The 69,749-nt window shown below is 43.5% G+C and overlaps 7 protein-coding genes across 18 annotated transcripts in view; 3 read left to right on the top strand and 4 right to left on the bottom strand.

Moving 5' to 3' along the window:
- pum1 (pumilio RNA-binding family member 1) overlaps positions 1 to 2,348 on the bottom strand; it is a 25,205-nt gene extending 22,857 nt beyond the window's left edge. The window contains exon 1 of one of the 7 annotated variants that reach the window (XM_064347167.1): positions 1,913 to 2,348. The gene's annotated coding sequence lies outside the window, so the exon portion shown is untranslated. The remainder of the gene's footprint in view (positions 1 to 1,912) is intronic. The other 6 variants (XM_064347162.1, XM_064347160.1, XM_064347161.1 and 3 more) reach the window with 6 other exon arrangements.
- Positions 2,349 to 3,424: 1,076 nt separating this feature from the next.
- On the bottom strand, positions 3,425 to 12,477 carry nkain1 (sodium/potassium transporting ATPase interacting 1). 3 transcript variants are annotated; one of them, XM_064347172.1, is made up of 8 exons: positions 12,305 to 12,477; positions 11,667 to 12,104; positions 8,070 to 8,207; positions 7,646 to 7,726; positions 7,040 to 7,237; positions 6,868 to 6,928; positions 6,524 to 6,605; positions 3,425 to 5,052 (listed from the first exon to the last, which is right to left on the bottom strand). In XM_064347172.1, the coding sequence occupies exons 2-8, from the start codon at positions 11,718 to 11,720 to the stop codon at positions 5,043 to 5,045; spliced, it is 624 nt and encodes a 207-aa protein (XP_064203242.1). In that variant the 5' UTR covers positions 11,721 to 12,104; positions 12,305 to 12,477; the 3' UTR covers positions 3,425 to 5,042. The 3 variants fall into 3 exon arrangements, with proteins under 3 accessions (XP_064203242.1, XP_064203240.1, XP_064203241.1); XM_064347170.1 differs by having other exon boundaries at positions 3,425 to 5,047; XM_064347171.1 differs by having other exon boundaries at positions 3,425 to 5,047; positions 11,667 to 12,100.
- Positions 12,478 to 12,838: 361 nt separating this feature from the next.
- snrnp40 (small nuclear ribonucleoprotein 40 (U5)) lies at positions 12,839 to 19,670 on the bottom strand. Of its 2 annotated transcripts, none has more exons than XM_064347155.1 (10): positions 19,403 to 19,670; positions 18,667 to 18,796; positions 18,147 to 18,240; positions 17,113 to 17,278; positions 16,897 to 17,019; positions 16,530 to 16,650; positions 16,345 to 16,427; positions 14,342 to 14,403; positions 13,818 to 13,921; positions 12,839 to 13,386 (listed from the first exon to the last, which is right to left on the bottom strand). In XM_064347155.1, the coding sequence occupies exons 1-10, from the start codon at positions 19,514 to 19,516 to the stop codon at positions 13,337 to 13,339; spliced, it is 1,047 nt and encodes a 348-aa protein (XP_064203225.1). In that variant the 5' UTR covers positions 19,517 to 19,670; the 3' UTR covers positions 12,839 to 13,336. The 2 variants fall into 2 exon arrangements, with proteins under 2 accessions (XP_064203225.1, XP_064203226.1); XM_064347156.1 differs by lacking the exon at positions 19,403 to 19,670 and adding an exon at positions 19,238 to 19,354.
- zcchc17 (zinc finger, CCHC domain containing 17) lies at positions 19,669 to 27,461 on the top strand. Its single transcript, XM_064347157.1, has 8 exons — positions 19,669 to 19,803; positions 20,072 to 20,150; positions 23,331 to 23,388; positions 24,088 to 24,188; positions 24,596 to 24,687; positions 25,013 to 25,113; positions 25,889 to 26,013; positions 26,730 to 27,461. Exons 2-8 carry the CDS (start codon positions 20,073 to 20,075, stop codon positions 26,925 to 26,927), a joined length of 753 nt encoding a protein of 250 aa, XP_064203227.1. The 5' UTR covers positions 19,669 to 19,803; position 20,072; the 3' UTR covers positions 26,928 to 27,461.
- Positions 27,462 to 30,876: 3,415 nt separating this feature from the next.
- fabp3 (fatty acid binding protein 3, muscle and heart) lies at positions 30,877 to 34,934 on the bottom strand. Its single transcript, XM_064347159.1, has 4 exons — positions 34,739 to 34,934; positions 31,644 to 31,816; positions 31,331 to 31,432; positions 30,877 to 31,096 (listed from the first exon to the last, which is right to left on the bottom strand). The coding sequence occupies exons 1-4, from the start codon at positions 34,806 to 34,808 to the stop codon at positions 31,043 to 31,045; spliced, it is 399 nt and encodes a 132-aa protein (XP_064203229.1). The 5' UTR covers positions 34,809 to 34,934; the 3' UTR covers positions 30,877 to 31,042.
- Positions 34,935 to 42,557: 7,623 nt separating this feature from the next.
- dclk3 (doublecortin-like kinase 3) lies at positions 42,558 to 51,967 on the top strand. The gene is made up of 6 exons (XM_064345572.1): positions 42,558 to 42,566; positions 45,376 to 45,501; positions 47,028 to 48,887; positions 49,464 to 49,596; positions 50,636 to 50,803; positions 51,231 to 51,967. Exons 1-6 carry the CDS (start codon positions 42,558 to 42,560, stop codon positions 51,407 to 51,409), a joined length of 2,475 nt encoding a protein of 824 aa, XP_064201642.1. The 3' UTR covers positions 51,410 to 51,967.
- Positions 51,968 to 53,726: 1,759 nt separating this feature from the next.
- On the top strand, positions 53,727 to 67,854 carry zftraf1 (zinc finger TRAF-type containing 1). Of its 3 annotated transcripts, XM_064347154.1 has the most exons (5): positions 54,722 to 54,859; positions 57,138 to 57,205; positions 59,297 to 59,535; positions 61,559 to 61,770; positions 63,740 to 67,854. In XM_064347154.1, exons 2-5 carry the CDS (start codon positions 57,140 to 57,142, stop codon positions 64,129 to 64,131), a joined length of 909 nt encoding a protein of 302 aa, XP_064203224.1. In that variant the 5' UTR covers positions 54,722 to 54,859; positions 57,138 to 57,139; the 3' UTR covers positions 64,132 to 67,854. The 3 variants fall into 3 exon arrangements, with proteins under 3 accessions (XP_064203222.1, XP_064203223.1, XP_064203224.1); XM_064347152.1 differs by lacking the exon at positions 57,138 to 57,205 and having other exon boundaries at positions 53,727 to 54,859; XM_064347153.1 differs by having other exon boundaries at positions 54,716 to 57,205.
- The last annotated feature ends 1,895 nt before the right edge of the window (positions 67,855 to 69,749 follow it).

The following is a 69,749-nucleotide window of genomic DNA, read 5'->3' as shown; positions in this document are numbered from 1 at the left end:
AGCCTAGTGATAAAAGTTGCCCTCAAAGCTGGTCAAATTTTCTGGATAAAGAATGAAGTTGCCCATCCCCTCTCATTTTCCCTGCAACTGTTGCCCAACAAGTTGCCCAATGTAGCATAATCTTTACAGGCATTAGCGTACTCAATCACAAATCACAGACGATTTAAGTCATGGAATGAAGTTCAAAAAAAGGTTTCAATAAGCCAACTAGGTAAATGGCATGCAGGGTAGGGTGTTCCTTTTACTGTTTGGAATGTGGTTTGTTACAAAGATGTGTACCCATCACATGGATAAAAATGACTACTTCCTCAGTGAGAAAGTATGTACTTAGCAACCTCATACTGAACTTCCTCGAGCCAAGACCACATGGCTACAGAAGCTACACAGTGCATCCGATAGTTAGGTTTCAGTTACAGTCACCTGACTATTTGGTGTTGTGGATATATGCCTTTAAACTTGGCTAATGTGTAATTCACAAAATTAGACTGAAGAAGTACAAACAAGACACAGTATCCAGACATTTTTTTTTTTTCTTGGGGGGGATGGGTAGCAGTGGACTGGTCCAGAAAGAGAATTTGTGGGGGATGGGTTTGTACATAACAGTGGGTGGAAAAAGTTTCATATAAAGAGATTCCACGATTTAATGCAGTTAGAGGGGATAAAAACATGCACCACACACAAGCATGAGGCCAGGCCATCTAAAGATCAAAATGTTAGCATACAGTAACTTGAACTACAAATTTGGTTACAGACCAGGCCTCTCAGTGGGAGAACGTGAAGCTCACTTGTTTATCATGATTGGGTTTCTATTCATAAAACAGTTTAAGCATGATCCATCCTATATTGGTAGCCTTAGTACAACGATTGACGGTATCATTTGGACTGCCATTTACTGGCAGTCCAAATGATAACGTTTCCCAAAACCCTCGTGTACTCGGTCCCCTTTGACAGTCGTATGGTCTCAGTGATCGGCTGCTGACACTTCCCCGATAGCTATCTCACAATGCCCACCCATTGTTTGTTAGCCAGCTACTGTAATTAGCTACTCAAGCACACACAAGCGGCAACACCCGGAAATCAACACTGAATTCGGCCCCCGTTCATTACCAACACAAATACGGTGGTTATACAAGCACTGGCTACATGGCTAACGTTACCCCGGAAACGTGTATTAATATCCACCACGAAGTTAATTGTTTAAGCTACCACTTAAAGTTTCACAGCATCGTTGTCTACTACCTAACCAGTAACCAACTCTAATCCAAATAGCAAACCAATTAAGATAGTTAACTCTAGATGGATGTCGAATCGAGATAGCTAGTCTAGCTAGCTAGTAGCTACCACACACCACCCCCCAAACTATTGCGGTAAACAAACCAAACCCGGCCTATTTTACAAGTCAACAACAACAAAATAATGCACTGCACTGAATTGGTTAAGAACGCTTATACGCCAGTGTGACGCCCGTGCAATATAAGGAGTACCGACCGTAGATCGGACAATTTCAGAGCACCGCAGAAGCCAGTCTCCGGCGACAATACATGGCCTTGTCTTCTGGACACAGAAGCCGATAAACCAGCGTACCAGAAACAGTCCCAAAATGAAATGTAATTTTCGTGAAATAGAGTAAACACCAACCAAGAATCTGTAAATGCTCTGCTTTGCAAGGTCGGCCTTTTTCAAAGGGGTAAAGGTTCTTGAGTCTACAGGTCGCCAGCGATAACAAAAGAGGCCCAAATACCCAGGACAGGAAGACCGATACAAGAGGAGGAAGAGACGGGAAGGGGGGACAACACAGGTTGAATTTTTTTTTATAAAAACGTGAATGATCCACGGATACGCAAAATACACATACTATACAGTGAAATGTGTTTTTAAGCTCTCACGGGCCTGAGGTGACCCATTTACTTACAGGCGGAGTGGGTGGATGGTAACGGATTTCAGCCCCAGAACTCTCCGACTCCCTAGCTTTCACTCCGACAACATGGCGGCTCAATCGGGCTGACTGTTGCGTTGCATTATGGGAAGAAAGCGAGCCGAATGTGTGGTTCATTGCGCCAAGAGGGGAGTGTCACACGAGCTCTTTGTTAAAAGGTTGCATGCTGTGCAGAAATACATCGCTCCATACTTAAAAATATTGACATAACCATTGGCGTGTATAAAAAATGAAAATGCTCATGGTGAAAAATTTTAGTTTTCCATCGTGCTCGATGTATAACGGATTGTCATTTTTCTTGATATGTCACGGTAAACAGACAATTTACTCATCGACATATTCGCCTGTGGTCAAATTGACAACTGATTCACCCCTCCACTGAAATGTCTGCTATTTACTTTAAATGGTTTATGGTGCTTGCCTCTCCTGCACAGTCGGAAAAAAGTACCGTCAAACTAACCATCTACTTGAAATTATTGGTTATTTTACTCGTGCTAAATATCCCAAATAAATTGCCCATCACTGCTTTCACGTCTTATCAACACCTATGATTGAATAAATCCATGACGTCATATCAGGATGCATTCGCGTTAGAAACAGACATTTTGACCCAGCAATATAGAGCAAGCCATTTTATCCACACTCCGTTCAGTTCAAATATAATTTGACAGTTTAGCAAAGTTATTCACGAATAAGGTTAGATATACATGTGCAGTTCAACTGCATATTCCAAACAAGATGAGCAACATGCATCTTCAACTTAAACGACCGCTACAGGCACATTTTATTAAATAATCCGTCCATCGATACGGGCAATTACATTTAAGATATCTTTTATTGATAAGATGTAATTTCCCCCCTGATATTATTTATTATTTAGTATAGAGTACTAATAAAATGTTTATTCTGAAGGGAAACCGAAAGGATAGGCTACATAAGAAATTTGGTTAAATGTTCAAACAACTTGTAGTGCGACTAGTAGGTGCACACCAGGAAATGAATGTTCAAATCAGGAACCAAAGACAGTATTCTACCAATTTGCACTAAAACCTAGCCCCGGTTTGAGATTCAGTAACGGTGAAAACCAAAACACTCAGGCACGTGGTCGCCTTATGGATGAAACCTCTATCTTCTCTATCTTCACTTTTCCAGACAATCGTTAATGGCGTGAGAATTATTCCTTTGTTCAGTCGCTTGCACTGTGCGCCCTCGCATGGTTCAACTCGAAAGTGCCAGAGCTCTGACACAAGAGCGGTGGGCTCAGAGCAGTTTTCGTCTGATGGTAGGAGCCAAGCTCACCAGTATTGCTAAATTTGGTTATTGTTTACATTGTGCAGCATTGAAGAACCTCACCCACATCTCTCCAATGAAAAAGCTCATCAAGAATGTATACAAGATACCAACAATTTGAAGCTCTGTGCAGTAGCCAACATACACTATAATGGCTTTTGGTATGTTTATGAAACATACAGAGGAGGAGGCAGCAACTAACTGGAAACAATTCTTTTATTCCACAATAACTCAAATCTCCCATTCCTATCTTCCTGTAGGGTGTGTTCAATGGCACACGTCACTCAAGCACGCATGTGCGCGCACGCAGGCACGCACGCACGTACACACGCACACATACATACACACACACACAGTTTTACAGCAGTCACAGAAAGGCGATAGAAAAGTGTGGCATGCAATGCAAACTGCAAACTCTTGTGCTAAGTCTTTAAGCTATCCCATCTATTCCCTCCACACAATGCTAGGGAACTGCTCTCAATATGAGTTCTGCTCTTCGTGTGCTCTCAGCTGCCTACACCCAGGGATAGAAAGCATACTGGACAGATAGATAGAGAATGCAGGTGAGAAAGAGATGCCCTGAAAAAAAAAACAGGAACCTAACAGGGAAGGAATGAGTGCTGGTTAGATGGAAAAAGGAAGAATGCTGAGATGAGACACAGCACAGAGACAAGCATCAGAGGTCCGAGGTATCCAAGGTGACAGGCTTCAATAAAAAACCTCTCAAATATTTACATGCACACAAACCTACATCACTTTTCCCAGAAACACTAATCACTGATCTATGTTAACATCAAATGCTAGGATAATACAAAATAAAAGTTTGGAATTCGCACAGAAAACCAAAACAAACAAACAAAAGAAATAACAAGCCACAGGTGCCCCTGCTCCAAACATGGAGAAGTGTGGAATGAGTGTTCAGGCTGGAGGTCAGGAGGGCCTGGCTGTATAGAATGTCACCTGACCCCGCAGAGTGCCATTCAGCCTCATTAACCTGCAGGGGACACGGCGGCTCTGAGGTAACAGCTACATGCTCACAGGAAACTCCATGCAGGCAGAGGTCAGGTGTCAGATGTCATAGGTCAGTTTATTCCACAGTCCAGTGTGGATACCTTGTGTGACCTTTGAAAGCGTCCAGTTTCCAGACCTTGTCCTAAAACCCAGTCCCCTCCATCAGCACCGGCATCTGTGGTATTCCAGCCCTACTTCTGCAGAGCCGCCTGATCCGAGATGCAGGGTTAGCCCTTCTGTGAACTGGGCCTGGAGCTCCGTCGTCTCCTGAGCATCACTGGAGAGTCACGTGGGAAGATGAGCTGCCACAATGCAAAGGCTTCAGTCCTTCACGTGAAAATAAATATGTAACTTAAAACCTTTAATTTCTTTAAAAAAATTAAAAAAGAGACGAAGAGAAGGAGCGAGCTGCGATCGGCCTGGCCCCGCCACGCGCCGCACCTGGACCCCATTCCCTGAACTAGACCCATCGGAACCACAAGTAAACCTCTACCACAGAGTAAAAAAAACCCAAAGAACAGACATAATCAATCACAGTTAGAAAAGCAGAGTGATCCAAACCCACAGTGTCTCTCAGATGGGCCCTGAGATTCGTCCAATCACACCGTTGGGCGCAGTTCCCCCAGGCCTACAGCAGGGGGCTCCTTGAGACAGCTTTCTCAAGTTACAATCAGAGGCTACACAGAAACAAAAGAATTCTACGTAAGACAATTTCGCAAAGACGCTGCAGCCTTTCCCCCTCAGAGGCATGCCTCCTGATCGTCCCTGTTCCTTCTCTTGTCTGCCATCCTTGGACTGATGTCACCTACCCTGTGCTGGGAGGAGAGAGGGGTGGGGGGGAGAGAGTTCAGTCAGAGCACATCAGCTTATGGGCACCCAGCATGTAAGCATAAAGAGTCTATATGTCTGGCCAGTTTACACTTATATCACAAAAATGTCCTCAAAATTTTAATTAACATATATAATGTCTGATAACACTTTTTTCAATGAAAAAGGAGCAGAGATTCCACATTTAACAAAACAGAAATAAATACTGGAAATGATTACCCCTTTTCAAGAGGTTCAGCAGTGTAAAACAAACATGCATAGCGAAACAAGAGATGTAACAAGAACAATAATAATTAAACAAGAATATTGCTACCATACAGAATACCAAACATCAATGTGCCTGCATAATATGTAATGCACAAGCCACTTGGAAGCAGTTCTCTCTGTTCAGCACAAACAGAGAGAACTGTTCATGCTAGCATTAACAAAGGAAATACAGGGCTTCTTAGGCATACCCCCAGCAGTGCTGAAAGAAGGGAAGAAGGGACTGTCATTTAAACAGCTGTCAACAGCCGTAAATCTAGGGCTGAGCTGGCAATTTATATCTTCTGAGTACAGCATAATTGTTCCTCATTAAAATTCTGGTTACATGCTGCAACTGTCATGTACAATAGTATTCTCACCGACCACAGGTTTGTCAATCACAGTTACGATTTCGTGTGATTTATGAATTGTAAACAGTTTTACTCATGGTGGCATTTCACTTTGATTATCCAAGGTTCAAAATCCATTTAGCTGATCCAAATCTGTATATTAATTTACCTGCCACAGACCCGTGTCTGTTTGCTGTCTGACCCCATTTATTGGCTTGTGGGAAGAATCTGTCATGCCAAGCAGACTGTAGTCATAACAAATAAATATGAGGAATGAACTACAGAATTGTTTTTAACAAAGCTATTGCAAAAGTTTTTAAGAAAGTGAATTTAATTTAAAAATCTCCCTAATTTGTATGGGCCAATTTTGCTTCTCAGATCACCACAGTACCATCCACACCCCTCTAGGAGCAGCGAAGTGTGTGCAGTTCACACCATATAGACGAGTGTGGGGAAACCCCTGGCAACACGTTATCCTTCCCCAGACCATGCAATTGGCAATTACCGGATGCCCTATAACGTTGCTAGCAATAGCCGGCACAGGCATGGTTGGGATTCAGTTCCAGACCATGGGGCGTGACCCAGCAACAGGATCAAGTGCTTGAGCTACCTAAGAGCCCCTAGAGTGGCGCTTTTGAAGCTTGTTGATTGTCACTCAAGGATTCATACTCTTACTTTCCAGTTACCCATAGACTCAAGGATTTATCAAGCATGGATTCATCAATCGTGGGCTAATTTAGGACTTTAAACCCCTGAAGATGGAGGAGGACTACTGAAAGTCCATTGAGGAAAAGCCTCTGAACACCGCGTGTATGCAGGTTATGTGTGTGCTCGTCCGGTAGGGGTGTGAGGAGGGGGTACTGACGTGTACAGGGGCTGTAGCTGGAGGTGTGATGTCTTCTGCGGGGGCTGGTAGCCATATGAGTCAAACCCGCCAATGAAATCAACTGTGAGAGAGAGAGGGTAGAAAAAGATGATCCAGTCACTGCCAGTATGATATACCAATTCCTTCTCTGGAGGCATTGCATTCCATCCCCAGTTACAGAGCCCTGCCAGTTACATCAAGCTCTGCTCAGAGGCATCTCTCTCCCTGATGACATCATTCTGCTTTCCCAGTCACTAAGCCATGCGTTCCCCGATGACATCACCGTATCTTACATCTCTGCCAACAACACCAGAGCACATTCCCTTTAGTGACATCACACTTACAGCTGTCCTCGTCATCCAGGAATACCTTGCTGACGTAACAGGCATACACGAACCCAAAGAGCTGCAAGAGAGGAGGGGGGAAACCGTGACTCCAAAGGAGACAGGAGACAGCAAGCATGGCATAGGTAGGGGGAGGGAGAGTGGCAGGGAAAGGGGTGGGAGTGATACTCACCGCCAGAAAGACCTGCAAGGCAGAGCTGACCACCTCTATGTACTGGTAGTCCAGCAGGCAGCCGGACACTGTGATGACATGGTGGTCATCTGGAGCCAAGATGGAATTTGTCACCGGGGTGACCAGGCAGCCCGGCCCGTTCTCCATCCACCAGGACCGGTGTAGAGAAGTGTTAAAGGTCATCAGGAAGTCTCTGTCCTGTAAACAGTGAACGGACAGGATTCAGATTTCACTTTACTCTCATTTCAAGAGGACATGCATGATCTCACAACTCAATACAACATGGGTACGTGCATACAAACACCGTCACAAGAAAAACTGCATACCAACGGCAGGAAAAATTTATTTATGCAAAAGCAGCATTATGTGGACACCCTAGACCCACATTCCATAATTAATGCCTACTGGAATAAGACTGTCTTAAACCACCATTCGACAAGGGAGACAAAGTTACATTTAGCCTTACTGGGGTCTAGCAAAGCACCAGCCTAATGAGTGCTTAATGCTGCTGGCCACCACACGGACAGGATCATCACAGGGAGCCCAGGCTTTAATACTGGCCAGTGTCACTGAGCAAAAGGCCAGCTCCTGTGAGACCACACCCACCTGGGACAGGTGCCCCACCTCCAGGTAAAAGCAAATGATGAAGGAGTTCCAGCCCACCCAGAGAACCAGCCACAGTGCATACTGTGAAGAGATTCACACACGCAAACACAGTCACAAAGTAAGCATACCTACAAAATCACTCCCTTATATTTCAAAATTTTGGAAATTATATAGGGCCACTACTGATCATGGCTACTGTTTAGGTATTTTTCTGTTTGTGTGCATGTGTTTGGTGCATGTGCGCGCATGCATACATACTGTGCATGCACATGTGTGCGTGTGCGTGCCTGCATGTGCACATACTGTGTGTGTGTATGTGTGTGTGTGCGTGTGTGTACGCGTGTGTATGTGAGTGGGTGCGCGGGTGTGTGTGTGAGGATGTGTGAGCCTGTAGGTGTAGGTGTGCGTGTGTGTGTACACACACCAGGATGAGGTAGCGGGAGCGGAACTGCACAGTGCCGAAGATTCCCAGTATCACAGCCATGATGTGCAGGAAGTTGGCCAGGATGGGTGCCCATTGATATCCCAGAAAGTCAAAGACCTGCCTCTCCAGTGCTGCCGCCTGCAGGAGACACAGGGAAATGCAAATCCCTGACGATAGCTTGAAATATCACAACAGTCAGGCTGTTTGGCATAAATACAGCTTACACAAAATGTCTCATTATCCCACTTCAAGCATCAAACGCCAACCTTAACTGACCCTCTTCTAGAAATGGATTTGTTCTGCCCATTCACACAATTTTGATCAATAAAGAACAGAAAAAAGTGCAAGCACTGCCCCTTGCAGTCTACGCTCCATCTAAAGCCTGCAGCTGGACACACTTGAGAACCGAAGGCTTCTCAAATAAAAACAGTGGAATCAGCTCTTTCTGTACAGTCAGCCTGGAGTTCATACACACGGCGACCGCGAGGGACTTGGACACGGTAGGTAAAAGCGTGGAGTGATAATGAGGACAGTAGTTGGACAGCAGCCATCCCTGTTTGCTCTTTCACCTGCTTTCTAAGAGCCATTTGAATACTTTATAAGAGGAGAACCACAGAGGAGCTCCTCTGACTCTTTGATAAGGGCATGCTGGAGTGAAGGGGTCGCTTTGGTTGCAAAAACCCTCCTGGCACAGGAGCAGGACGTCCTGGGTGAGAGTTCTGATGGAGGGGTGGAAATGGAATTGAACACCTGTGCCACCGCCCCCCACCCCCCATCCTCCCCGAGAATATGGTATAATTTCCCTGCAGGCCCGCCTCACACACACACATACACACACGCACGCACGCTCGCGCGCACGAGCGCAGACACACACGGACTCCAACTCTCCCACAGCACCCTGCTGCAGTTGTTTCCATGGAAACTGCCTGGAGCCCCAGCCCCAGGGCTGTAAGCTGAGATACAGGGCCTGACAACAGGGTTCCACTGCACCCCCCAAAAAATACACACACATACACACTGTAATAATGTACACACTGTACTACCACACAGAAACACACCTATGCAGTACACACATTGTAGTATCACATACATACCCACAATATGTAGTAGTATAGTGAATACATACTATGTAACCTCACTTAATAATATGTCCTGCAAACTAGTTGCATGCAACCCACGCAACGTATAATATTAACAAAGAATCAGCAAAACAAATACTGAACTGATATCACTCTTGTAATTTTAAAAGAGCTTAAAAAGGGGGGTGGGGGGGGGGGGGTGGTGTTGGGAACATGCTGTGACCCTAACAGGGCGAGTCCCAGCAGCCACTTTCCACCACAATGCTCAGCTAATTTCAAGAGGAGTGGTTGTAGATGTACGTAGAACATGTACTATAATTATCCACGTGTTTAAACAGGGGGGTAATTAACTGGGCAGACCAAGAGTTTGATGGGGAATTTTGCCCCTGCTTTCTATTTCAAATACCAAGAAGGTCAAGACCGCAGGTTAATGGCCCCCTACCGCAGTGTTTCCCAGAATTTTCCTTCCATGGCACACTTTCCAAATACACAGAATCTCCTGGCACACCACTCTCAAAGTGAGCGACTGACTGACGTCAATGTGACGTGTGAACAGTACGCCTAAATTTTCTTTCATGGTTTCAATTTAAAGCAATATGCATTTTAATGACATTCATTTAGGCTTTTATGAATGGGACTAGTTCATTAAAAAAATGACTTTTACATTTACATTTAAAGAACTTTTAACATTTTTTACACGGTTGGGACACACCATTTGGGAAACGCTGCCCTACAGCACAGTATCCCCATCCCTGCACAGGAATATTGCTTTCCGATTTGTTTCAAAGAACTTACTGGACTTCACTGTCAACACCACTCCCAATTTATCCCATGTCTCCAATTAAGTACTGAGCTGACAAGTCTGAGTGAAACATAGCTTAAGCCATCAGGGTCCAGGGTAGCATGGTACATTGCACCTACACACGTTACTCCATGCACATTTGCACTGGACCCTTTCAGCAAACACAGAGACAGGCCTGTGTAAACAATATACACGTCTGTACACACACACACAAACACAAAATAAGCACATTGCACTATGTTATACACAAATGCTCTTAGTCACTAATTTTTAAAAAAACACACACACTACTCACACTCTTACATCTTATCACTCACCCCTAAAATATACATAATATTGTGCAATGTACATGTTCACCCTCTTTCACATAAACACAAAGGACCCACCACTCTTAGAATGGCTGTTGACAAGCGCCACTTACTCACAATACCCATAATTCACTCAGAATAGCCCCCCAGCTCACCTCCTCAGAACGGAAAATGGCCTTGCTGACATTATGACAGCATATCTAACAATTCACAGCTGGTAGCACATGGATTCTGCAGACATCACTTTTTAATGTAGATAAACTTTCAGAGGGGCACGTGGGCTCAAAGGAAAATTAGCTTTACTAGATGAGGAGAGGGTGTGAAACAGACAACGCCTCAGACAGAAAGGGGAGAGGGGTGAGAGGGGGCACAGTGAGGCACAGGGGGCCACAGAGAGGGGGTGCCAGGGGGCGAACAGGGAGGTGCAGAGGCCTGGGGAAGGGTGCGGGATGAGAAGGACCCAGGGGCCAGACCCGTGTGCAGAGGAGCAGATGGGAGTCGGTGCATAAATAGTATCTTCCCCCACATGGGGTACGGACCCAAAAGCCCAACCCACAGAAAGCACCGCACACAATGCAGGCTTCAGGCACAAACCTCAGAGCACTGAGGAGGACCGAGGGACACTTTGAGTGGTGAGGAGGAGGACTAAGCTATGAAACACAGTATGCAACCACTATTTAAACTGCATTTTCTTATTTGGGCCTTAAAGCTACACTGAAAATGGGTAGACACTGAGTAGTAAACACCACACAAATCTCTGTTGCAAACGTGCATCCTGTAATCTAAAACAAAGAATCAAACTAAAACTAACCCTTCTTTCCCTCATCTCACAGGTCTTGAGGCAAGCACACTGACAGTGGCACTTATATGGCTAACTGTTCCTTATGGTGTTTGTTTTCCATTTGAAATGTACTTCTGTAAGTTGCTTTGGTTAAAAGTATCTGCTAAAAACGACATTGTAAGTTGTAATGGTAATTGCACATAGTAGGATGTTGTATTTTTGAAACTGATGACTGTAGATGTCTGAGTAAGAGTGACACAAGCTCCAAACCACCCCCTCACACAGGAACATACCCAAACATGTCCAGGCTGAGTCAGAGACATCAAACACTTTTTGCCTGCATATTTTGGGGGGGATTTACACATTAATATTCATATACACTGGGGGAAATAAAATTACATTTCCATCAGATATGTAAAGTGACAAAAATGGATAGAAATTTGTTTATCAATTTTTCCCCATATTCACAAATACATGCCCATATGTATGTATATACATTCACTGTACTACATATTAAACCACTAAACTAACAATATCGTCCACTGTAGTAGGCCGATTCGTGAAGGTATTCGGTAAAAATCAGGGATACATACCACCTCGCGACAAAATACCTTGAAACATACTCACCAGTTGTAAGGAGCAGATGACAACTAGCGTACACCTTCCATTGCACTTTCCCATTCTGTTCGTGAAGTCGATACGGCTTTTGGCCGCAGAGGTTTCGATGGAAAAGGCAAAATCTTCCAAGATAGATCCGGATAAGATTCGACTGCGCCGCGGTTCTAATGACCACACACCGCCTCCAGGCTCAACACATCGCTGTACCCACCAGCCCCCCTAGCACGCCTTCTGCGCCCCGGTGCGTTGTATGATCAATTTTACACCATGGTTAAATACAATTGTTTTGCCATTTCATAGTCTTGCGTGAGTCTATAAACAGCACAAGTCAAAATTTTATCTGGCGAAATGTCTTCTTGTAGCGGGTTTGAGTCCGTGGCTCTACCTTACTGCGAGTCACCAGTGCTGTATCCGACTTCTTACGCCGCCGCCACACCTTCAATCTGGCTATTACAAGGGGAATTAGGGGGACAGACACAACAGACAGAGGAAATATTTAGCTAAAGCAAATTTGGGGAGATCGGCATCATATGACATTTTATCAGACAGAAGTGAAGGGGGTAGGGCTTCAGGAGGAAGAAAAAAAATTAACCCAATAGAGGCTATTTAAATCTGCAACTGACACAAAGCACTACATTGTGACTCACGGTTTGCGGCGTTCTCTTCCGATCAGATGTGAAGAAAAGATGACTGTTCACTGAAACATGATCGCTAAATAAATGTATTTGCAGGAGTGTGCGGTGAGCTAAAGCGAGCCAGTTTCGGGGTCTTTGTCAATCTCACTGCTTGGCGAGCGGGAGAAAAAAGGGGGGTGAGGGGAGGAGGGATGGGGGGGGTTTCAACCAAGCCCTCATTTGTAGTATGAATTCTGCAGCCTGTGCGCGCGACCGCGTGGGATGACTGCTTCTCGCAGCCGGGCGCGAGGCCCTCCAGTGGGAGACACAAAGGGAGTGAAACGGAGCTTGCGGATCTCAACCACCATCTCCAATAACAGGACCCTGCTAGCTCGCGACTCGTATCTCAGAATTACATGGTATGATCAAATTTTGCCCTTTACATGCAGCTTGTACATATACCCACTACACTTAAAATAAATGCCACTTTCATCAACATTTTGAATAGGACTTGATACTTTGCAAAGAATAGTGTAATGGTAGCAAATAAAAACGCAGACACCATAGTGAACAGAGTGAATTTATTTTGAGCCACTTAAAAGCAAATTACAATGTTTTTTACAACCATGAATCTTGTAAAAAAAAAATAATAAAAAATACAATAAAAAATAAGCCCTGAATGACAGGCAACTGTTTCTTTTTTCAAAGCCTGCAGTCCACACCCCTCTAAGTCACAGAGGGGAGAGTGGGATGGGAGGGGGTTCAGCAAAGTCCGTGAGAAAACTTTGTGTGTGTGTGTGTGTGTGTGTGTGTGTGTGTGTGTGAGTCTGAGCATGTGTGCTCATGCGCTTGTTTCAGCATTAACCATGAACCCCTCAACCCTGCAGTTGGTAAGTGGACACTCCCCTTTTAAGAGTGCCCTTAACAGGTAGAGAATGCCACAGCGCAGCTCCTGCAGGGGTGGCACACATTGCGTCTCTTCACAGCAGGGTTCTGAAGCAGTCCGGGAGGTCGTATGTTGTGTAGGACCTGGCGCCAGACCTGCTGGTTCCGGCTGGGGAACCCTTACTGGATCTCGCCCATGTAGAGGCGCTTATCACTGGAGCCCGACAGAACTGTGAAGACAGGACATACAGTTATATGGCTACACAGAATTACATGTCCATATACCATTATACAAACAGAGTGTTACACGGGGCACTTAGAGAGCACATGCTCTTTACATTGTACACCCCACTGTGAAGCAGGATCCACTTCAAATAAAGGCTTTGCTCAAAAGTATGAGAAGAGCCTACTCCAGCAAACATTCAAAATCAGCCAGTCTATGACCCCTGCTCCACACATCAGCTTATGGGCATGAAATATAGATTTAGGAGAGGGAGAGTGAGAGAGAGGGAGGATGAGACAGGAAGGAGGACACAGCTGCAGAAAGAATGAAATGAGCAAAAAGGTAAAAAGAAGATGAGTGGCAGAGTGAAAGAGTGTGTAGATGAAAGAAAGAGGGGGGGCAGGAGGATGAGAGAGAATAAGAATGAACTGATCTCACCAATGGGCTCATCAGGGTGGAAGGCCACTTCGTTGACAGAGCCCGCATGCCCTGGCAGTTTATACAGGATTCTCCGAGAGGTGGTGTCCCACACGTATACAAACCTGCAGCACAACCACACGCACGTAAACAAGACTGTATACAAACCTGCAGCACAACCACACGCACTTAAACAAGACTATACACACATACCTGTAGCACAACCACACCCATATAAACACAACTACACACAAACTGCAGCACAACCACATGCATGTGAACACAATGTAATTCGCAGTGGAAACAGGATCCTTTTACTTTTAATCGTTCACACATTTAATCGCGCCCATTTCTAATAACATACACATCTTATAATACAACCGCGCATGTGTGGAATTGTATACACCTGCACAATCACACGTGAATCTCAGCATGATTGAGCCCCCCAACCTGCAAAAACCCCACGTGGACGTAATTGCATAAGCACATCTATGGCACAGGTGAGGATGCAGCGGGACGCTGTGTGTACGTGAGTGTGCTCACACACTTCAGCAGAGCCTGCTGCTATTTTACTTCCATCGGTGGACCAGGAGCACCGCAGGAGGTTCTGCAGGGAAACAGAGAGTCAGAGCTGCACCACTTACAGGGCAGGGATTCGAGAGCTCAATCTCCTCTATCCCTGTACAGTGCGATCACCATCAAAGAGCACAAATAGTATTCAACGGATTCTTCACAGCTTAAAAGACATGCAGCAGAAATTATGACACTTTAATAATAATATCTGAACTTCCCAAAGTGGTCAGGACAGAGGAATCATTGGCCGTCTTGCGACGCGGACTGAAAACCCACTTCTTCAGACTGCATCTTGGTTCCTCTCCCATCCCCACCCCGTAGCACTCCCGCCTTCTGTACTAATGCAGGCTATCATATTTTTATGGTTCTAGATTTTTACGGCTAGGCTAGAGGCTTCTCTTCTGAGCGCTTGTTATGAACGGAGGTGGTAAACCAGGGATTTACAAATTCTAAATGAATACGTAGTTAGCTTGGATTAGTGCTTTAGTGGAATCTTTACTGGTTGATCTAGGAATGTTCTTAGCCAGGTCTGGTAATATAGCACAAATTAATCAGGTGAATGCACTGATGTTTCCACCATATTATATGCCTCTCTGGATACAAGCATCAGCTAAATGAATACAATTTAATGAAACCATGTTACTTGTCAAAGGCATGCTTCCACGGTCATACTATCTTTGTTCATATAAAAAGTGCAGTCTTCCTTGAATATTCAGACTGTTCACACTTCATCCGTTTTCTCTCACTGATTTAATGCGTTTTTGATTAATTTAATTTTCAGTTTAGACGTTCAGTATTACAGTCTTAAACATTCATATCTTGAAATAGTGAAGAACACTTGCGTTTCTTCTGCATGCTTCAAACAAACTGCTGTTACGTTAGACAGTATCAGAAAGCTCCTTTCCAACAGTTGGATTGGGGTGGTCTGCATCCAACATTTTCTGTAACTTTGCAAAACTGACATTCCGACGTCCACGCCCACTTTCCGCATCGTTTGGCCTGGTATGCAATGGGCATTGATTCGGGTGGTCTATAAATTCTCAAAAGTTGTTTGCCAACCGCCAATAAACATCAGAAGAAGCAGAACTGCACCACTCACATGAACAGCTTCTAGGGAAAAAAACTGAGTGTGTTCAGCATGGAAGCCCATGGAATGATCCATCGCTGGAACGCAGGACATTACAAAATCTGCATTTTAGTCCAATTCTCTTGCGTTCTAATAAAAATAGCCTAACCATTTTTGCCGTAATATGCCAACTCACAGTAATAACATAGTAAATGTGTGTCGTTCATAGTTTTATTATGACACTTATAACCAAAGTGGGATGAAATAAGCTACAAATAATGTTCTGGTGTTCTGAACAAAACAATTTTTTGCCACACAGGCTAATAGGCCTAATGCTAAAACCCCTAGGAGCAATTTCCATTTTAATTTACGCAAGCTGAACAAGCTAAAACCCATTTTCGACTATTCATTCAAAATAAAATCTTTCTCTTTGAATCGCACAATGCTACCAACAGCTGTGTAAGTATTATGATCAATAAACGAAACAAATGTCAGGCATCAATAGACAATTGGCTTGACGATACAGGAGTAATTATTTTGTCTGAGTCATTGCCTGCTGCAATCTTTAAAAAAAATATTCAGAATATCTGTGTCTACTTTGGGAAAGGCATGTACAACAACACTGTTAGACGTGGTCAGACAAGGCATCATACGAACCAGTTGGTTTGAAGCATGCTGAAACCATAACCCCTTAAACCTGTTCATACAATGTATTTCAGAATGTTTACAGGACATGGGGGATGAAATGGGTCAAAACATATCCATCGATTTTCTGTTTCCCGAAAGAGGACTTTCCTCTTTGGAAACAAAGAAAATCACCCTGCCATCAGAACACAAGTACAATGTGGGCCCCGTGATTTTTATTTTTATTTATTTTTTAAACACTGGCCTTAAGAAACGGATAATCACCTTTTCAAAATTGTGGATGTTCCCCTGGAAGATCTTCACGCACCTCTCCTTGGGAGCAAAGGGGCGGACGTCCCAAATGCGCACTGAGGCAGACACAGACAGGGACACAGGCAGGGACGGTCAGAGCTGAACACCAGGGGGGTGGGGCTGCTCACAGAAGCATCAGCCAAAGTGAAGGCCCTCACCTGTGTTGTCCATGGAGTTGGAGAGCAGGTAGGAGCCCTCGGAGCTGAGACTGAGCCCTGTCAGTGAGTCTCCGTGACCGTGCATGGTGTAGATGAGCTTATTCTGCCTCAGGTCCCACACCTGCCAGGCACACAGGGGCGGTGGACAGAGAGGAAAAGAAAAAGGGAGAGAGCGAAAGATTTATAGGGAGCGGGTTTCTTAAATTCAACAAACATTCTTCACTTATACGATTGTACGTTTTGGTTAGTAACATGTTTTGTTGAGCATTGTCAAATTTCTGATTTTATCAGTATGTTGCATGTGACGATTCACATACATTTGACCTAGACTGAGTTTCCAACTCTGACTGCAGGCAGAGCTGCGTACCTTGATGTCATTGTCGATGCCGCCGGAGATGATCTGGTCACTGGTGTCGTTGAAGGTGACAGCCAGCACCTGATAAGTGTTCTGAAAGGTGTGGACAGATGCCTTTTTCCTGATGTCCCACAGCTGAGGACACAGAGCAAACCCATCAAACACCTCTTCAAGTCCAAATCCGCCCCTCTGTGACATCAACGGCCCCCCCTCTGTGACATCAGTTACCTTAACGGTGCCATCGTCGCTGCCTGTGCAGACCACCTGCGGCCCCCTCCTGGCAGGGTAGCAGGAGTTAACGAAGGAGGTGTGGCCTTTCAGGCGCTTGATTCGCTCCCCTGTCTCGCTGTCCCACACTGCCACAGTCTTGTCCGTGGAGGCGGAGAACAGGAGACTGCAGGGGCAGAGAGGACAAATCAGGAAGAAGCTCATTTAAAATGGATTCATTTTGCTCCGACTGCTGCTGCAAAACCATACCCAAAATGCAAAGCTCTCTGAAACCACTTGCCTGCTGCCACTACCCCTTTAGCACACGTGTGAAATGAAAGGCTCGTCCTGCGAGAGCCGGGGAGTGAGGACACAGGCAGCTGCTGATTAGGAGACTATGTGAATGCCAGAGCAAAGTGCAGGATGACACCGCTAGCTGAATTTGGAATGCATGCTCTTAACATTCTGTTATCACGTAAACAAAACGTATTATTCCACTCATCAGTGTCATTTATGAGTAAACAAATATTCCCAGTAGGTTTCACTTTGGACTGCATGTGATTTCTAGATATGTTCCACGTTCTGACCAACAGGGAGAACATGTCAGCATGCTTACTTTGAGTTGGAGCGATCATTTTCTCATTTTTTCATTCTTTTTGAAACAAATTAGCATTGCTTTGCTAAATCCCTCCATTCAATGGCAAACATCCAATCACCAGAGATGAGTGGATGAATGCTGATTGCACAGAATGGTGGGAGAGAGAAATATTTTCATAATTTATTCCTGAACACCTGCCATTTCTGTAAAGCAGTCACGTACATGCGCACAGTGAATAATTTCAAATGGGTTAAGAATTCTGAATAAATTGTATGCAGGTCTAATGTGGACTAAAAACCCCACTAACAGAATTTTAGTGAAATCCCATGTCTATTCCGTTCAGAATGTCATGATGATAGTGTAAATGGCAAGAATAACCTCAAGAAAAAGCGGGGAGAACACATGACTCATGGAGACGCCTCTGCCTCACCACATTCTTAAGAAACGTCAGGCTTACCTTCCATCTGTGTTGTAGTGAAGCTCCATAACCGCTCCACTGTGCCCCTTGAGGGTGGCATAGTTGTCACAGTCACCATATACACTCCACAGTACTGAGGACAAAACAAACAACCACTGTTCAACATACAGAGTTGGTTCTGCATAAGAGATATCAGACAGTGTCTTCTTATGTGAAATTGTTCAGAGGAAGTGGCCCAAACTAAACCATTCTGTAGGGGTTCAGCAAGCAAGCAAACGGGTGCCCATCTGGTTAAGGAGCTGGGCTTGTAATGAGGCCAGAACCTGGTTGAATCCCCAGGTAAGGAAGTCTGTTGTACCCTTGAACATGGCACTGAACCTGAACTGCTGCCCTAAAATATCCACCAGTACAGGGTGAGGCGATGTAAAATGAAGTTCTGAAAGTTGCCTTGCGAGCAAGCATACTGCATTAAATGCTGATCTTAGATAATCAGGGGATCGGCAGCAATTAAGTCACTAAAGTGACCGAAGTGACCTGGGGAAATTAAATTTAGACTCACAGATAAGCCTGTCGTAGCCAGCTGATGCCAGCCCTGAGCCGCTGGGGTGGAACTTGCAGCAGTACACCTCTCCCTCGTGACCCGAGAGAAGCATTATGGGAGCCTGGAGGCTGGAGCTCCGGGGAGGGCCCTGAACACAACAGAGAGGGTTACCACACAGTACACACGATCAGACTTCTGAACAAAGTGGACAAGGTTCCCTTACTGAACATATCCCGACGGTTCTACGCGGTTTGAGTTTAATCAAGTCCTGGACGGATCCTACCCCATGTCAGTAAACCCGAACATTACCTTTAGAAACAAACAGCAATCGTGAGCAAATCGTATTGCCTGGAAATACAATTTAGCGTGAAACTGTTCAATGGCGATTGCACAGAGTTTATTACTTAATATGAAACGAAGGACTATAACTTCTTCAGTGCATTTTTGTTAACAAGGCTCTCTCACAGCTGTATGAACCGGTGTTATTATAATTAAAGTTTGATCACTGTTGTCATGGCTGGCTAGCAAATCAGGTCCGAGGTAGTAGCTAGGCGGAAAAAAAAACTTAATTGTTAAAAGTTACGATTACATTGTGCGGAAATTCCTTGGAATCGGGTTTGATAACAGGCAACCAACCATCAAACCGAACTATTTCAGGACTCAAGTCATATTATAGCAGAAAACATCACCAGTTAGCTAGCGATAGTATCTTAGATTGAATTTCCCACTCAAATGGAAAACAAGCAAGCTCTACCATCGACACAAGCTGTTGCGACTGCGCCGCAGCCACAAGTTCCGTCCTCGGCCTCTTGATCCCAGCGGGTACCACTGCCATTTCTGTCGCCCCTCTCTTTTTTGGCTCAATCATGATTATACAGTCACTGAATGTACTTCGTTATTAACCAAATTCCTTTAAATCAATGCAATGGAACTGCTTTTAACAGCACAAACCGCGAAGCACACACAAGCCCTCACGACAAACCGGGCGACAAAATTATGAGGCGTGAACTTCCTCCCGAAACAGGATCCAGGGGAAATTTTATTGGTCAAACGCACTATTCTTATACAGTCCATTGGTCAAACGGTCTTGACATCATTCTTTGCACCGGAAGTATATTCTCAATAGAATCGAAAACGGCGAGCTTTAAAATACAGGTAGGTGAATATAAACAAGTGATTGGGACTTTGAAGCGAATTCAAAACTCACCAGGATATATTAGAGGAATTATGGCGAATGCATCTTGTTCGATAACATTGTTAACATATGAATTTGCCTACGACAACAAGTCCGTGGGGTGCTGCTGATGTCTCACATCAGATGCATCTAGTCTACGCCCGTATTGCTAGTTTTAGCTACACTTAACCAGTCAACTCGGTATATAGTTTGTGTTCGCTTAAATAGCTTCTGTATCTATTTTTGCAGAATGATGGATGGGTACCGGGGCAGGGAGACGGTAAATCTGGAGGAACTACCGCAGCTTTACAGCATCATCCGCGGAGAGGTGAGGACTGGGCCACAGTTTACACTGTCGTAAAATTTCTTGCAGTGAAGAACTTGTTTTCATTCTGGACCGATGTGACTGAAAGTGAATTTATCGCTGTAACCCTTGCGCATTTTGCAGCATTTTCGGAGAAGCGGAAGCGCTATCCTAAAATTTATTCTTGACATGAATAGTGACTAGAAATGTATTGCCACGTTATAAGCTCTCACTGCATTTAGATATAACCCATCATGCATCAAAACCGAGAAAAATACTCCTCTATATCAGCTCTGAATAAAATGCCATCATTGCCCGGGGCGCTTAGAATAGTCTAGCCCTGCACCCTTTACAAAAAAGAAAAGAAAAGAAAACTGGGCTATACGTGAAGATTAAATATAGACCCACTAGCATTTGGGACTAAGCTGGCTCACATTTTAGTTAAGGAAACTAAAAAGTAACTTAAATTTATAGTGACTTACTATCGGTTCAATTTTTTAGTATCATTTTGTGTTGCCTATTTGAGTATCTGCTAAAAGTAGCAAAGAAGTTCAGGTACAAATCTCAGTATACTTTCAGTGTGTAATAGTTCAACAGTGCACCACGTACCCTGTTACTTTAAGAAAATATTCTATATTGGTGTGCTTATGAAACTTTGTTTGGTCCACCGTGTCAGTTCCCTTAAGCCTAAAACTGGTTATTCAAGTAGTAGGATCATACATTACATTACAGGCATTTGGCAGACGCTCTTATCCAGAGTGACGTACAACAAAGTGTATAACCATAACCAGGAACAAGTATGTCGAAAACCCTAGAGAGAAGTACCAGTCCAAGTGCAGGGAACAACCGCATAGTTCAACTTGGACCCTGAAGGTTAAACTGATTAACACTAACACAAACGAGAACAGCAACAACGAAGTCTATGCAAAAATACAAGCAGTAGTTAAGGCAGGTGCATTAACTAAGTCACCTACAAAACAGCTGCCTAGTTACAACCCTAAGCTTACAGTCATTTAAGAGATTACAGGGAGGTAGGGAGGGATGGGGAGAGGTGCAGCCTGAAGAGTTGAGTCTTCAGTCATCGCTTGAAGTGGGTCGGTGTCTCAGCTGTTCTGACCTCTATGGGGAGGTCATTCCACCATCGTGGGGCCAGAACAGACTGGAGATGTGTTCGGGAAGCACAGGTGCGAAGAGGGGGAGGTTCCAGGTGTCCTGAGGTAGCAGAACGAAGGGGTCTGGCTGGCATGTAGGGTTTGAAGATCTTGTGGAGGTATGCTGGGGCTGATCCCTTGACTGCCTGGTATGCTAGGACCAATGTTTTAAATTTGATGCGAGCTATAACAGGCAGCCAGCGGAGGGTAGTGAGCAGGGGAGTGACATGGGAGTGTCTGGGGAGGTTGAAGACTAGATGAGCTGCAGCATTCTGAATGAGTTGCAGGGGTATCATACGATATTATAAAAGACACCCAGCACAACTCCATCATTAAATTCAGTGGTGTGTTCATAGCTAGTACATACGGAAACTGAAGTGAGTCACAGGCATGTTTTTGGGTAAATGAGACTAAGCAGGCAAATATGTTATTATTGAGAAATCATTGAATGTGCATGATAATAGGACGGCCTGAATTTCCGTCCTCAGTCAGTGAGAATTTGTTCAGGATCATGAAGCATATGTGCATATGGCCTCTTGGAGTTTCCCTCAGTTTCCCCACTAGGTCTACCCTGACCAGTACAAATAGTTCAGACAGCTGAGCAGTTATTTAGGCAATATTTAGGTGTAGACAATGAAATACTGGTAACTGTATCTTCAAGAATAAGGTTGTGTCCTATATCTATGCATTTTCAATGATTTCTCAAAATTAACATCTTTGGCTGTGCGGTCACTTTCATTAACCCAAAAACACGAGACTCACTAAGTTTTTATATGTCCTAACTATGGATTATATCCTGAATATTATGATGGTGCTGGATGTCTTTCATGATATCATACGATACTCTTCACGGTAAGAAGAAATTTTAGGACAGCGCTTTCAGCATTGCTTGTGTCATAAGTGCTCCGAGTATAACAGAGATAGATTCGCTTTCACTCACATCTGCCCAGAATGCAAACGAACATTTTTTTACGATAACGTTACGCCCGCGTGGAAATTCCAGCTTCTGGCCTAAGGTGGAATCTAGCTGGAGCCAGCTTCTGCTCCATTATCGCTGGAGCCAGCTTCTGCTCCATTAGCGCTGGAGCCAGCTTCTGCCCAATTATCTGCTGCAGCTGGCTACCATCTGGACTTTGGAGATGTTCTGTTGTCTGTGCCAAGCTGGTCCACCAGCTGGACATGGTCTTGCCAGTATGGTTGCTATGTCAACCATCTTGTTGCCAGCTTGACCATCTCCAAACCAGCTTCAAACCAGCTTGACCATCTCCAAACCAGCTTAAAACCAGGCTGGAACCAAGCTGGAATTTCCTCCTGGGTGGTATGTTATCCCCTGAGCTAAATTTCAGTGAGTTGTCTGCATTTTCATTTTCTGTACTGCTATCTTAGGTGTCAAAACGTTGCTATTTTAGTCCACCAGTGTTCAAAATTTGAATCTGTCCAACAGACCTGAAACACATGGAGGGCACATTCTAATGGTCAACTTTCACTAATACAGTTAAAGAGTGTATACCTTTGAGTTGCATTTTGTTTTGTAACAAGCAAACACATTTTAGTGTGTAATGCACTCAAAATAATTTTCATTCTGTATTACGGTATCTTTGTTTCAAACAGAAGTCATGGGAGTATTATTGTCTCAAAAATCCACAAGTATATGCAAGTGATCCATTTATTTGTGAATCAGTTGCATTTATTTGTAGATCAGCTACATTTTATTTTTTCAATCAGTTGCATTTATGTATTTATTCTCGAGACAATAATACCCCCATAGAAAGGCTTTCTTTTGAAAATTTTGGGCTTAACACTGCCAGACTTGGCACAATGTTGTTGCAGAACATTGAAGGTTTCTAAGTACCTGCCTGTCTAATCTTCAAAATGCTAACTCTGTTCCCTGTGCCCCGATCCCAACGCTCTTCTCTCCATCCCAATCTGTGGCACTTTTGTCTTCTTGTAAGCCCGCTCTTCTACCTGAAACGCCTTCACTCCTGGTTATTTGCCAGTCCTTTCTTTTGACCCTGTTCTTGCCAATCTGTGGTCTTTTCTCTTGGTATTTCAGGTGGCAACTGTCACAGCTTATGGAGCCTTTGTGAAAATCCCTGGTTGCAGAAAGCAAGGTAAAATTGTCTTGTTTCAAGTGTCAATGGCTGCATTGTGTTACAACACATTACATTACATTCCGTTGGCAGAGGCTCGTATCCAGAGCGACTTACAGTTTATGGGGACATAAGTGCATTTATGAGAGATTTATGGGATTTATATGAGTAATATTGGCAGACCTGGCTAACAACCTTTAAAGACTAGCCATTATGTACCTGACATCACTATGGCACTAATGCCAAGAACTGTGTTAAGTTCTTAGAATTAGTATGAGGTTTAAATATATAAATACAATTTTGTCTCTGGTTAAACCATTGTGTCATAAATGTGTGGATATTTATTGCGGTTCATCTTAGGTATATGTAATCCTTTGTGCTATCCTTTACATTTTTTTTGGCATTTTAAGGTCTGTTCTAGTTCATTTTTTCCTTAATTTTATCTTAATTTTATTTGTATGTGAAGCATCTTTCGAGATACAGTACTCCATGAGATACAGTACTCCGCTCTGCAAATTTATCAAATTTGTTGTTATTATTATTACTATTACACTGTACTGTGTATTTCTGTCTTCTGTCTTCACACCCAGTCTCTTGAGTGCTACTCCAGTCTGTATAAGCCTGTGTGTACTCTCTGATTGCACGGAAGTCACTCTCTGCAGTGTGTATATTTCTCTTCACTATGCTGAGGTAGTTTGTGTTTCCCTCCTGCAATGACAGGTCTTGTCCACAAGAGTGAGATGTCCTCCTGTCGCGTGGAGAATCCCTCTGAAATTGTGGATGTCGGTGAGAGAGTGTGGATAAAGGTCATAGGGAGAGAGGTAAAGTCCTGTAGCCCCACCGCCATGGGTTGTTAGTTCATTATACTCTTTTTTTGCAGATATGTATTCAAATATATGATAATAATAAAGGAATATTTGGTTGTTTATTCCTTTATTATTTGATGTATAAGTCGATATTTAAGTGTCCAATTATCACTATTAATGGTAGGTAAAATATTTAATTGAAAATTATTGAGTGAAAAACATGAGTAAGTTTAGTCGATTAGTTTGTGTTAAATTCTGCTATTTTTACAGCACTATCGCCATTTCAAATGTAGCCAAACTCTGTTACCTGCCTTCAGCTTATTATTACAGTGTAACATCTATTCTCTCCTGCAGATTACAATTTTGCATTAGGTGCATTGTTTTTGTTGCTGTACTGTTCATTCTATATTTTTGTGTTCCAGATACAGGATGAGAAGGTTAAACTTTCATTTTCAATGAAATCTGTCAATCAAGGGACGGGGAAAGACCTGGATCCAAATAACGTTGCTTTAGAGTATGTTTCTGATATACTTTTCTGTCACCTTACATTACATTGCATTGCAGGCATTTAGCAGATGTTCTTATCCAGAGCGACTTACACACATTAAAACATTTTTTTTGTTACATAGCATTTACATTGCATCACTTAATACAGCTGGATATTTACTGAAGCAGTTCAGGGTAAGCGCCTTGCTGAAGGGTACAAAGGCAGTGTCCTACCTGGGAATCAAACCTGCAGCCTTTAGGTTGCAAGCCCAGCTGCTCACCGCACAGTTAAATGTTTGTGGTTGTACGTATGCGCAGGTATAGAGGTGAGCGTGTGGCTGTGTGTTTTCCAGGCAGGACGAGAGGAGGCGGCGACAGTTCAGAGACCACTCCGGTCAGAGAATTACTCTGGAGGCTGTTCTCAACACCATCTGCAAGAAGTGTGGGTGTAAAGGTGCGTCAGCGAGCGAGAGACGCGTGGGACCAGCGCTTGCATGGTGCAGTCGCACCACTGTAATGAGTGTGTGAGGGAATATGCGTGTGAAAATGTGAGAGAGAGGCTATGTGCAAAATGGTATGTCAGTGTAAAACTGGATGCTTGCCTGTGGGAGTGTAGTGCCCTCCAAAAATAGGTGAGTGTATGGCTGTGTATGACTCTTGACAAAAATGAGCAAAGCAGGGTATGGGTACTGGTTCAATTATTGGTTAAAAATGGGGAAATTAATTTATTTTTTCCCCATTAATTAATGTAATTTCCTTCTGACCTCATGTCAATAGATAGAATTCATAAACAACTTCACATTTCCCCACAAAACTTAGGGGATTTTTTTTTTGTTTTTTGTTTTTCCCCCTTCTTCTTTTCCCTGCCAATTACATCATTATAAATGCTAAGTATACTTGTTCCCTTTGGACATTTACTTACACCAGCCAATAAAACAATAGACATGCAAAATGGACATATATATAGGAGTGCACATGTTTAAAAAAATAAATAAATAAATAAAACTTTCTGCGCCCTCTTTTTACAAGGATATCACTGCTGAGTTGTCTTCTATCATGTTTTATTAGATTGTTGCACTCATTGGGGGTTATTTGGCCATTCCTCCTGACACATGCTTTGTGTAATAAGGGTGTGAATAATTTTGGGTGGCACAGAGTGAAAGTGAATGTTTATGCAGGAAGGAGTATAATATGGGAGTCAATGGTGACTTGTGTATAAACCTTCGCAGGCCACTTTGCCAAAGACTGCTTCTCTCAGCCTGGCTTGCAGTACAGCCTGGTTCCGGATGAGGAAGAGGAGGTGAAGGAAGAGGTTCCCAACCTGACCGTCGAGCAGCCACACAAGCGGAAGAAGGTAACTGCCCCCCGGTGGCCGAGAGGTCCAGTTGCAGTGCAGGTCATGGGTGAACAGGAGGGGCAGGATGTGCTCTGGCTGTTTTTGCCCATGTGACTGTGGGTCCTTGAGAGCAGAGGGACAGACAGCTGTTGCCCTATTCCTTCCTGTTTGTCATGAACTAGAGATCTGGTGTTGCTTGCATCACCCTTCATGCTGACAAGGTCCCATGACAGCCCTTATTGCAGTTCAGAAAATGCTGATACTTGAAAATTCTGTCTTTGCCAGACTATTTTAAAAGAAGAGGGGTAAGGTTGATCTCCCTTATATAATGTATTCACTGTGTGAGCATTGAACTTTACAATAATTTATGGGACAGAAGAAGTAATCCAAACAAATTCTTCTTCAATTTATGTAATTATTTTTTTAGTCAGCACTGAACTGGGAACGTACAATAGCTCTAGTCACCATAGGTTATTAAATTACCATATATTTTACAAGTACAGCAGCAGGTAATTTTTACTGCTATCCAAATACTTGACGTAAGCTAGTCAAGACCACAATTCATTTTTCCACTTATCTGTGGCTTATTTCTCCCTCTGCAACCAATCAAGACTCTGGGATTTTAAGTGTATCTTTTATTCTCGCATTGGTATCGCTTGAAGACCCTTTCATTTTAAATCTGAGCTAATGTGAGCCTTTCCTCTGCTGACGTATGTTGGTTTCCCTCCCGATAGGAGAAGAAGTCAAAGAAGAAGAGGAAGAAGAAAGAGAAGAAGCAGAGCTCGTCAGACTCCGACTCGGACAGCAGCGACAGTGATGACGGGGGGCCGGCCAAGAGAGGGCGCTCTTCCAGTGGGACAGTGAGCAGAGAAGACAAGAAAAAGAAGAAGAAGAAGAAGCAGAAACACAAGAGTCACAAGAAACGGGAGTGAGGGGGATGGGATAGCCACATCTGTCTGTATATGTGTGTGTGTACGAGCAGGTGTTTGTGCATGTGTGTGTGTGTGTGTGTGAGAGAACTGCATTGGGCTTAGATTCAAGCTCTTTCCTGCATCTACAAGGGTTAAATTACCCTGACATGCTGGAACCTACTGTCTCTGTGATTGCCAGAGATCAGGAGGCGTGTTTGGATGCTGTTCTGTTCAGTACTCTCTAACAGACACTTTTGGATAACATGGTCATCCTTCTATGGCATGGTCCCTTAAAAACCCGTACCACTGATTCAACAGTACCCTGAAACCTGACCAAACACAGTCTTTATACCTGCCCCAATCAGAACCCTGAAACCTGATTCAAACAACCCTTAAATGTGACTTATGGGACCCTCAAACCTCAAAATGTTAGATGGAACCTTCAAACAGGAGTCAAACTGAACCCTTAACCCTGACACAGACAGAACCCATAAACCTAAATAAGTGATTAGTTCCTTTTTTTGTTATGAACATTAAAGTTGTGTTTAAAAACAAGACCTCTCTCTGCATATCTGACCGTTTAAATAGATTTGTAGCATTTTAATGGGACAAAACAATTGTGTTATTATTAGACATGTTGTTCAAAATAATGTGTTTGCATTTGAACATTGGTTGGAGAACAAAGCCTTTAAAACTGGCATCAGAGTTTTAAAACTTTCATTATTAAGCCCCTCCTTGTTGTACTGGAGCAAAGGTTGAACCAGCGCTTGACCTTTTCCTCCTGGGAAGGTCAGGTGTTGTGCCCCTTAAGCCACACCCCTTATGACCTTTCACCCATTTGGCAACTGGTCACCAGATACATGACACTGGTCTCTGTACCTGCTGCAGGAATGTGCTCAAATTAGAATAGCAGTCTCTCTCTCTCTCTCTGTCTTTCTCTCTGTCTTTCTCTTTCTCTCTCTCTGTCTTTCAAATTCAAATTCAAATTGCTTTATTGGCAGGAAATACATAGGTACATATTGCCAAAGCATCATAAATCAATTCAAAATACATATTTACAGTGGAATACTAATAATTAACATTCTATTAAATATTAAAAAAAAAAAAAAATAGAACAATAACAATATTAATGTTCAATCAGCACAAGTATTTAAAGAAAATAAAATAAATAAATAGATAATTATAATTATGTAGGATGGTCACTCAGTGTCCCTCAGGTTATGGCAAGCTGAGACATATTGAGCCGCAATTGGGGCTGTTGGTCCTTGTCCTAATAGGACTGCACATTTTTAATTCTTTGATAAAGAATGGAAGTTTTTTATAATTTCTGAAAATTTGTGGTAATATATTTTTCTTATAATTGTATATTTTGGACAGTTTAGGAGGAAGTGCATCTCTGTCTCAACCTCTCCTGTCTTACAGTGACCACATATTCGTTTTTCTTTTGGTAACCATGAATTTTTGTGTCTGCCTTTTTCAATTTCAAGGGTGTGGTCACTGAGTCTGTATTTGGTCAGGATCCGTCTCTGCTTTGTATCTCTGACAGAGAAGAGATACTCTGCTGGAGTATAGTCTTTTTTCAGGGTTCGATAGCAATTTAGTCGACTTTGTGTTTTGGTTTCTTTATCCCAATGTTCCAAATACAAATTTTTTGTTTGTTGCATAATTTGGGTTATTCTGATTTGCGGCTGGTAAGCAGTGCTGGTCTGAGCGTGATGCAGGTTAGTTTGGGTTATAGAATTAGTAAGCTTCAGTACCAGCTGACTGAGGGGACTCTTTTCTGTGTTCAGTTCTTGGGATTTTAGTGCTTTAGATTGTAGCGTGTCATTGGGACTTGATTTGAGATGTATCCAGAATTTTAGAGCTCTTTTTTGTATATTTATTACCAATGGGAATCGGCCTAATTCTGCTCTACATGCGTTGTTAGGTGTTTTCCTTTGTATTTGCAAGATATTTCTGCAGAATTCAGTATGTAGGGATTCAATTGGATTCTTGTCCCATGCAGTGTAGTCTTGCTGACTGAGTGGACCCCAGACCTCACTTCTATAAAGCGCAATAGGCTGAATTACACTGTCAAATAATTTGGACCAGATTCTAATTGGGATATTTAGTTTGAAAAGTTGTCTTTTTATTGCATATATTGCTCTTCGAGCTTTTTCTTTTAATGCATTTACTGCCATGCGGAAACTTCCTGATGCAGTGATAGTCAGACCAAGGTAGGTATAATTCAGAGTATGCTCTAGGGCGGTGTTACCTAGAGTTAATTTGTATCTGTTTTCTGTGGGTGACAGTAGGACCAGATCATCTGCATAAAGCAAACATTTGATCTCTTTGTCACACAGTGTGAGACCAGGAGCTGCAGACTGTTCCAACAACACCGCTAACTCATTAATGTATATATTGAACAATGCTGGACTGAGGTTACAGCCCTGTCTCACACCACGACCTTGCATGAAGAACTCTGTTCTTTTATTGCCAATTCATACCGCACACTTGTTTCCTGTATACATAGATTTAAATATGTCATAAACTTTACCCCCTACACCACTTTGAATAATTTTATAGAATAGGCCATGGTGCCAAATAGAATCAAAGGCTTTTTTGAAGTCATGAAACATGCAAAAATATTTCCATTTTTTGTTTGGTGGACATGTTTATTCATTAGGCTGTGTAGGGTGTAAATATGGTCAGTTGTACGGTGGTTTGGTAGAAAGCCAATCTGACTCTTACTCAAGACATTGTGCTCGTTAAGGAAGTTTAAAAGTCTTGTATTAAGGATGCTGCAAAATAACTTCCCCAGATTACTGCTTACACAAATGCCTCGGTAATTATTAGGGTCCAATTTGTCTCCACTTTTGTGAATTGGGGATATAAGCCCCTGGTTCCAGATGTCAGGAAAGAAGCCAGAGCTCAGTACCAGGTTGAATAACTTCAGCACGGTGTTCTGCAGCTCACTAGTGCTGTGTTTTAGCATCTTTCTCTCTCTCTCTCTCTCTCTCTCTCTCTCTCTCTCTCTCTCTCTCTCTGTCTCTCTCTCTTTCTCTCTCTCTGTCTCTCTCTCTGAAAGTCTTTTTTCACACACAATGTACAGCACTCCCAGAATAATAACACTCACTCCCTCTCACTAACCCACAATTTCACATATACCTGGAAACTCTCATGCGCGCACACACACACACACACACAGGAACTCTCCCAACTCTCTCTCACACACACACAAACCCTCTTTCTCTGTAACATATACCCATACAGAAACCCCCCTCTTTCCCAGTCACCCTCTGTCTTCTCACATACGCACACAGTGATCTCCTCTCTCTCTGTCCGACACACATTTCTCAACCCCATATCTCTCTCATACACTCTTTTAACCCCCCCCCCTTAGTTCTTTTTACACTCACTGAATAACCCTCTGCCTTTCTGCTCCTCTATCTCCCACAGTCACTCCTCTCTTTCTGTCTCACACACTCCCTCCCTCTCTGTCCTGTATATTAAGTAGAGGCCCTTGGGCAGTGTGCCTGACCCTGCAGTCTAGCCCAATGCCCTTGCAGTCACACTGTCAATACAGAGACTGGCATGGTAGCACAGTGAGAGCAACGTGACCCTTTGCCGGTCTGGCAAACGACAAAACCAGCCGCCATGGATTTACTTTCACTTGTCCTGCTTTAGGGTTTCATTACAACCCCATGCTCTGTATGCCATTACATCACAGCTGCATAGCAATACTTGTGCATTCCCAGACAGAAATAGCCTGGTTCAAGTGTTCAGTGGTGTGGCTATGTGCGCACAGAAAGGTGACGTTGGACTGCTCCCTCACTGCTTCCATGACTCCAGAACTTTTTAAAAAATATAAATAGCTTCTAGTGTGGATGTGCAATTAAATAAAAACATGGAAAATGGCTGGGCAGCCCTGCAAGGGTCAATGGCTTGTTGGGAGAGGTGGAGGAAATGTGCCACATCAAAACAAAAGAAGGAGAGTTTGTATTTAGTATTTATTCAGTGTTCAGACAGAAGGTGGCAGTAAAAAGAGTTTGGGGTGGGGAGGGAAGAGGACACCCATAGCAGAGTGTTGGACCCAAGGACGGGACCTTGTCCTCTGATGGCTGAGGGGCAGGGGAGGGTTAGGGCTCCAGGATCTTTCATTCAGCCTTCTCATAGTGGCGTGTGCTCACAGTGTTACCAAAAGTCAGAGTCTGGAGATGGTGAGAGAGAGAGAGAGAGAGAGGCCGGTTAGTACAGCTCTAGCTGATATACACATTTTAATATTCACACGTGAAATTACACGTGTGCACAGTAACTTGTGTGTGCTCTCACACAGATATACACACGTATGCATGTCTGTAACATACGCACACACATGCATAATTCATATCTCCTTATGTACACGCTAGCTCATTCATACACGTGTGCGGACGCACAGTACTGACCAGTGTGAGTTTGTTTCCATCGACTGTCCTCACCAGGGATGTCTCCTTAGAATCCCACTTCTGCACGTGCACAAGCTTTCCGTCATCCAACGTCACCACAGACTGCAGACATGAGGATGCACAGAGGTCAAAGGTCAGGGCGGGGTTTGGTCTCCATGGCGAGGTTTCAGTTATGGGGTCAGTGTCTAGATGCATGTCATTACCCTGGCGGTGTCTGTGTAGCTGATCTACAAGCGTGTCCTCGTTTGTAAGCCCATTGAGATGTAATGTAGATGCAGTGTGACTGTAGGGGCAGTAGCCCTCAGGCACTCACCTTGACCTTGCGGTCATCGGCTGTGGTCTCATCAAACTCCTCGCCCAGTTTGAAGTTGATCTCGGTGCTCTTTAACAAGCTCTGGGTCTTGACCTGGATCTTGTCACCGTCCGCAGCGATGATGAGGGTGGGCTTAGTTGTGTTCCCTATCTTCCGCGTGGCGAAGCCCACCCCTGGAGATGCACAGCACACATGTGACCCTTCATTATCGCATCGCGTGCCTTTGCTGCGTTACAACGTAACCATTCCCACAAACAAAGGACACGCGCAAATCATTTCTCAAGTTGTCACTAGTAAAACCAATATAGTCGCTCATGTCAGGCTCGTTGTGGGTTAGGCTATTCTCAGCCAGATACACATTTGAATTGTGTATTAAATCAAACTGGCAGTGTTCAGATGCCCATCATACCATACATTCCATGCTGATATACAGCTTTTCGGAAAAAATGTATCATAGTCTGATAGTATTTGGGGAATGGGACTGAATGTGTGCTTATCCTTAGAGCAGTAGTTCCCAAACTCTCGCTTTTGTTCCAACCACAATTCCAATCCCAGAATTTTAAGGAGCCGTTAATTTTTATAAATTAGATGCTTTTCATGTTTGGAGGACTAATTTACCCCTTAACCCACATTATGCCAGAAATAACTTTGCATGCCATGAAAAATATTGTGCTTATTGTGCAATATTTGCGATTTATAAAATTTAACAGCTTGTTTGAATTCTGGAATTGCAATTGTGGTTGGAAAACCAGCATACACAGGGGTCCACAAGACCTTGGCCACTCCTTGACTTCTCTCTGTCTTTCTATAACCTGAACCCAGAATCAATTTTTTTAGCTTTAGGTGACAGTCACTTGGGTAAAGCTGGTCTGGGCAGAAATGAATCAGCTCAGTGTGACAGGAAACCCCACACATGTACAGGCACTGTGATTGCTTTAGCCAACGGAGAGAAGGCCTAAAGCAAATGTCCCCCTGCCTCCCCCTGGATCCTGGAAAAGAAACAGTCAGGCAGTGTCACCTGAGCCATCAGATATTCACTGAGTATTCAGCCCCTGCTTGTGGTTAAATTTTATCAGGTGACATTTGTCACATGTTTAAGTGACACTCAAGAAGTCAGGTAAATGAGCTGGAAATTATTACTGCAGTAGCCAAACACACACACACACACACACACACATGCTCACACAGCGTACACACACACAAACACACTCACATGCTCGCACGGCGCACACACACACAAACACACTCACATGCTCGCATGGCGTACACACACACAAACACACTCATATGCTCACAGCGTACACACACACACACACACTCACATGCTCACACAGCGTACACACGCACAAACACACTCACATGCTCGCACGGCGCGCACACGCACACGCACAAACAGCTCAGTGGGTGAGAGGGAGCAGGAAGGTCGCTGTGACCCTGCCAGCTTTGAGCGCCTCGCACACAGCACACGATCCACAGAGTAAACAGTCAGGGAGCAGCTTGGCCTCGTCAGCCGCTGTTCACATCGATCCCTGCCATGCCGGTCTGTCTGATCTGTGGCCTCGCCAGGTAACAAACCTGTGCTCGCCTCCTCAGTGCCTCCTTAAGCTTTCACCGGCTACTCGTTGAGCGAGAGGCGTTAGGGGGAGGTGCGGGAGGGGTGTGGCACAGGCCGATGTCCTCCAGACCCACTCAGGTCTGTGTGCTTCCCAGCTCTTAAAAGTGGGTCAGCTGACCACAGACAGTGCCGAAATGATGCAATAGTGGCCCGCCAACTGTGCAGTGTGCTGAACTTAATGACCTGCACTGTGTACATAACCTGGCCTCATGTTTAAGGGTCTGAACCCAAAGCACAGACGGACAAAAGGGGGAGGGGGCGCACTTTGGGTCAGAGAGGACAACAGAGGTTCCGCATACCTGCCTTACAGCCCCTCCAGTGCTCTCCTGCCCCTCCCTCTCTTTCCACTCAAATACAGATTCCTGTGAAGTGCCTTTCCTGTAGCCCCCCCCCGCTTGTAAAATCAGCCCACAGCCTCTACCCAAACCGAGGTGAGTGAGAAAGTAACCTTTTCTTTCTCTGACCATGATGAAACTGACCAACTGCTTATCTTTCAAGGTTAACCCACAGTATAGATAATGAATCAATTAAACAAATACACACTGAAATATGAGGTGAGTGAGTGTGCACGTGCGTATATGAGTGTGTGTTAGTGTGCACATATGAGTGTACACGAGTGTTTCGGTGTGTGGATATCAACATGGAAGTGTGACTGTGTGTGAGTGTGTTTTAATGTGGGAATGAGTGCACAGGTATGTTTGCATGCATCTGTGTGTGAATGTGCGTGTATGCACATATGTGTGTGGATACTGGTGTGTTAGTGAGTCTAGTTAGTGAGTGTATAAGGGGAAGCAGGTGACTGATGGTATAGATGTCTTGATGCAATCACTTCTGAGATCATGCCACGGCTAGCCAATCACATCAATCACAGTGCTGGTTAGCTTTTCAGAAAACTTCAGTTTAAACTTGCAGAACAGGACCCAATCAAATGATTGATGGAAAGGTCTCTCCAACCAGTTCTGCTGACAGTCTTTAAGAGCAGCCAGCTCCCTCCTCCAGCACCCTCCCCCTACCCCCACCCCCCCTCACCCCCCGCCCATCCAGCTCCTCCCCACGGCACAGCCTGTCTGAGTGCAGCACACGTGGATGTCCATGCACCTTGTATTCTCCCTCTCTCTCTCTCTGTCTCTCTTTCTCTATTTCTCTCTCCCTCTCTCTCTTTCTCTCTCTCCCTCTCTCTTTCTCTTTCTCTCTCTTTCCCTCTCTCACACAAGCACACACACGTACACGCACATGCTCCCTTTCTAACGTATCTTAAACGCAAGCATGTTCACACATGCCACGTCTTACTCATACACATACACACATACACAAAAGCACCTCTCCCTCTCTGTTTCACACACACACCCTTTTACACGCACCTCTTACTCCCCGGTGAATGTTCCTGCACACATGCACACACACAAATGCTAATGCACACACACTCGCACACAAGCACATGCACACACACGCATGTACACGCACATCCTCTCTCACTTACCGAGCTCCTTCATGTATTCATCAAAGTTCTCGCTCGTCTTCAGTAGCCATGTTCCGAGGAAATGATCCATGATTAGCGCAGGGCGTTGGAGCTGTGTGATGGAATGAAAGCCTGAGAGCGAGAGAGAGAGAGGGAGGCTGAGAGGGAGAGAGACCAACGAACTAAGTCAGCAGCACACTGATCCTTTGATTCTACTGGACGATTTATACCGGCTGTTTGTGATGTCATCTGCCCGAGACCAAGAGAGTGGTGTCTAAGAGAGGGGGGAGGAGGGAGGGAGGAAAGGAGCAAGTGAGGGAGAGAAATAGAGGAGAGAGAGAAAACACTAAGTGCAAGAGAGAAATAGATCAATGAGTAGAATGAGTGAGAAGGAACAAAGAAAGAAACGCAGAGATAAAGGGGAAGAGAGACAATAAGAGAAGTAAAAAAGAAAGAGAAGGAAGCACTCTTTAATTTTGATCTCCTTTTGTTCCTTTTATGGTAACTGTTCATATTCTCCTATACATCTATGTGTTTGTTAAAGCAAATGTGCATCATGGGAATGAAGTTAAAAAAATAGGAGATCAGAAACTGAGAGGGGAGGTGAGAGAGGCTGAGGCAGAAACAAAATGGAGTGGAGGAGACAGCTTGAAGAGAGATGAGGGAGAAAGGACACTTAAGGGAGGGGGTGGTGAGGGACATGCGGGCTTAGAGACTGAAAAGAAAGAACTGAGGTAAGGAAACTCAAGAAAAGTATGGGGGAGGGAGGAAGAGAGAGAGAGAGAGAGAGAGTGGGAGATTCTGTGGTGAATTGATTAGAGCAAAGAGGTCAATAGGGACGTCATGGGTGTCCTCTTGTTTGGCTGTGTGCCCCTCCCCATGGTGCAGTGGAGGGCGGAGCATGGGGGTATTTACTGTGACTTTCCAGCAGCTGTTGCCTGTTCAATCTTAACCTCAATGCACATATGCAGTGGCCAGCTTCCATTCATCCACTTTCAAATCAATTTTATTTATATAACGCTTTTTACAGTGAACTGCCACAAAGTTGCTTTACAAAGAAACCCTCATTTGGGCAAAAACCAGGCCTGAACCCCCAAATAGTAAGCAAGTGAGGTAAAAAAAAATAAATAAATAAATAAAAAAGTCCCCAGCGGGAAGGACAACTAAAATGGTGGGGAGAAAACCTCCCTCATGGGAAGAAATCTTAGGAGGAACAGAGGAGCTGACCTGGCGTAGAGGTAGAATGGATGGTAACAGAAAGGTAACAAGGCAAAATAATCTAATGGGGGTAGGATGCAGTTGTGGTATTAAACTAGCTGGTAAAGTAAACAGTCCAAATGATTTTGGCATGACCCTTTTACCTTCATAATGGGAAAATCTGAAGGAGAAATGCATCCAATTAGTAACAATTATCAAAATAGCGATAGTTAAGCAAAGGAAGAAAATAGTTAAACGAAAAGCAGCATGGGAGAAAATGACTGAATGAGGCTGAGGAAGATTTGTATGGGTAGAAGGTCCGACTATGCCACTGTCACACGTCCTCTGTCCAAAACCCTCATAGCAGCACCAAACATTTAGGGTCTCACACAGCACCAAACATTTAGGCTCTCACACAGCACCAAACATTTAGGGTCTCACACAGCACCTAACATTTAGGGTCTCACAGCAGCACCTAACATTTAGGGTCTCACAGCAGCACCTAACATTTAGGGGTCTCACACAGACTAACATTTAGGGTCTCACAGCAGCACCTAACATTTAGGGTCTCACAGCAGCACCTAACATTTAGGGTCTCACACAGCACCTAACATTTAGGGTCTCACAGCAGCACCTAACATTTAGGGTCTCACACAGCACCTAACATTTAGGGTCTCACAGCAGCACCTAACATTTAGGGTCTCACAGCAGCACCTAACATTTAGGGGGTGAGGGGGCTTTGCAGGGTGACACTGATGATGACTGATGATCAGTTATTTGAAGGTTTTTTTTTCCAGGCAAAGGCATACTAACTTCGTTTCAGCTCCTGAGGACATGTGCAGTGCTGGAGTAATATATGTTATGCAATAGGCACTCCATCATATGCAAGCACACACTTGTGTATCCACTTTCTCTCAAACATGCTCTCTCTCACTCACACACACTCACATATACACACAGAAGCACTACGTGTGTGACTAAATAGATATGTGCTGTACATGTGTGTTGGATGTACACAGGTGGTCAGAGAGACGGGAAAAGAAGGGAGAGAAATGAAGAGAGAAGAAGAGAAATTGTGAAAAAGAAAAAATAATTAAAGAGAGAGGGAGAGAGTGATAAGTCAAATCTTTAAAAACATAAATAGCAACATAATAAATAACATGATACATATTGTGTGAAGCTGATTTATATTTATATATAATGGATGAATCAAGAAAATGCTCTAATGATCAGGTTGATCTTATGTTTTTTAGTTTAAACATGCAACATATAAGGTTTTTAATTGATGGTGATTTATTTTGTGTCAATAAAATTGTTTTTATTATGTATTTTTTCAGGTCAAAGCTTTCTCTTTAAAATTTCATTAAAACATGCTTACACATTTGCCATCATATGTAATGTCATCATATTTAAATCCATTATAAAATGAGCAGACTTTTACTTCAATGTCACCAATTCTATATTAATGTCATTTTATAAACAATAAGCAAAGGTATTGGTGTGTTTTTGCTTTTCTTAAACTGGTGTAAACTGGTGACCTGTTTGGGCAGGGTGAGCTCACAGGAAAGGGTTGTGTTTCTCGAGATGTTGCGAAATGTTTTTCTACGGCACACACCTCCTTTGAATTGAAAGTGCAGCATTTTTGTAGTCATTTCAAAAAATTAAATTAAATAAGAAAAGCCAGTTTACAGTTAGCAGGAGTTTAACAGATGTGCAGCCAGTGTTGGGGAAGATACTTTGAAAGCATAGCTTTGCAAGCTACCAATTACTCCACACTGGAAGAAGATGAACTACAGCAAAGCTACCCTGGGGAGAAATCTAGTTTGGTTAACTAAAGGTACTTACACAAAAAATGGCAAAAAAGGTTATTTACCTACTTGAATCACGATGCAAATATGAATGTAGTTAAACTACCAGCAAGCTACTGCAAAATGTAGTTAAACTACTAGTTTAATTACATATAGTTCACTACTCCCCAACACTGTGTGCAGCTGAGAGATCTGTAGAAAAAAATTGAGCTTGAAATATGTATGTATAGGTTTTTACATGCATACGTACTGTACATACATACATACATACATACATACTGTATGTATAAACATACTTGCATACTGTGTAAATATTTACTCCCTTTGACACTGAATTGATGTCCATGCTACTGCATGCTAAGGAAAGTGTGTATTTCTCACAATTACACCATTGTATTCTCAGCAAAATACAGAATTAAAATAAGAGAAATCTCTTGCAATAAACCCCACCATCACAGACTCTCATCTTCAAATTGATTATGGTTGGCCATTTTTTTGAAGGCAGGCCATTGCAGTCTAAAGACGGGCCGCACAGGCAGCTGTGCACCGTCCGTAGCCCTGTGGACAGGAAGTGGCAGACACCGTCTTCAGCTCAGGGTGGGTGGTTTATTGCACACGGCTGGCTTTGGCATCTAGAACTATGCCAGCAGCTGCAATGCATTTTCAGTAGGCAGATTCCTCTTTAGCCCTTGAGATTTAACCAGCAGGTGGTGAGAGGGAGGATCAGAAACGGGTCGATGCATTAATTAGCTCCCAAATGACAATGCAACAGCATGGACACATTCCACAAAGTGATTGAGAGCGTTGGAGGGCCATTTGAAGTTTTCATACTTGTCAAACTGCATGACGGGTCAAATGTTTTGTGATTAACTTCAGTCATGGTTTTTGTGTGTGCTATTGTAACTTCCGTCAGATGTTTTGCATTTTTCAGTTAAAAAAACCGGTTCCGCTTACTATAGTTTTACTTAAATTTAAATGATCATGATACACTTGCATTCAACAAGCAGGCTCTTATTATAGGTCATATGAGCTGTTTTACAGGTCTGAAGCCTGACGCAATGTCACGTGTCTCATGAGTCACACCATAGCAAATCATAAGACAGTGGCTATGTTATCTCTTCAGATCTGCTGCAGGCTGTTCTTGACACTTTTTTGTGGCATCTTTTTTTGTATATGCCTATTTCTGTGGCCTTATATAGCCTATGCAGTTGGTTGATATGCAGTTTCGTGTGCATGTCAAAACTAGGCGCACATCAATTTAATCAAGTTTCTTGTCCAATAGTGTTTCATTCACATTGGAAATGTTTGGTTCATTGCTAAAAGTAAAAAACTACAACAACAACAAAATCAACAAAAGAACTGCAACAGAACCATGCCGCACCACACTACATAAACACAGCTTGAACACAATACAGCCCATCTGTCTTTAATATTAATAAAAAGGTTGAGTATGAAAGACAGATGGCTTCTTGTCACATGACTACAGTTAAATGTAAGAGGCAGGTGAGTGCACCACACTCAAATTACATTGCCACTGCATTGTCTGAGTCGATTTCTAAATTAGCTTTTTGACCTCACCCTGAGGAGACAGTTAGAACCCTGGAGGCAGGGGCAGAGTTTGGAGGCTACGCCCAATGTGACTTCTTCTTTATGAGGTCACTTCCCCTTGCTGTTTTCCTGTAATCACCAGCCTGCCAATTTGAAGATCCAATATCAAGAGGAGGGGAGAAGGGGGTTAGAGCATTTCACCCTGGTATATTATTTATGCATATTTGAATACAACAAACATTGCATAGAATGATAGAAGCATATGAAAGGCATAATCAGTGCTGTTACGCAATTCATGTATGAAAAGGGAATTGCAATTGCATGGAAATTCTCCAAATGTTTCCACACACATACTTGGAAAGACAAACATTTGCATTGACGCATATTGTAATCAACCATATTTGTATTGCCTGAAGTCAGATCCACCCATTTACATTCAGATGAAGCATGCAGCAGTGCGATAATTCACCTTCAGTGCAAGTCTTTGCAAGTCTGTGACCTCTCCTGAAAAACATTAAGTTTGACATGTTTATATATTCAATTCAATAATAAGCTCAAATGTCATATAGGAAACTTTTATTTTCATTCTTGTGAGACATCACATATTCAAACTTGCAGCCGTTATTCAGACTTCACATTGCCATGGTAAGGTCTGGAGAGGGGCACCCCAATAGAGTTCCAATGCAAATCACCATTCCATATGAAATCAAGTTAAAAGGCTAGAGACCCTCTTGAACTAGAACAGTTACAAAGCTTTGCATGTCTGTTCTAAATGCATACTACATTTGAGGACATGCAGTAAGGTTTTCTGTTGATGTACACATACTGCATGTTCACACTGATTACATTTGCTCTTACTGTATGTTTACTGTACTATGACAGCATTAACTATTTCAGTTGCATTTGAACATTTACGTTGCTAGATGAAATTACTGACAAACACATAAATGTTGTCTTTCGATTGCATGCATCAACCTTACTTGAGCTGTAGTATTTAAAGTTATACTGCTATGTTTTATATTAACAACATCTGTGTGTGTGTTTCAGTGAATATCTGTGTGTACTGTATCTCACATGGACACACTGTATACAGTATGTGCATGTGTGTACGTGATATGTGAGAGGGTCAAAGCTTCTGGCTATGCACAGAGTTATTGATTGATTGCATGTCATTGCTGACTCCCCTGTTTGCTTTGAGTTGGGAGCAGTTAGTAGGTGTGGTTAAGCAGTATACCCAGGAAACCTGGGTTGCCACATCCTGCTGGCTCTGTTGAGTCTAATTGCATAGATGCCGTACAATGCCATTTCAGAGCTCTTGAAGCAGTCACATCCTACTCATGGATTTTAGCACAGATGACCCAGAGCTGGCTCATGAAAAAAAAGGAATGTGGGAAAAGAGCATGGATTTAGTATGCAAAATTCAGAACCATAAATTAATAGCAATGAATAAGCTAAAGCTTTGTACTTCCCGCTCCCGTCTGCTGTCGGCCCTGGCCCCTCGCTGGTGGAATGACCTCCCCGTGGCGGTCAGAACAGCAGAGAATCTTACCACCTTCAAACGCAGACTGAAGATTCATCTCTTCAGGCTGCACCTCTCCCCACCCCTCCCTAGCCTATAGTTTAGCTCAATGTACCTAGTTAGGATAATACGATTACGTTAGTTTATTTGGCAGGATTGTTGTTGTTGTTTTTGTCTGATTAGGCAAATGTGATTCCAGTGCTAGTTTGTACTTGGTAGGATTGTTGTTTGCTGAACAGGTTACTCTACAGGGTTGGAGTCCTGATCGATGTGGTCACTTCTGGCACTACGATCCTTACTTCACTCTAGTGTGTTTCTTTTGCACCGTGAACTAATGCGCTTGTTGTACGTCGCTCTGGATAAGAGCGTCTGCTAAATGCCTGTAATGTAATGTAATGTAAAGCTACAGAATAAACTCCATTATATAATGGGTATGAGTGGCAAAAACAAGACGTCACCTGTCAAATAATCTATTGTAATTGTACAAGTCGATCAAGAGGTTTACATACTCAATGTCAGTGAATGGATTGTCAAGATCAGTTATGTTCCGGTTGTGTTTGACTTGATATCCACGGTAAGATATATGACGTATATTTAAATAAATTGCACATTAATCGGGTACTATTAAATTACAATTTGGACATCTGCCAGGTTTATATGTACACCTTATTATCTATAACTACTCGCGAGGCAATTCAACACCATCCTTGGAATGAATAGTAATTGAGATTCCTTTTTAATGATATCCAGCTGAATTTATATTTATTGCAGGACTGCAAATGCTTTGAATGGGGAGTAATGGAGGCAACAGGCAGATGCACTCTAGTGGACACAATATGATACTGCAAAAGTAGTATCTTCCCACCGCTGATTCTTACATCAGGCTCAAGGACCTCTTGTGTCCCCAGAATGAAATAACATCAGGTAATCAGAAGGATGTGCTCACATATTTTAGTAAAGCTTCCAAAGCTCATATTTGTTGGCACAAAGTTCAAAAAATACGTTTTATTCACAACAGAACAAGACATTTTATTATCGGAAAAATTTATATTTACCTCATATCTTTTTCATATCAGAAAACCAGCTTTTTCATCCCACTTCAACACCCCTTTACCACCACTGATCAAGGATCTGGCAAAAAATTGTTCATAGAGATCATTTCATGTCCAAAATTTCAGATGGAGCTCCTAACCCTCAGCAAAAGCTGCAAATGAGTGCTGATGGGTCAGAGCAAGGTTAATGTCAGTACTTAAGTTGGGTATTGGTTTGGCTCACTGTGATGCTAGTTATGTCAGAGTAAACAGAGTCAGACTATCCTCAGCATAGTCTGGACACATGCACTGCCCAGCCATAGGTACTACAAGACCTCCATGGTAAAACATACTCAAACATTCAATTATCACATAACTACTGGCATCTATGGTTATGTAGAGCAGAGATCTGAAAAGACCTACTTACTGTAAATGGTTCAGTACTAGGGCAATCAAGAATTGTCAGACTGTAAACTGTTTGGAATTATGCCATTTTGATTGGTGGCTGAACATGTCTGGAATAGAGTCCTGGTCAAAGTAAGTCGTTGTGTTAAATTCAAATGTCACTGAACATTAGAACTGACCAAGAAGAACAAATGTATTGAGTACATTTTCAGTTAGAAAATGAATCTACATAGTTACCGTCCTTTTTAGGCTTCTCTTAAAATAAACCTATGTAAAAATGCCATGAATCAACATGAAGTGGTGAGTAAATGAAAAGATAATATAGTTTAATGATGAAACAGGTGAGATGTGTCTGCAATGTGCATACAGCAAAAATGCAAAACATCCATAAAACCAATGAAAATGAGTGTGAATGCAAGGTAAAATGATTTATACATATTAGCTAAATAGTTATCGTCAAATGCTTTGGGGTTGAGGTTTAAAATATGACTTTTTAAAAACTTGTCCAGTAAATTAGACCAGGACCCCTTCAGATTTTGTGGTTCTCTGTGTTTGGGGGTGGAAGAACAAACACGCACTTCAGCTCAAAGCCCCATACCAGGATGAGCTGATCAGCACATCCTGAATGACAAACACATTCTGACCCTTTGAGTGGATGGTAACCATGGAAACAGGCCCCTGCAGAGGAAGTCCCACAAAAAGCAGGTTGAATAAAAAGAGGCAAAAAAAGAGATCTGAGTTGCGAGATGTTATTTTAAAGAACATCTGACGCCAGAGACAGTTTCATTCAGAATCTCATTTCGCATCACTCTTCCTGTCTGAACTGAATTCTTCAGGATGGAGAGCTGAAAAGGGAGATTTGGCCACAGGTTTTATAATCTACAGACTGCGCTGATCCCCATTATATTTCATCACTGAACTTCCGTCCTGGAATGGGACTGGTTGTGCATTTCTATTCTGAGCACAGGTAAAAGCAGGGGAATGTTTAGTGACTGCAGTTATACTGACAGCCTGATGTCAGCAACCTGAGCTGGCCGGTTACTGTGGGCGCATGGTGTGATATTGGCTACGTGAGAAGGCTCAAATACATGCGCATATAAAGAATGAGAGTCCAAATGAAAAATGCAACATTTAAACAAGATTTTTTACCATCTATGAATACATTTATCTGCAAAGAATAAGTAAGCATACTATTTGGTCGTACCTACTATGATATTACACACATTTTTATGTACTTCATTGTATTTTTGTATCTTTCACATCTGTGATCATACTGCGCGTATGCTTTGACACTTTCCTACAATTTTCTGCACTTGGCAGTGTTAATTATTTGGACAAAAAAGTAAAAAACATAAACCTTTGTTTGAATGATATCCCGGAACAATAGATGATCATATCCAAACTAAAAATGGTATCATTTTATAACACATTTTGTTTTGAATGTCATTTTAATCAGGCCTATAATCAAATGTTGTTTTGGTAAATACGCAGTTAGGTATTATTATTATATTTCGTATTATATATGAAATGCTATTTTTAATGCATGATCAAAAACATCATCAACATCCCCCATTAGACTCTAACTATTGTGCTTTCATAAATGACCCTCTCCACACACACGTACTTCCTGAAAGTGTTTACCCCCAAGGTCAGGGCAGCTTGGGGAACAAGGCCTGTGGTGTCCAATACGCACTGCAGATGAAGCAGGCTGGTTGCCTGGTTGCAGTATACAATCCCGGAGCACCCTCTGGTAGGACAGGCAGAATATCTAAGCCCCTCTGGCCACCCAGCCACACACCAAGAATCTGCTGGGAGTCTGCTTAGCACCAGGACTTTATTGTGGGTTCCAGGGGCTTGTAATGAGCAAGGGGGGTTTTGCACAGTCACTGTCTGGTGTCCAATGTCATTTCCTTTAAAAAGATGATCATTAGGGCTGGTTTGTTAATGACCAATGGCCTACACACAATGACTCAGGATAACCCACATCCTTGCGCTCAAAGAGGTAAGTCCTGAATAATTAAAATTAAATTTGCACTTTGTATGTGTGTGTGTATGTCTGAAGGTTGGGGAAGTCTGAAAGCATTGTGTTTTCTGTGATGTCATTCTGGTATGAAACGCTATGCATCAATACAAAGCTCCAGTTTAGATGCTTACTCTTTCTGTGTTTTGTGTACTGCCTGCGTTATATTAGTTCAGTACAGGTCAGGCAGGCCAATATGCATCAAAATGGCAATATATTACAAAATATAAATCATTGCTGGATTCTTATTATTATCATATTATTAAAATATGAAATGTAATATGTATTAATATATTCATACATCATGACAGGGATTGGTGTGAACACATACAAAGTGTGTGGATATGCCCATGCGCAGTGAATGTGGTCAAATCCGTTGATAACGTGACAGCTCCAGCAGTTTAAGGGTAACTGAACCTTACCCTTCCATCTCTGGGGAAATAAGGCTGGATTCATTCAGCAGTGTGCAGTACCAGCACAGAGAAGCACAGAGATCTAATTCATCACAGGGCAACAATCTGGTTCTCAGTCAGATCAGCAATGTGTGGATCTCTCAATTTTCCCAAATTAAGGGCAAATTTAAAAATCTACAAAAGAAACAACTGAATTAATTAATGTCTGTAAAAAACAAACAAACAGACAAAAAAGCCAACTAGAATTGAATTATTGATAATTAAAAAGCATTCTGAGAATTTAGTTGGTTCCTCAGGGTTTGATTTTATTTCAGTCCAATTAAATTGTTGAGTTGTATTGAATCCAGGCACTTCTGTACTCCGAGGGTTACATATTTATCATGCAAAATCAATGTAACAAATTTAAACAAATATTACCATTTTTGTTTAATCAGGACTGTTTGCTCAAGAGAATATTTTGTAACAAAATGCGCAAAACGCTAATCATTTTCAGACTGCAGCATATTTTGGTTTTGGCTCTTATATCTCCCAAATTCAATTTACAGTGCTTAGTTCTCCTCTGCATATAATGCACTTGAGGAAGCTATGTAATCAACATTGTACATTTCAAGGATGTGTCTTGTATCCGAGGACCTGAACCCTGCCATGACATCAGGGCTCCAGAATGTAAATTGCTTAGGTGTACGTCCAATTTGGCATCCGATACACGGCTCTCAGTTGCTGGAGGAGTTTGCCCAGGACTCCTCCTACGTGCAGCACAATGCTCCTCTGCCTGTGCTGTTCGGCGTGCGCAGCACTGCACTGTTCTCTAGCGACGCTAGCGTTGGGAAAGATATGGTTACGGTATTTAACGCTGGAAGCATCGCAGTTCGTAAGCTGTCAGCCTGAGCCGGGAAGGGTATGACTCCAGCCCAGAAACAGCACAGCCCTGGTGAGATGGCAGGTCCCAGGTTCAGACAGCCAGGTATGTCTCAGGCTTTGAAGGAGGCATTATTTACAGTGTGAGCAATAAACTAACAACAATGCATGGGACAATAAACACTTTTTCATTTTTTAAATTTCATATTCAGCTGTAAAATAGAAGCTTGGATCTAGATGCAGAAACATGGCAATATGTATTATTGTACACACACACACACACACACACACACACAGAAATACACACCTGAGACATACCTGCGTGCTGAGGCAAGACATAATTTATTGTATGATGAACTGAAAACAGCACACAAATTTCATACATCTTCAACTAGAGAATGAATGTTAATGTTTGATACTTTATTGAGTCTGAATCAGTAGACTTGAGCCACAATATAACATATTTGTAAAGATGTTCAGATCTATGAAACTAAAAATAATTACATATTTAATATCCTTTGGAACATGATTGAAATCTACAGTATGTTGTCTTATGTCCCTCATTGTGGTTGTGTGTGTGTGTGTGTGTGTGTGTGAGTGAGAGAGAGAGAGAGAGAGAAAGAAAACATGGGTTTTTGCAATGTTTGTACTCAAGCCCTATAGCCTAACTGTAATCTGCTAACAGACTGGCAAACCACTAAAACAGTCACAGTCCTAGGCTGAAAGTGAAACATCGAGCACCATCTTTGACAGAAGCTTGGTGCCTTGATTCATCATGTTGCCGCTATGCCTTCTTGCAAGTTCTCATGTGGAAGTTGGCAGTGTCATGCTTGGAAAAGAAAGGGCTCTACTTACAAGAATGTCCTCTGTAAACAAATACGGCCGATCAGATTTTTTTTCTTCTTTTCCATCCCCCGTGACTTGGAGGGCCATTTGAGAGTCTATGCTAACAAGGCCCCTCCAACTCAGCAACTCACCTGTGCTAAATTATTGATGCCCTAAAAGGCAAGACAGGATACTTCCTTGAGAACCGGAGTGAGCAGATTTTCTTTCCTGGCAAGGGCCAGTTCTGTGATGCCATTGCTCTCGCATGGCAGTATGTTTGCTCCGTGTATGCGTTTCACCCACTAAGCAGTGTGTACATGTGTCCTTTCACTGGGGGTAGGGTTGGGGCAGTAAAGTTTGGAGTCTGACAGATATGTGTCTTTGAGGAAGCAAAGGTAGGAAATGTATTAAAGTGATTAAAACATATCACTGATCTTTTTTTCTTCATTTTGATTTACTTCATTCTTAATATCATTCATTCTGAATTAAATTTCTTGTCAATTCAGTTTGGAGATTATTTAAACAGGTAGCAAAATAGAATTTCTGTGCTTATAATTTACCCAGATAACCCATGGAATGCCAAACATACTGAACACATCCTTTTAGAGTTTTAAAAAACCATAATAAGGACAGGCACATCCTTTCAATGTCTCTAACAAGCCTATTTTGAACCTGGAAAATTATAGCATGTAGCTACACCTCTTAACATTTTACATTTAATTAAAGTATTATGTATTTCAGGACAAGAAACTTCAGTTCCTAAATCTAATCACAACTCAAATCAGTGGCACTGTGAAAGAAGATTTCAAGCAACCTACCCCCCAGCAGGTTGCAGGACTTTCGGGAAGCCCTTGCTGGGGCCATGCCATTTTGATGACCCCCATAATCACTGTGGAAACAACAGTTTCCACACAACCCATGCCGAGAACAGCCCAGTGAGGCCCCGCATACTGACGGTGGTGAGGCCAGGCAGGAGGACGCACCTGAGGAAGATCACTATCCTCCTCAACAGGCGCTCGGTGCAGACCTTTGAGCAGCTGGTCGCGGACATATCTGAGGCTCTTGGGTACCCTCGCTGGAAGAACGACCGCGTCAAGAAGCTCTTCAACCTGAAGGGCAGGGAGATCCGGGGCGTCTCAGACCTCTTTCGCAGTGATGAGGTCTTTGTGGCCAGTGGAAGAGACAAGCTGTCCTTGCAGGACATCGAGGAGGTCCTGGAGGAGCTGTACCCAGACAGCCCAGGTTACCATGGCCACGTGTTGCAGAACTGGGAGAGGGTCCTTGGACAAGCGGTCAACGCGTCCAAGGCTGACAGCGGTTTCCACGAGGAGCTGGAGCCCGCTAGAAATGTCGTGCCGGCAGCAGCCGAGGGCTTCCAGAGAGCCGGGGTCAAAGCCTGCCAAGAGGAGAGGCAGAGAGCAAGGCAGCAAGAGAAGGACAGAGGAGAGGGCCGGCAGGGTGAAAAGACCCAGACGAGAAGGGCAAAGGAGGCCTTCCTTCCCAAAGTTAAGATTGAAAAGACTGAAAAACTCAATGCAATATATGCCCCCTGCACAAGCTACTGCAAGAACTGTAAGCGAGGCAGAGGTGGACGACAGCGTGGCCTGATGAGAGGACGGGTCTCATCTCCCACCAGAGACAGCCAGGTTGGGGAGGAGGACCAATCCCTGGAGATGAGAAGGGCACCGCAAAGATATTCGCGCAGTGTTCATGAGCGACCTTGGGAGAGGCTGAAGGGCCGGGAGCGCAACATCATGGAGAGCCAAGATCGTGGCGATGGCTCTTTTGGCCCCAAAAGAAAGGAGGTACAGAGCAGGAAGATGTATAATGATAGACAGCAGGATGCCGATGAAGAGACACCAGCTGGGATTAAGGAGCCTCCTGAAGCTGAGCCTGGAAAAGCAGCTCATAATCCTCTCAGTGATGGACAGACTAGCACAGTGAAAGAGAACAGCTTCGTCTCACTTCCCGCTTCTGAACATTCGCCAGAACAGCATGGGGATAAGAGTTTGCAAGAAAACTTGGAAGAGACAAAAGAGGGTGCTTCTGAGGGAAAAGAGCCTAGGAAGAACCTTGAGACAGGGACTCAATCTGAAAACGACCTTGATGCCATGCTCCCGCTGGGGCCAGTGAGCACGCAGGGCGGCATCGAGCAGCTTTATGACATTGGCCGCGTCATCGGGGATGGGAACTTTGCTGTGGTGAGGGAGTGCAGGATGCAGAACTCCGACACCCGCTATGCCATGAAGATCATCGATAAGGAAAAGCTGAAGGGGAAAGAGCAAATGATCCAGAACGAGATCTCCATCGTCCGAAGTCTCGCGCATCCGCACGTGGTGCGGCTTCTGAGGGACTACGAGACAGAGGACCAGATCTACCTGCTCATGGAGTTTGTTCATGGCGGGGACCTCTTTGACGCCATCACAGAGAACGTGAAGTTCGACGAGCACCACACATCCCTCATGATCAGGGACATAAGCAAAGCGTTAGCCTATATACACAGCAAGAGCATCGTGCACAGGGACCTGAAGCCAGAGAATCTGCTGGTGAGTCATAAGTCTCAAAAAATCAAGGTCTTCCCTGTCCTGTTCCCGTTCTTTACAGCACATGCAAATATCCCTGGAGTATTATATGTCAGAATTCATTTCCGAGGATTCTCTATGCAAATTACCACACCAGCTCCTGTAAGAGTATCCCTTTGGAGCCAGCCCAAGTGCCCCCTCATGAACTGGTGCCAGGTTGGTTAGCTGGAAACCAGCAGGTGGGTCCAGGAACAGCCAACACTATTCCAGGAACAGAAGCTGTATTATGAAATACTAACCATTACTTTCAAGGTTTTAATTCTCAGAAGTTATCTTCCAGAATTTTTCTGATGACTAAATTGTTCCACTGACATTGTGCCAAACTGAGGAGCATCTGTGTGTGGGTAATTGCATGTGTGTACATAAAGGTACGCGTGTTCATGCGTACATGTGTGCATGTCTGTGTCTATATGTATATGTGTATGTGTATCTGTATGTGCATGTGCATGTGAATGAGTACACTTATGCATGTGTGCCAGTAGAGGGTGCGTGCATCGTTGTTTATAGATGATCACCCATCTCCCTTCTTTCCCAAATGAGGTCCAGCATAACCCAGATGGAAGCAGCACTCTGAAACTCGCTGATTTTGGGCTGGCCATGGTGGTCACCGAGCCCATCTTTACTGTTTGTGGAACCCCAACCTATGTGGCCCCTGAAATACTCTCAGAAAAAGGTGAGGGAGGGGCACCAGAGGGGACTGTGTGTGTGTGTGTGTGTGAAGGGGGAGGTGCTCCTGGAAAGCGTATCCATTAATATGAATGCAACCCTATCACTCATATAGGAAGAGAGGATCGTGCCACTTTTTTGAGGTCTGGACACATAAACCTTTGAATTTGTTGCCATGTCTGTTTGCAACTTGTAACTTGTTATGCATTGTGCAAATATTGGTAATTTATGCAGAAGCAATTGACGTCAATGAGTTTTTTCAAGCTTTCTGCAGTGGTCTAACCACAGCATCACATGCTGCTTTGTTTTTCATGTGGCTAAATTGAGCCATAAGCAGTTTCTGAACAAGCAGGTGTCTCTGCAAAACATTTAGGAGACATCCCTGGTAACAGATATACCATATGCTACGACTTGTTCAAAATTTGAGCTATGTTTCAGTTATAAACCGGATGTTTGGGCATTTCCTTTATTGAAACAAATATAAATCCTTGTTGCACCAGCTTAAAAAAAGAATCCAGTATAGTTAAGGCCTATCTGCACTCAGCTGTTTTATTCCTCAGAATGCAATTTTCTTTTCAATCATAGTTGTTTTATAATGGTGAAGGTAATTTGCCTAATTAATTGTAAATCATTGTTTAGTCAAGCATTATCAATTATGACATTTTTAATTGATCACAATCAGATTACAAAAGTTTCTGAATTCTTTCTCTGTCCAGGGATCATTAAATTGCACAGTTTATACTGGCAGAAGGCTATATTAATCGTAAAGATTTTTGGTTTCTTATTTTTAAAAATAGTTGAAGGCAAAGACACATGCACTGATTATCTTCAGCCATACATCGATCTTTGAGATTCAATAATTGGTCCAATAATATTTTAAATAAATAGCTTTCAACATGGCAAATTTCCGAATGGTTAGTCATCCAGCCGAATACTTCCCTGTGCTTCATTATCATACAAAGGTGTATGCCTTCGGCATCAGACAGGCGCATTGTAGGTAATGTAGTTTTGTCTGTCCCCCACTCCCCTCCCCCCCACTCCCAAAGGTTATGGCTTACCTGTAGACATGTGGGCGACTGGCGTGATCCTCTACATCCTGCTATGTGGCTTTCCTCCCTTCCGCAGTCAGGAAAAGGATCAGGACGAACTGTTTGAGCTCATACAGCAGGGGGAGTATACCTTCCTGCCCCCCTACTGGGACAGTATTTCTGATGGTGAGGATTTTGCAAAAAAAAATGTAAATGAAAAGATTCCTAAAACAGAAGCCCAGTCAAACACTGGTATTTTCTGTCAATGTAAAAATGAAAGCCGTTACCATCGGTTGGCGTGATGAATATACCATAAATTTGAATGTCACCAGAGTTGTTCAGCTGATAAGCATTTTTAGTATGATGTCAAGTTAAAGTCAGTTTTGGCAAAGGTCTCAGAACTGTAGTGTAGTGTCTTTCAGTTTTCCTTTCAAACCAGGTGACCACACAGTACATGTCACAGTTGCAGTTAATACTGTTGTCTCTCCAGAACTGTCACACTGCCAGTGTGATCTAAGCATGGGTGGAAGGCTGGATGGGAGCACAGATACAGTACATGGACTGGCCCAATTTTTTTTATCTCTTATTACAAACTTTCAAATTATGATCCCAGGTGCCAAGGGGTTGATCAGAGGGCTGCTTCTGGTGGATCCTGGGACGAGGCTAACAGCTGAGCAGGTGCTACGTCATCCATGGGTGCAGAGTGAAGCTCGAGAGGGCAGCCTCCAGGAGGACGGGAACACGGTCAATGCTAACATCTCTGTTTCGAGCCAGCAATCCACTGAACAGTAATCCATTTTGGGGACATGCAGTGACATCGGTTGGCTGACTGTTTGGTAAGGAGGAACGTTGCAGGAAAAAAATAGATTTGCCAGGACTTTGTACATTTATATGGACTCTGGCCTCTGATTTTTCAGAGTAACACCATCACAAAAGCAGAGGAATGTGACTGAAAGAATGGGTTTCTATTCCACAGCCACTGACAAGAGAAGCTGGCTTCATGAAACCCATAATGGATGGAGCTGCCATGTAGTCTCAGTGGACAAATGGCATGAACAAAGTATATCACTTTATTCACCTCACCACTTGATTGGTTCAGATTAGTGAGTCACTGATAACATATGACCCCCCAGGCACTATGGACTCAGGAAACCTCCGTTGTCCCACAGTTACCATGGCAAACGGCAGCTAATGGAATCTGCAGGAAGCTCCTGTTCAAAAAGGAAAAATAGGCCATATTCATACACACATAAGAGAATGTTCAGTTCCATTCCATCAGTACAGAGATCAATTTTTTAACAAAGTGCCAAAGACACCATGCGGTTGGCCCTGAAATTTCAGGATGTCATACAGAAAAAACTATGATTTCAGTATTATTTTTAAAAAGATATGATTACTTAAAAACCATCAGTGTTGATCTTCGGTGGTCATACCAAGTTGGTTGTTCTGAAAAAAATTATAAAATAAATAAAAAACTTTTTTTTTTTTCAGTCATTTGAGTTCAAATGTACTATGATATCAGGTTATCTATGGCACATACACACATTACAGTTATCATTCACTAATTATCATGAACTGTTGAACACACAAACATATATGACATATCCAATACAGTATATATTTATCATTTTAATGAGCTAATTATGATTAATATTTTGGGGCAGAAAATAGTTGGGTCGATATGTATTGTATATACACATTTCTAATTTTGTGTTTGTACTCTTTGGTGAAAGAAATAAATACTCTGCAGCTATTTGTTATTGCTTTGCTATTATTCTGTGTGACATGCAATTATACTGTAAAACAGAAGACTTTGTGCTCCCTCCTAAAAAGCAATCTACAATTATACGGTAGTGCATTGCACATCACTTCTGGATCATGGCAGCTACCCTCTGCTGTACCAGCTGTCATTTCAGGTGACAAAATAGTGAGAGAAACCACCAACAATTAGTTATGACACACGGAAATATACCTTTTAAAAGGTAATAATGTATAGAGAGATGTTACAGATGAGTGATATGAAATTAAAGGATACTTAAAGCAGTGGCAGAAACTGAACTAAAAAATGAATGAATTTAATAATTACTGTGACACTGTTATGAACATTTTGCGTGAATAACAAACATCAAGTCCCTGTGGCAGCTTTGAAGTATTAAACTCAAATCCAGTAAAGAATTGGATGTGTTTTATTCTTTTGGTGCTTTCCACAGAAATATACAAGTTGAACACACCCCAAAACATTATACAAAAAGCTTTTATTCAAGGCACTCTGGTGTTAAATCTGATGGCTAAAATGAATTATATATAAAAAATTGAAAGATGTATTTTTATGTGAATCTTAGTCTTGAATTGCAAGTGTGCCAAGTTATAAAGGGCCATTCATTAGTAGCAGGTAGCATCTCATGTTTACCTCTGCCTTTGTGCTCCTCACCATTATAATTACAATAAAAATATATATTTTTAAGGTAAAACATCTTCACATGTTCATAAAACACATGACAGTCACAATAAAGTAGGTACACACAAAGTAGGTAAACACATTTTAACAACAATTGTGATGTTTGGATACAGCAAGGGCATACACACAAAACACCTCAAAGCAATCAACACACAACCCATGGGGCATTCAAATCAACTTATATTGTTTCCATGTTACACAAACATATTAAAATGCCTGCAACTAAACAGACTTCTAAAAACTACCATTTAGGTACCCACTGAAGCTGAAGAGCAGCTATGTCTAGTGCTTCTAGTTAAATAATGTTTTGGTGTATGCAAGAAAACTGTTTCCAAACTGTTCCATGTTGGTAAATATGAACTGCTTTTCAATTTACAGTCGTACATTTCCACTTTGACGGAAGTTGATCTGATCTTCATCGAGTGGTATGAACTTTTGTAAGGTTTGGCAAAGCTTTACATGAAACGACAAACAAACCAACCCCCCGTTTTTGCTCAGTTATTTTGTTGCACAGGTGACGCACTGACTGCTCTCTTTTGTCGCATATCGTGTTTCTTTGGACATTGGCATGCCCAAAACTGACCCGCAAAGGACCATTGCGCATGCGCCGTGCATAGCTCTTTAAATACCCTGATGTCACCTGATCCAACAAAACACATTAGGGGTAGCCAATCCGTGACGACAGAGTACGGCTGGCAAAGAAGCCATTACAGCTGCTGGCAAAATATTGACAATTTGTCAACCAACAGAGTTTTTGATTTGCCGTATTCATGACCTCTACTGAGTAATCGCGGTATTGATTGGGAGTCGCTGTGCTCAGTGGAGTCACAGGGAGAGGAGGAGACGGACAGAAGAAAAACAAAGATGGCTGTGTAGTCCAGGAGGCGATTTCCAGCAGAGTCGCAGTACTGGTTGATAAGCTCATCGGGGGTATATCTAGTCGAATACCTCTCGATCGGTTTCGGCTGGTTTGTGAAAGAAGTCCGGGAATCTTTGTGCAGGGCCGTGTCCTGATGGACTGCGGTGTGTGCGCTGTCACTGCGAATAACGACGTCAATAGCACGACGGGGTCTGTTTTGTTCCAAAGCAGGAGAAAACTCAATTGTTTTGAAAGACTGATGGCTAGCACTAGCTAGATGCATAGCTAGATAAACTTTTATAGGGATTATAGCTAACGTCAGCTAGCTAGCAACGTCACATATGTTGCGACAGCAATTCAGTAAACGTAAGCTGCATATATAACGTTAGCGCTAAACATTCCGAATCATACGAAAGCGTCGTTCAATAGACTGTTAGCTTATTTAAATCTAAGTCCGTTTATTTACGAAATAATCGCTGCCAGAGTTAGCTAGCTAGCTAGCAAGCCAGCATATCTCGCTAGCTTACTAGCTAGCACGCTAGCTAGAGCTTCACGCTGTGAGGTCGACAGTCGAACATAGATCACAAAATACAAAAGAGAAAAAACGAGAATTAAATAGATGTCCTCTATGGAGGAACGGGTGGAAGTAGGGGTTGCGGCAGCTTCGGGCTCTTCCTCTGCCGGACTAGGTGTCGGGGCAGTGGGTGGCGCCCTGGAAGCGGTTGCTGTGGGTGCTGTGCTGGCTGGAATACAGGAGGAGGCCGGGGTGCGGAGAGAGGTGTCCGGGCCTGAATCTGACCCCGACGCGCCGCCCAAGAAGCGAATGAGACTCCAGGAAGGCGAGGCAGGGAAATTGGAGGAGAGATTGTATTCCGTACTCTGCTGCACCGTGTGCCTAGACCTACCCAAAGCCTCCGTCTATCAGGTAAACTGTGAATTTGGCTTTCATATGTTTGGTGCCTTAATATTTTTATATAACGTTGGCTAACTAGCTAGACGTATGACAGCTTATTTAGACGCTTATCACAATTGTGTTAAGCTGTAACATGTTGGCTAGGACTAGTGAGATTCTCCGTAAGCATAAGCTAATTAGCTGGCTACTATAAATGTGATGCTAGCAAATGTTACCTGCAGTATGCTGGATAAGTAAAATGCATACTTAACGTTATTCCCGGAATGTCCGGATTTTTCTGTCAAAACTGGACTGTTCCGAGAAAAAGTACGCATACGACGCCATAGATGGACAAAAGTGGTAATTGGTGTGCTGTCCACCCCCGAAACCGACGAGCAAAACAGTAGCATTAGCTAACGTTAGTTATAGCTGAAATCCACAATGTATTTGTATCCTCAAATAACCTTTGTACGCAGTCGCATAGGTCTTTGCTTGCAGTACTTAATAGAAACTGTCAAGTCCTTACTTTTTACCAGTGTGAAATACTCAAATTATCAAGCGCGTATCTAAGACATGTCTTTGGAACACACACACTTCTAATAAGTCTGGAGAAACAGAAATGGAGACGTCGAGCTTTTTTCATGTATAAGAATGTATATGAAATGCGTGACTAATAAAATGCTACTAGCCTTTTCTTATAATATTCCCGTGTTTTCTGTGATAGATATGCCGGAGATATTTTAAAAAATCGATTTTTTTAGGTTATCGCTACTGAACGCCACGTTTACTAAGCCAACCATTGTTGTCCGCTTTTTTAAAAGACCAATCCCAATTGGACCTCCTAATTCTTCACTTCATTCATGCTCTAGCAACGTACAAATAATCAATGACCAACTGAGAAACAGTGACAAACATCCCCCACCCCACCCCACCCCACCTCATCTCATATCATATCACATCACACAGCCAGCACACATGCACACACGTACATACACACACGCTCTGTGTGGACCCACCCTTGAATATTTTTGTCCTGTACCATTCATTTGTTCACTTGTCCTAATTTAGTTTTATTTTTAATGCCGAAAATCTGACAAAATCCACACCAGGGTTAATTGTCTAGCATCTCGCTGATGCCAGATTAGAAGATAAATTATGAAGATAACTGATAAGCCTGTCCCCCCTGGCATCTAGTTCAAACATACAATTGTATCATGTTTTCACAAGATAAGACAATCCTCATTCATCTAAGGATTATGATATTGATTCTGTAATTTTGATTCTAGATTGTAGAATTGGTATCCTATAATTGCAGTATGGTTTCAGGACTGGTTTCAGCAATTTGTAATCAAGTCCTTCAGTGGCAAGTTGCCAGTTTGGCATTGACCTTGGGATTATGCACCTGTTGAGCAATCATTAATAACCACCAGCTCAGTTATCAGAATCCTCTCAATTAGTCACATGGCGTGTGTTCATACCATCTTGATTTCAACTGCAATCTGGGCTCACTCTGTGATCGTGTTACCTCCTTAGTAAAGAAAAGTTTGGTAGCTTGTGCAGTCAGCAGCACTGGAGGGTAAAAAGCTGAGATGGTGTATCAAGTTTCTTTGGAGAAAAAATTATGCAATCAAATATTTCACTGAATTGCTGCTTAGTGTTTAAAATGGATAAATAATGGTCATGAACAGCAAACAGACTATATTTCTGCAACCCACACACACAGTGCTGAAATGGTACATAAGACATATTGTCTCTATTGTACGTTCATGATGCTACCACTCAAGCTGGTAGCATAAATTAAATTTGACATAGGTGATGCCAGTGCCCTTATATGGGAATTAACTGTTGACTGAATTGAGTTGATGCTTGCCTCAGTGCTGGGGGTAAGGTGTTGGAGATATTTGCATTTACTGAGAATAGTTTCAATGGTAAACATTTTTTGATCTGTTAATCTTGTCATCGAGGTACAAAGACAAATTAGATCATACCAGTTTATTTACATAGCAAACTGACACATTTTTTTAGTCAAGTTAACTATTGATTTATGACAGAGATTAAATTTAATTTTTTAATTTGGATTACATTTGTGACCTTTCTTGTAGACTCTAGTCTAGGCAATTCAACTGTTCTGATTAACTAGCTGTCTATATTTGGTTGGATTGCTTTGATGATCTCTAGCTTCCTAGTCAGTCCAGCCATACCCTGCTATAGTGTGAGAATTAGCTAGCTTGATATTCCGGTATTGTCAAAAACAGTTTTACTGAATTGGCTAACAACGACCACCTTCAAATCACGTAAACATGTTATCAAGAGATGCTGTGGGTGGATGTGACATACATCATCTTCAACAGAAGTTCCCATGAAGCTGCCTGCTTACAGGTAAATGTGTACAAAATCTACTAGTGTCACAGTGAATAGACACCTGTAGTTGTTGAAGCTACCTTAATATCGGGCTCTGTCCTTCATATGCACATCTTTGATTCCTTACTTGTCATTTTTGCCATAGTTCACAAATATTGAACAGATTCTGAACAGGCTGTTCATGGCCTGTTCCCTGTGAATGCACCTTTAATGATTAATAATTATGCACAGCTGCAACTTGATAAACAAGGTGTGGTAGTGACTGACATACATTTACAGTTTTATTCCACAGAGCTTTTAATGAATTGGTAATATATTTTGTCTATAAATAATACAGTTTTAATTATGCATGTGATGGTAATGATCAGTGATTTGTGAGTGATGAGTGACAACATTTTCAGATATACCTCTTATATTATAGAATAATAGAAAAATAAGAGCAATTAAGTTGTGTATTCAAATATTATATATTTTTGTCCCAGGTTCATGTTTTCATGAACTGAGTAAATGAAAAACATTTTTAATATTTATAAAACTGTGTGGATTTGTTCTGACATCCCCTTATGTACTGGCATGAAGAGTCCTCTGCAAAGTAAAGGGAAAAGTCGGAATAGTAAAATTTGTTCATGAGAAGCAGGCGTCACTTATGGCAGAGGAGAAGAAGAACCATTTCTGTGTTCTTTAGGATTGTTAAACGTAAGCATTGTAATTTTGGTTAATGCAGTCTTTCAATGAGTGCCACTGTGAAAATGTGTTCATGTGAAGGAACATTCTTCTGACAATTCAATACTGAACTGGTCAAAACGGACTCAATAGCTCATCGTTTTGAGTTATTTGGGAATTTTCTTTTGCTTTTTTTGCCAACTGTTCTTTTTTGCAGGGGTGTTTATGTGTCAGGTTGTCATTGTTTTGCATAAAAACCTTATTGTTGGGGTGTCCATGTATGCACTCCCGCCTGTCAGTGTTCTGTTGTATGCTTCTGCATTTACAATGTCAATCCAAAGCCATATGGGTAACTAAGTGCACATGTAGCATGTAGCCTATACAGGGAGTGGGAAGATTGAGACTCAATCTCATGGGATACTTCAAAACCAGTGTCAAGGACTGTGGGCCCATCTTGCCATGAAGTGAAGTCTCTATAAACCTAATTAGCCTATATCCTTTTATAAGAGTTGACTGTGCTGTGCGATGACATGACAGATTAGACCAATGTTTAATGCATAGAGATTTTAATGTATTTTCTTGCTTAGTTCAAAACAAATGTTATACCAAAACATGAATAATACATGTTTCAGTAAGTTTGTCAACAATTTTGTTACCCAGTTGTCTGTCAAAAGGTCAATTGTAAGGCATTATGTTTTTACTGTAGGTGGCTGGGTCTGCTATTTCAAAATATAAATTTGGCCCCTGTGGTTACTGTCCAGTCAAAATGTGCCTGGTTTCCTAACCAGCACACCTGCAATTCTACCCAATTTGCAAAAAAGAAGAAAAAAGTAACATAAAAAAGACACTATGTCACTCTATTTGTTTGCTTTGTTATTCCTGTCCATTAGCTAGCCTAGCAACGTTTAGCCGGTCAATGGAGTTGGTCATAAATATTACTAGCTGGCTATGGTGGTGGAGAAAAGAAATGGAATTTTTTGTTTGGTTGTGGAATTTGGTGATTTACATACCACAAGTTACATGCCATTTACCAGACCTCAAATGCATATTAGCCTGTGTGACTTATTGGTCTGGTGACTGGACCTGGAATATGTATTTTGTGTTGTGGACCCAGCTACCAGCAAACTAACTGCAGCCTGTGTTTTCCAGCTCTGTAGCATAATGCCTGTGTATTTCCTCTGCCTGCTCCTTACATTTTTTTGTGGTTATTGCTTCTGTGATATGTATATCATGTACCATGATATAACTGCACTGTAAGACACTCTGGACGAGTGTCTACCAAATGAATAAATAAACAAACCCAAAAACATGAATAATAACTATATGTTGTATGTTCTGTTTCTGTACGGCAGACCCGAGCGAGAGCTCTTTAAGCCACCTGGCGCCCGGTTAACTCTTGGCATGTGTACCCCGCCCCTACTATTCCACCCCCCCCCCCCCTCGCAGTGTACGAACGGGCACCTGATGTGCGCAGGCTGCTTCATCCACCTGCTGGCCGACTCGCGTCTGAAGGAGGAGCAGGCCACCTGCCCCAACTGCCGCTGCGAGATCAGCAAGAGCCTGTGCTGCCGGAACCTGGCGGTGGAGAAGGCGGTGAGCGAGCTGCCCTGCGACTGCAGCTTCTGCCTCAAGCAGTTCCCGCGCAGCGGCCTGGAGCGCCACCAGAAGGAGGAGTGCCAGGACAGGTACCGTACCCTGCCCCGTGGGGCCCCGTGGGGGCCGCGGGGCCAGCAGGGCCTGCGGGGCCGGGTGCCGAGCAGGCCCTCTTTCTCCATCTGTTATTGGTACTGTACATCTCGCTGCTAGGGGCTGCCGTGTTGTGTCAACCCTTCATTAATGAGAGTAGCGCTTGTACTGTTTATTGTTAACCCCCATTCCCGCCTCTGCCCGCACACAAAAGACACAATGAGTCAGATTTTCATATTCGTGCTCTAAAGCGCAGGTGGCTAATATTTTTACTATTTTCATTTTCTGGTAATTTCAGTTTCTTTAATAGTCTGCGACATTAAAGTCTTCTGTCACTTTTAGTTTTTAAATGCACACCAGGGGATGGGGAGAAGTATTTTGAGGTTTCCATCTACCTCTCCCTGTATATATTTGCGTGAAGCCAGCAGTAGTGCCATAGACAATATCAGAAGGATTCCTGCGCCTGAAAGAGCACTTAAATCCAAGCCCCATTTGAAGCGTCCTGCCTTCCTAGGCCTGCGCTGCGTGGCTGTGGCTGCGGGGGAGCCTGCGCTGCGTGGCTGTGGCTGCGGGGGAGCCTGTGCTGCGTGGCTGTGGCTGCGGGGGAGCCTGTGCTGCGTGGCTGTGGCTGCGGGGGAGCCTGTGCTGCGTGGCTGTGGCTGCGGGGGAGCCTGTGCTGCGTGTTGAATGGTGTGACACAGATGTGTGAAAGCACGTTGGGGCTGACAGCGCCCCTCTGTCTGGAGGAAACCTGCGCAGGCCTCTCATTACCCAAAGGCCTGGAGGGACTTTCCTCTCCTACAGCCCCCTGGCTGAAAGGTTTACAGCTCCTTTGAAGTTCTGCTTCCATAGCTTCAGACACCCGACCGGTTTAACAGGCTTGAGCAAACCGATTCCATGCAAAACATGCCATCTGAAATCCTCAACAAAAGGGCCTTTTTTCTCCGAAATGTGGAAAGCTCTGGACTCCTTCACTGTAGACACGGTTCTTTCTTCCTCAAGCAAATTCCAGCGTCTTAAAAGCACAAACATTTTCCGTAACCCTTATTTTAGAAGAGAGCACGTGGTTTGCCATTTGTCAGTTGGTAACTGCAGAGTTTTGTTTGAATTCAAAGACAAAAATCAACATGGAGATATGTGACAGGCAAGAAATGGATGACCACATAAACTACTCATGATAGAAGTATTTTCCCTTTTGTTTTCAATCTAATAAATGAATATAGTTAGTACACATCTGACTTATCTAAAAAGTACACTTTTTAAATGAACACGGTGGGCCATTTACATTTTTACATTGGGTTTGAACATTGGGTTAAGGACATGTTGCTGTACAATATGTTTAGAGGAGGATGCTTGATAGTTTATTTAAGGCTGAACAGACTTGCTGCCCAGATATTTGCATTTGGGATGTTTTGGGCTGATTAAAGGTTTATTTTGAACGACAGTCCCTTGAGTCTGTGCGCGTACAGGTTTTTAAGGACGGCTACAGAAAGGGAATCCAAAAACTGGAATGCCACAAGCTGTTTAGAAACGGAACCAACTGCACCGTGATTGGGAAAAGTCACAGCCAATGCTGTGGGTTGATCTTTGTGCAGTTTGCACCGACCAGATTTCAAGACATGCACGTTTCCTGTTTCAGCATGCAGAAACAAGGCTCCTGTTATAATTGTATTGTACAGGCCTTTCAGATGTATTTATAGCATGCCTAAAGGGATATTTCACTTAAGTATAACTCAAGTCATTTTTGGAGCCTACTCCATTGTATTTGCATAACGTGAATACTAGCAACATCAGCCGCCCTTGCTTACTGTTAACGGCATCGGCGTTCCTTCAGGTTGTTAGGCTCCCAGTTCACTCCCATTCATTTCCGGGACCCCGCCAATAGTTGTAAAGCATCCCCACACCATCTCACTACCACCGCCAGGTTTGACTGCTGGTACGAGATGCTGCTGGTTCACTGCACTGTACCTGCCAGTGGTGCTAGGAAGCCGTCTGTCCCTAAACCCCCTCTTTCCCCCTCAGAGTTACCCAGTGTAAGTACAAGCGGATTGGCTGCCCGTGGCAGGGTCCCTTCCATGAGCTGACTGCCCACGAGGCTGAGTGCTGCCACCCAACCAAGACGGGCAACGAGCTGATGGGCATCCTGGACGAGATGGACCAGTCCCACCGCAAGGAGATGCAGCTGTACAACAGCATCTTCAGCCTGCTCTGCTTCGAGAAGATCGGCTTTACAGGTCCCTGACCACCCGCTAGAACCTTCCACCAAGCACAACACACTGGAGCCTGACACACTGAACACACAGCACTCTGGGGCCATGACACACTGAACACACAGCGCACTGGAGCCATGACACACTGAACACACAGCACTCTGGAGCCATGACACACTGAACACACAGCACTCTGGGGCCATGACACACTGAACACACAGCGCACTGGAGCCATGACACACTGAACACACAGCGCTCTGGAGCCATGACACACTGAACACACAGCACTCTGGAGCCATGACACACTGAACACACTACACAGTGGAGCCTTGACACACTGAACACATTACACACAGAACACTGGAGCCATGACACACTGAACCCACAGCGCAATGGAGCCATGACACACTGAACACACAGCACTCTGGAGCCATGACACACTGAACACACAGCGCGCTGGAGCCATGACACACTGAACACACTACACAGTGGAGCCTTGACACACTGAACACATTACACACAGAACACTGGAGCCATAACACACCAACCCACAGCGCAATGGAGCCATGACACACTGAACACACAGCACTCTGGAGCTATGACACACTGAACACACAGTGCACTGGAGCCATGACACACTGAACACACTGAACAGTGGAGCCATAACACACCAAACCCACAGCGCAATGGAGCCATGACACACTGAACACACTACACAGTGGAGCCATGACACACTGAACACACAACGCACTGGAGCCATGACACACTGAACACGCTGCACAGTGGAGCCATGACACACTGAACACACAGCACACTGGAGCCATAACACACTGAACACACAACGCACTGGAGCCATGACACACTGAACACACAGCGCACTGGAGCCATGACACACTGAACACACTACACAGTGGAGCCATGACACACTGAACACACAACGCACTGGAGCCATGACACACTGAACACCAGCTGCAAGTGGAGCCATGACACACTGAACACACACACACTGGAGCCATAACACACTGAACACACAACGCACTGGAGCCATGACACACTGAACACACTACACAGTGGAGCCATGACGCACTGAACACACAGTGCACTGGAGCCATGACACACTGAACACACAGCACAGTGGAGCCTTGACACACTGAACACGTTACACACAGAACACTGGAGCCATAACACACCAACCCACAGCGCAATGGAGCCATGACACACTGAACACACAGCGCTCTGGAGCCATGACACACTGAACACACTGCACACAGCACACTGGAGCCATGACACACTGAACACGTTACACACTGAACCCACAGCGCACTTGGAGCCATGACACACTGAACACACAGTGCACTGGAGCCATGACACACTGAACACAGTGCACTGGAGCCATAACACACCAAACTCACAGCACGCTGGAGCCATGACTCACTGAACACACTACACAGTGGAGCCATGACACACTGAACACGTTACACACTAAACCCACAGCGCACTGAAGTCAGGTCTCACTGAGCACACAGCACACTGGAGCCATCACACCCTGAACACATAACACACGTACCTACAACGCACTGGAGCCAAGACACACTGAAAACACAGCACACTGGATCTATGACACACTGAAGCCACAACACACTGGAGCCAAGACACCCTGGAGTCATGGGTACGATACTGTTTCCAAACGCAGTTTAAACTCTGGTGCTGGCAGGCACAAACCTGTCTGCTTTCTCGTGTTGCTGAACACGCAGCATCACAGGAGATGAAGTGAAGAAATGACTGCGTGCTTTTGATTCATGTGAGGTTAACAGACCCACGCCAGAATAGGTCCCTGTCAGTGACGCTGATAGAGTGTGCAGTGCTCAGAGTTGTGGCATTCTTTCTGATAGTTAGAGCTGAATTTATGGGGAGGGAATGCTGGGAAGTTGGTTGTTCCGCGGGTCGTTGTGATGTGCCTCACCTCCAGGCTGAATACCTCTCCTTTCTGCAGAGGTGCAGTTCCGGCCGTACCGCACCGACGACTTCATCACCCGGCTGTACTACGAGACGCCGCGCTTCACCGTGCTCAACCAGACCTGGGTGCTGAAGGCGCGGGTCAACGACTCGGAGCGCAACCCCAACCTGTCCTGCAAGCGCACGCTCTCCTTCCAGCTGATCCTGAAGAGCAAGGTCAACTCGGCGCTCGAGTGCTCCTTCCTGCTGCTCAAGGGGCCCTACGACGACGTGAAGATCAAGCCCGTCATCAACCACCACGTCTTCAGCAACGACACCAACGAGACGGACTACGTGCCCCTGCCCATCATCGACTCGGTCGAGTGCAACAAACTGCTGGCGGCCAAGAACATCAACCTCCGCCTCTTTATATTCCAGATCCAGAAATGATGAGAGAGAGGGGGGCTGAGAGAGGGGTGGGAGGGAGAGGGGGATGGAGAGAGGGACAGAGAGAGGTGGGGGGGGGGGTGGTGGGGGGGAGCGGGGGAACAGAAAAGGCTGCTTTAGCCGTCTCATGTTCACGTGAGAGAAGTAGAGATTAAACGGGCCAACAGCCTCGGAAAGCACCACTGAACCGAAGTTACCTCTTTAAAGAAGCGAGCAGGTCGCCATGGCGACGGCGTAGGCGGGGGGGTTGGCGTGCGGGTGGGCGGGTCTTCATGGTGGGTGGGGGGTGGGGGGGATGCAGTGAGGTTTCAGTGTCCCAAATTGTCTACTCTGTGCACAGTGAAAATGTTCAGTGTTAAATTAACTCTTACCATGTACATGTGGTCCCTGATGGGCTCATTTAAGCTCTGTCAGAGTTGCTTTAACACTGGATATTTTACCATGTACACAGGGTCTCCCACCGATTTTGTGACTTATCAGTGCAGTAAATGGCTGTGTGCTCTGGTTACATTTGTGTTTACAGCTGTTCCATAGACCTGTGATGGTCTACAGTGGCATTCTCAGTCTGTATATTTCTGAGCGTAGATGGTTTTATGGTAGCGTACGTCTGCAAGGTGGCAGTCTCATTCAACGCTGAGTCGTACATAATAAACTATATCACAGCGGCTGTTGCATGACAGCTATTCATGCAATTTTAGAATGTCTTTTAGTGGATCTGAATGCCTTTTTGATATTCCTTATCAAAGAATCAATTCCCACATCATAAGGAGCTAATCTGTGTCTACCAAATCTATGTTTTTTTTCATCTAGGACGATAGTTCTGGGTGGGTTTGTTAAAAGAAAAGGAAACAGTTCCCCCTCCCCCCTTTCTGGATGGTTGACAGAAGGCAGTCATGCTATGCTGAGTTATGCCTCTATATCAGATGGGAATGGAAGCTGTCTGAGGAGACAGGTTTATGGTTCATGAGGGTGCTTTGTCACACAGAGCTGTGGGTCTGTAAGGTCTGATAAGGGGTGAGGTGGGGATGCTTTTTTAAGTGTGGGGGGTTGGGGGGGGGGGGTCCAGCTCTCTTAATGAAATTGCGAGTGTGTGAGTGGGTGCTGGGGTTCCTGGGCGCAGTGTGTTAGGGTACCTGCGCTGAGAGGGGTCTGAAGCCCGCGGGATGGCCTGTCTGGCGTCACTGTTTTACCGCAACTCGGCCGACGTGCCCGCCGGCTCCTTCCCCTCGCCTGCGTTACGCATGCCGAGCTGCGACCCCGCCCCTGGTCCCTGGTCTCGCCGCTCAGCTTGCGACCGAAGCCTAGAACGCGGCGCGTGCATCGCGCTGCTGGAGAACGGGCTGCAGAGCCGTCAGCATCGGGGAGTCCACCCCCCCCCCCGCCCCCCCCCCCCATGGTTCGCTGCGGTTTCCAGCGCCACCAAAATAAGCGCCGGTGCTTTCTCCACAGCTCAAGCCGCTGTGCTTCAGCTGCTCGTCTGCCTGCTTCTTGCCTGGTTGCTCAAGTCTTGTTGCCATTGCATCATTTCCTGTGGCTTTCTTCCACGGGCTTCTTCTTCTCTGCGCTAATTAGATAGACTGATCTCATTAGCATCTAGGCTGTCTGGTACAATGGCGATCAGCAAAGAGGATCATCAACCCCAGATGATTTGCAGATGCGTGAACAGGAAACATTGACCCAAATAAACAAGCCCTACGCTCATGAAGGAGACTGCTTCCCAGAAACGGCGTCTGGACTTTTTATTTATTTTTTATTTTTTGTAAACGGGCACTCTGGAAAAAATGGACTTTCTTGAAAGTGATTCTAAGCTCGTAGGCGCACAAAAGCAATTATGGTAGCATGTGAGCCTCTGGCACGCTGCGAGATCAGTGCCATTAAGCTGCAGCCGGTGTCAGTGTGCACGCTGGTATGCTGACGGTCCGCCTGTCATCTTGCCGTGTGTTCTAGGCTTTGCGAGAGCAGGGAGGGGTTGGGAGCTGTGGAATGTTTCTCTGATGCATGGCATTGGCCAGAATCTTTGGTACAGCATTTCACTGGCTGAGTGTTCTGCTGTTCTGGAACTGAGGGGGGTCCCTTTTTGCTTGTGAGAGTGCTCTGTTGGGCCATGGCTTGGGGGGCACTGCTCCCTTGTCGTCTGCATTAGACGCACTCGTACACCGCATGTGAATAACTGTATGTTCACATGGTCATTTGGCATATATACAGTGTACGTCAACCGGACTGTCAGCCCCCAAAACACCAAAAAAACAAAACCAACACAAAAAATTGTTAATGAATTATTACTGCCCCTTTTTGAAAAGAAGCCAGGGGCACCCATTTTACTGCAGTCCTGGAGTCTCACCTTGCAGGGAGAAAACTGCTGTGTTTGGCCTCATACCTCCGCCTTATTAGAGTTTGAGCTTTGCATGAACATTTTTTAGTTTCCCTTAAAAGAAGAAGAAGAAATATATGAATATATATAAGTACCAATATTTGCATAACCCTTGAAGCTAACTTATATATTTTATTTTCTTTTTTAACATTAGTATTTGAGTATCTGTGAATTTGCCATTTTAGATTTGATTTATCTTTGTGTAGGATTCTGGCCATTGCCACCATATTACAAATGAGTTGGTTTTTCCCCTGAAGAACAGAATATGAACTTGTGTATTAAATTATGATGATGCATACTGTGAATTCAGGTCCTTGTTTTTCATCTTTTTTTATTTTTACTTTTTTTTGTTTTTTTTGGGGGGGGGGGGGCTTTGTGGTGGACACTATGACCCTACTTGACTTGAGGTGATGTAAATGGTGTTTATGTAAAACAATCATTTCTTTCAAGGACTTGATGCCCGAGAGCTGGCCTGACTAATCTAAAGCTTTTCCTGTCTGCTACCACTTCTGACTAAACCAAGATGTTACTTCATATTTCCGCTCTGGGGTTTGATGGCAGAGTTTGACAGTGGGAGCCCTGTGGAATAAAGACTAGGGATTATTGGGCTTGGGGACAAATGACGCAGAAGTTAGGAAGCCAGTGACCAAGTTGTACATTAGTGCTGTAGGAATAACCCAGCTGCTCTCTAACTGGCTTGTTAGCTGTTACACCTGCAGCGCTCTGGACAGATGAAGTATGCTGTGCCTGCACGTCGGGCACATTCAACACACCAGGACCAAAAAGAAGAAAAACAAAATGGCTGTCCGTTTATTACTTGCAGGTCCTGCTGCGCCCAACTGAGAAATGTCCAGACGCATCTCCAGCCCAAGGCTCTTCACATTCACTCTTAAAATGCAGATTTGTCACTCTAACAGAGACTTTGCGTTAAAACGTCTGTATTGCCACGCCTGTGAATTCTCCCATGAAGTTTTGACATGCTTGTCATGCCTAGTTCACCTGCTTTTCTGACATCTTTCTTCAGTGTTTGGTGGAACTATGAAAATTTGAGAATACAGAACACTGTAGAAGTGACAACCTTTTTTTTTTTATTCAACTAGTGGAGGAAACGCGGGTATGCAGTTCGGGGTGTTTTGACGTATTAGCTTTTTAGAGTTACTAGAGTAATTCTAAATAAGAGAATGTTATAACTAGATGATGTTTAGAGAGTATATTCCCATTTAAAGTACTTCTAGTCCATTGTTTAAGTCTGTATTTTGTGTGGATGAAGCTTTACTGTTTCTTTGCCACCAATCTCACATCCCACTGTTGCTGTAAATGTGCCTTTCGATTAAAGCTCTCCTGTAAACCCTTAAGCGGATGTTGTGGGATATTGTCGCCGCCTTTTGAGGATTCTGCAATGTTCTGACGTAGTTTCTGTTCTCTTTGGCAGACCGTGGTGTCCTTCAGCTCTGTGAACTACTAGACAAGCAGCGTGAAGCAGCAGTCAGTTATGACTTTCCCAGCTGGGTGGCAAGTTGCTGGAATATTAAATAGCAGCATTTCTCCAGTTTCTTTTGGGGGAAAATATTTAATATTTAAATATAATATATTTATATATATTTAATATAAAATATTTAGGGTTAAACTGGTGATGGACTGAAGCTGGTGTAACTTTTTTTGGACACAGTATTGTGATTGTGGTGAACACAGAAATGTTAATTTATCAAAAAATTGGCTATTTAAAAAATATATGTATTTAGTCATTCCTTAAAGTTAAGAAAAAAACACTTTGGTTAGATTGAATTTCTCTCTCAGTATGGTACAATTTCTATTTGCAATTGATACTGGTAGTTAGTAGTTGGTAGTTATACATTTTTAAGTCAGAGGCAGTATTACAGAACTGGGCAAGTTAATAAGTAAAAAAATTAGCATGCTATCAGCAACACATTTCACCACCAAGTTCTAAACCTGACCATGGAAGGCAAGATCACTCACACCTTCAATATAAATAGTAAACTTAAATGGTTGGAAATAAGTTGTTAAGTGGTAATGGGGTCATCACTCACTGTGGTCATTAAAGGACATTAAGTACTTATCCTAAGGAGTAGGATCTTTATCATACCTTGGTTTAATTGTCTATATAAGTCCCTCTGTGTTCAACGGATTTGAGCATTGTAATTTAATTGTGTCTCACCTAGGGGAACATTCCATTAGGGGTACCTAACCCTCACTCTTTTCAGTAGCACAGCTTGAGTTCCCTGGTATATGTTCTTTAAATGCACTACAGTAATAAATCGATGCCATGTTGAAATCCAGGTTTGAAATCGAGTAAGAGGAAAAGGGAAGAAATGGGTTGTGTAAGCCATTTCATGTACAGACATTTAAATTGTAGAGATACTGCAATACTGTCTCTAAGGAACTTCCCACCTTTGTACACGCGGTCTCCTTTGGTTTGCAGCAGCAGCTAGATTGGTGGGGTTTCCTGTGAACTGAGCTGGTGAATGATTTCAGAGAACAACTGCAGCCCAGGCTGTTTCGACATCCAGAGAATTCCTGTGCATATGAACTTTGACCTTAGGAAGTGAAAGGTCCCTTTAACATGATGGTGAAGTTTCTGGGCTCATATGACAGCAGTTCCAAGCAGAGTTGACTGCTTTTATGCCCCTGTGAATGCTCTTTTGTTCATTTGAGCCTGAAGTTGCATTTGTTGGAAATGTGTGGTTTCCTCAGTGATGTCACAAGATTTTCTCTGACACATTGAATGAGCTTGAGTGCATTTGAGATTACTCGCGCTGATGTTCTCCACTTTCCTCCGTTATCTGGCCCTGGATAAGTACGTTAAGTGATTGTAATGTAAGCCATTTTAATACTCTGTGGTGGAAATGCGTCACCAAGGCAATGTTGGGATTGCATCCCCAACGTTTCGCAGTGTCACATGGCGGAATCTTGTTTGACACCCAATCCTTGGGCTGAAACAGGGGCTCATTTTATGCCTAGAATATTGTTACAATCGCATTTACATTAAAGAAGGCTGCACAACTGCCAGGCCAGTATTCAGTGACCAGATCCGAGCCCCATTGATTAAAAGTGGTAAACTGGCACACACTGTGAGTGCCCTGCGCCACGGTTGAGGTCAGCTTTTTACTTCATCTGCAGGTGAACTCCACTAATGGCTGTAATTGGCTTTAAGTGTGGCCTCATGCAACCTGAAGAGAGTGGTGTGCTTTTCTTACACAGCGTCCTTAGAAGGCCCAGACAACGTTTTGCT

This window comes from Anguilla rostrata, chromosome 8 (assembly GCF_018555375.3).
Source record: "Anguilla rostrata isolate EN2019 chromosome 8, ASM1855537v3, whole genome shotgun sequence".
NCBI classification, from domain to species: Eukaryota; Metazoa; Chordata; class Actinopteri; order Anguilliformes; family Anguillidae; genus Anguilla; species Anguilla rostrata.
Note: the sequence above shows the minus strand (reverse complement) of the source record. Positions and strands in the feature narration are given on the sequence as shown.

Excerpts from the sequence above, each read along its gene's own strand:
- snrnp40 (XM_064347155.1), bottom strand. The coding sequence starts at position 19,516 with ATGATTGAGCCAAAAAAGAGAGGGGCGACAGAAATGGCAGTGGTACCC. Across the intron at positions 17,279-18,146 it reads CACTACAACACAGATGGAAG|TCTCCTGTTCTCCGCCTCCA; the intron begins GTAAGCCTGACG and ends CTGCCCCTGCAG. Across the intron at positions 17,020-17,112 it reads GCGACGATGGCACCGTTAAG|CTGTGGGACATCAGGAAAAA; the intron begins GTAACTGATGTC and ends CTGTGTCCTCAG.
- nkain1 (XM_064347170.1), bottom strand. The coding sequence starts at position 11,720 with ATGGGAAAGTGCAATGGAAGGTGTACGCTAGTTGTCATCTGCTCCTTA. Across the intron at positions 7,238-7,645 it reads AGGTGGGGCACCTGTCCCAG|GACAGAGACTTCCTGATGAC; the intron begins GTGGGTGTGGTC and ends CACTGTTTACAG. Across the intron at positions 5,048-6,523 it reads CAGCTACAGCCCCTGTACAC|GGTAGGTGACATCAGTCCAA; the intron begins GTCAGTACCCCC and ends CTCCCAGCACAG.
- zftraf1 (XM_064347152.1), top strand. The coding sequence starts at position 54,554 with ATGTCCTCTATGGAGGAACGGGTGGAAGTAGGGGTTGCGGCAGCTTCG. Across the intron at positions 54,860-59,296 it reads CCAAAGCCTCCGTCTATCAG|TGTACGAACGGGCACCTGAT; the intron begins GTAAACTGTGAA and ends CCCCCCTCGCAG. Across the intron at positions 59,536-61,558 it reads AAGGAGGAGTGCCAGGACAG|AGTTACCCAGTGTAAGTACA; the intron begins GTACCGTACCCT and ends TTTCCCCCTCAG.
- zcchc17 (XM_064347157.1), top strand. The coding sequence starts at position 20,073 with ATGATGGATGGGTACCGGGGCAGGGAGACGGTAAATCTGGAGGAACTA. Across the intron at positions 24,189-24,595 it reads TAAAGGTCATAGGGAGAGAG|ATACAGGATGAGAAGGTTAA; the intron begins GTAAAGTCCTGT and ends TTTGTGTTCCAG. Across the intron at positions 24,688-25,012 it reads CCAAATAACGTTGCTTTAGA|GCAGGACGAGAGGAGGCGGC; the intron begins GTATGTTTCTGA and ends TGTGTTTTCCAG.
- fabp3 (XM_064347159.1), bottom strand. The coding sequence starts at position 34,808 with ATGGATCATTTCCTCGGAACATGGCTACTGAAGACGAGCGAGAACTTT. Across the intron at positions 31,817-34,738 it reads TGAATACATGAAGGAGCTCG|GGGTGGGCTTCGCCACGCGG; the intron begins GTAAGTGAGAGA and ends GTGCATCTCCAG. Across the intron at positions 31,433-31,643 it reads CCGATGACCGCAAGGTCAAG|TCTGTGGTGACGTTGGATGA; the intron begins GTGAGTGCCTGA and ends TCATGTCTGCAG.
- dclk3 (XM_064345572.1), top strand. Across the intron at positions 48,888-49,463 it reads TGAAGCCAGAGAATCTGCTG|GTCCAGCATAACCCAGATGG; the intron begins GTGAGTCATAAG and ends TTCCCAAATGAG. Across the intron at positions 49,597-50,635 it reads TGAAATACTCTCAGAAAAAG|GTTATGGCTTACCTGTAGAC; the intron begins GTGAGGGAGGGG and ends CCACTCCCAAAG.